The following is a 72089-nucleotide window of genomic DNA, read 5'->3' as shown; positions in this document are numbered from 1 at the left end:
TTGGACACCTTTGAAGGTGTTTTCTATGTGTTTCTATGTGTTTTTGTTTGCCTGCCATTGGTTTTAACGGTGTTCGAAGGTGTTCGACGAACAGTTCGACGAACAGTTCGGCGAACACACGGGTGTTCGACGAACCGAACCGAACTCGAACACTACGGGGGTGGCTCAACACTACTGATAACCCCAAAAAGGCCATTTGTACCACCTGCCAGGCCAGCATCAGCAGGGGTGACAAAACTACCAGCCTGATCACCACCAGCATGATCAGGCACATGTCAGCAAAGCACCCGACTTTGTGGGGTGAACCCCAGGGTCCACGACCAGTGTCAGCGGGTGTCACCACTGCTTCTTCCGCTGTTGTGCATGTAAGAGAACTCCCTGTTGTGCGTGCAAGGCAATCCCCTGTCCATACTGCATGCAAAGATGCCCCCTCCTCTCAGTCTTCACTTGTTATGGCAGTTTCTCAAGAAACAGCTGTTATGATCTGCAACATAAACTAAGGAAAGATAAGGTAAAGCTGTCCCTAAATGAATTAAGGGAGGGGTCCCTAAAAGAACTAAGTACTGGGCCAAAAATGGGACACCTCCTAAACAGAAGTAGTTGCAGAGCAAAAAGGACAAACTGACAAAAAGTACTAAAGGTCTCAGAGGACCAAGAACTAACAGAGATAGGCACCAAAGCACCTGGCTAGAGAGACAGTCAAAACAACACTGAAGTCCAGCAAAGCCAGAGGGGCGGAGCTGGAATATATAGGCAGCTGGTCACGTGACCGCAAAACACAAGATAGCAAAAACTAACAGGAGGGTTCTAACAACAGCATCAACATCCATGTCCACGTCCCACCGCAGCATTCAATTGTCCATATCCCAGACCTTTGAACGAAAGCGCAAATTCGTAGCCAACGCCCCACAGGCCACAGTCCTAAATTCGCACATTTCACGACTGCGTTGGAAATGCTGCCTTTTAGGCTGGTGGAGACGGAATCCTTCCGCAACCTTATGGCGGTGGCCGTCCCTCGGTACTCGGTCCCCAGCCGACACTAATTGCCCGGTGTGCCATCCCCGCACTACACAAGCACGTGTCCCAAAACATCTGCCGCGCCCTCAACAACGCAGTTACTGGGAGAGTCCACCTGACAACGGACACGTGGACAAGTGCTTGTGGCCAGGGACGGTACATCTCCCTGATGACACACTGGGTAAACATAGTGGAAGCCGGGACCAAGTCGGACCTTGGGACGGAACACATCCTCCCCACACCGAGGATTGCGGGCCCTATGTCAGTCAGAGTTGCCCCCACAGTGTACAGCTCCTGCGCATCATCCTCCTCCTCCTCCTCATCTTCAGCCTCCATCTCAGATATCACCACATCAGTTACAAGCTGGAAGCACTGCAGTACTGCCTCAGCCAAGCGGCAACAGGCTGTGCTGAAACTCATAAGCTTAGGTGATAAACCTCACACTGCTTGTGAGTTGTGGACAGCTGTGAAAGAGCAGGCAGATCTGTGGCTGAGACCGCTGAACCTACATCCAGGCATGGTCGTGTGTGACAATGGCCGTAACCTGGTGGCGGCTCTGAGGCGAGGCGAGATCACACACGTACCATGCCTGGCTCATGTGCTTAACCTCGTGGTTTAGCGGTTTCTTAAATCGTACCCCGAGTTTCGAGATCTGCTAGTCAAAGTACGCCGCCTGTCAGCTCATTTTCGCAAGTCGGCTACTGCTTCTGCCACCCTTGCTGTGTTGCAGCAGCGTTTGCAGCTTCCGGCACACCGACTGGTGTGTGATGTCCCCACACGTTGGAACTCTACCCTCCACATGTTGCAAAGGATTTGTGAGCAGAAGAGTGCAGTTGTGGAGTACCAGCTGCAACAAGGCCGTCGATATTCAGGTCAGACTCCACACATAAGACCTCAGGAGTGGACCTGGATGTCTGACATATGTTCCATCCTGACAAACTGTGAGGAGTCCACCAAGATGGTGAGTGGCGATGACGCCATCATTAGCATCAGCATCCCACTTGTCTGTCTTTTGCAACGCTCTCTGCAGAGAATTAAAGAGGAGGCATTGCAGCCAGAGTATGATGAGATGGATCAAGAAGGCGTAGCGGGCGATTATACATCGCCTCATCTCATCCCAACGTGCATTGGGGGACAATGAAGGAAAGGAGGAGGAAGAACAGGAGCTGGTATCATGCGCTGTAGACGGTAGTACCTATACAACTGTCATACCGTCGGTTCAGCGTGGGTGGCCTAAGGACAGGGGGGAGGAGGAGGAGAGCATGGTCAGTCGTCATCTTAGTGAAGACACAGAAGTCTTGCCCGTTACCAGTCTGGCACGCATGGCTGACTTTATGTTACACTACTTTAACCGTGAACCTCGCTTGTCAAAATGTTGGGTGACAGTCATTACTGGTTGGTGACACTTTTTGACCCCCGCTACAAGGAGAACTTTCACTCTCTTATTCCTGAGGTGGAGAGGTCTACAAAAATGGGGCAGTACCAGAAGGCCCTTGCTGCCGAACTGTTAAAAAAATTCCCATCTGAACACACTAGCGGCAGAGGTCACAGTTCGGTGCCCAACCAAGGTGTACAGGCGAGAGAGATGCAACTCCAATCCAGCAGAGGCAGGGGAACACTGTCAACATTCTGGGACAGTTTTCCGAGACCCACCCAGCTTACAGGCCCTGAGGCGCGGGGTACTCTCACAAGGAGTGGAAAGTTTCAAAAGATGGTGAGGGAGTACCTTGCCAACCGTACCAGCGTCCTCCGTGATTCCTCTGTGCCTTTTAATTATTGGGTATCCAAGCTGGACACTTGGAATGAACTCACTCTGCACGCCTTGGAGGTCCTGGCCTGCCCTGCCGCTAGTGTGTTATCGGAGCGTGTTTTTAGTGCCGCTGGGGGAATTATAACTGTAATGCACGCGCCCGGACTGACTGGCGTGTGCGTGATTAGTGATTCCACTGTGCCATGAACCGGAGAGTGCCTGGAGGGGCGTAACTAAGTATCTGCCCGATCCGACCAAGGTCGCATGACGTCATACGACGCCAGTGCACCAGGGAGGAACCGAGTAGAGGGACCAGGTGCCACTCCAGGTCAGACCCCGGACACGGCTGTTGACCCACACCGGGGAATACAGGAACAGGCAGGCTAGAGCGCAGGCTGGGTAGGGTCCAGTACAGACTGGGAGACAGGTTCAGAGCCGCAGATGCGGTAATCAAGCAGAGCAAAGCGAAACCGCAGACACGGTAGACAAGGCAGAGCAAAGCGAAACCTCAGACGCGGTAGGCAAGGCTGAGCAGAGCGAAACCGCAGACGCGGTAGACAAGGCTGAGCAGAGCGAAACCGCAGACGCGGTGGACAAGGCTGAGCAGAGCAAAACCGCAGATGCGGTGGACAAGGCTAAGCAGAGCAAAATCGCAGATGCGGTGGACAGGGCTGAGCAGAGCAAAACCGCAGACGCGGTGGACAGGGCTGAGCAGAGCGAAATCGCAGACGCGGTAGACAAGGCTGAGCAGAGCAAAACCGCAGACGCGGTGGACAAGGCTGAGCAGAGCAAAACAGCAGACGCGGTGGACAAGGCTAAGCAAAGCGAAACCGCAGACGCGGTGGACAGGGCTGAGCAGAGCAAAACAGCAGACGCGGTGGACAGGGCTGAGCAGAGCAAAACAGCAGACGCGGTGGACAGGGCTGAGCAGAGCGAAACCGCAGACGCGGTAGACAAGGCTGAGCAGAGCAAAACCGCAGACGCGGTAGACAAGGCTGAGCAGAGCGAAACCGCAGACGCGGTAGACAAGGCTGAGCAGAGCGAAACCGCAGACGCGGTAGACAAGGCTGAGCAGAGCGAAACCGCAATTGCGGTGGACAAGGCTGAGCGGGCAGGAACCGCCGAAGCGGTAAATAAGACAGGACAGAGATAAATTGCCGAAGCGGTAAACAAAGACAAAGCAAAGGGGACAGGGCTCTGTTCACACGGAACAGACTGAAAAAGAAAGGCGGAACCAGATACACACAAGGTACTTGCAAAGAAGTAGCGAAAGGACTCCAACTCACAAATGGAAGTACAATGACAATGAGTAGAAGTTAGGTGCAGGTTCAGACTCTACAGAAAAAGGGAGCAAACGGACATAAAAACAAAACAGGAAAGAAGCTAGAAGACAGTTCAGACAAGAACAGTCACTGAAGCGAGATACAGGAGCGAGTCTGGGTATGCGGCCCCCAGAGGTCGGGACGAACAGGCTAAGAGCGAGTTCACACGGGCCTGGAATTACAGCCTCCAGGAAAGGCAGAAAGACAGCTGGCTAGAGTGCACAGACAGGACACAGTTCAGACACGGGAACTGATACCGCAAGGCAGGAAACATAGGCAGGACCTGGACATCAGTGACTAGAAGCCAACTGACAGAACAAGATGCTCAGGCAAGGATTCCAAGGAGGAGCTGGTCTAAATACCAGGTGACAGACAGCAATAGGCTGAGGACGCATTAGGGGTGTGTCCGCAGCAGCTACAAGAAACAGGAAGTTCGGCGGGAGTCGCCCTAAGCAGCCAGAGCAGAGCAAAGCAGACAGTATGGAAAGAAGCCAGATTGGCAGTGTGGACTGGAAATCAAGTGCGCGCTCTTGCACAGTGGGAGATGGACCACTATGCAAGGACGCTGCCAGGTATGTTACAATAACTGATAAGCGCACTCGCCTGTCAACTGACAATGCTGACAAGCTGACCCTTATCAAAATGAACAAGGGCTGGATTGGGCCAGACTTCTCATCACCACCAACTGACTGCAGAGTAACAAAGTCAAATCCACTTTGTTATTTCGGGAGGTGTATTCCCATGCACCGCTTCACACCCACACATGGGTATATGCTTCCTCATTTTGACTGTTTTTTGCTCTTCTCCTTATCCTCAGCCTCCACCACCACTATACCACCAGGGTGACCGTGGTCCATGTAGCCAGCATTGCAAGTTCCTCCGTCCTAATTTTTGGCAGCTTTTGCTTGGAAGGCATAGGCAAAGACTATGGGAGACCCACTCCCCAATAATGGGAATAATGTTTTTAATATGCTGTACTGCATGGCTCTTGTAAGGGGCATTAAAATCGTCTTGTTAAGCTAATGTGACCTCCACGTCTCTTCCAAGGGTCATTGATATTGTCTTTTTATTCCACTGGGACCTCCACCACTCTTCCAAGGGGCATTGATATTGTCTTTTTATTCCACTGGGACCTCCACGTCTCTTCAAAGGGGCATTAAAACCATCTTGTTAGACCACTCTGAACTCCACGTCTCTTCCAAGGGGCATTAAAACCGTCTTGTTAAGCTACTGTGACCTCCACGTCTCTTCCAAGGGGCATTAAAACCATCTTGTTAAGCTACTGTGACCTCTACGTCTCTTCCAAGGGGCATTAAAACCATCTTGTTAAACCACTCTGAACTCCACGTCTCTTCCAAAGGGCATTAAAACCATCTTGTTAAACCACTCTGAAATCCACAGCTCTTCCAAGGGGCATTGAAATGTTGTTTTTAATTACCTCTAACCTCCACGACTCTTCCAACGGGCATTGCATTTCCTCCTAATTTTAGTCAGCTTTTGCTTTTCAATTCATAGGCGAACACTAAGGAAGACCCACTACCCAATAATGGGTAGAAGGTTTTTAGTACGCTGTAATCCACATCTGTTTCAAGGGGAATTGCAGTTCCTCATAATTTTTGGAAAGCCTTCCATTCATTGCTTAGGCCAACAGTGTACAGGAGACCCAGTTGCTATAAAATGGAAAAAACGGTTTAGTTAAGGCCCTCTGACCTCCATGTCACTTCCAAGAGGCATTGGAGCGCCTCAAAATTTTTTGTAGGCATTGCATTCGCTGTATGCCCTATAACTGTGTAGCCGAACCGCTCCTTTTGGTACAGAAACATATCCTACAAGACATGTGTGGTTGACTGGCCTTATATTGATGTGAATGGTCCCTGTTCCTCCTGCTCTTTCTCCTTTGCCACCACCTCATCCATCATTCATCACCTGAAGCTTTGTTTTAACGAGAGTCATAGAACTGGGATAGTAGCAGGAAAACATCTAGCAATCCTCGGAGGAGGTAGGATATGCGCCAAAACGCTGACCACCTCAGGCCTAGCCGCTACATACATGCGCTTGCATTCCAAGGAACAGAAAGCTAAGGAGATGGATGGCCTCATGATCATGAATAATTTACTCGTTGTGTAGGAGACCGACCACTGCTGCTGTCTACCTTCTGAACTTTGTGTTGAAGCCTGATTGACCCAGGACCCGCAATCCTCTATGTCTGGAGGACATGTTGCATCCCAGTGTCCAACTGTGTCCTGGCTTCCACAATATTAACCCAGTGTGAAGGCGTCAGTGAGATGGACCATCCCTGGCCACATTCACTTGTCCACGTGTTTGTGGTTAGGCTGTCCTTCCCACTAAATGTACTGGGGAGGGCACAGGTAATGTTTTGGTATGCGCGCTTGTGTATAAGGTGCACCGGGACAAATAGGGGCGGCTGGGAACCGTTTATGGACACCCAGCCGCCCCCTGGAGGCTGGGGACCAAGTATGGACACCCAGCCGCCGGGCGGCTGGGGACTGAGTACGGATACCAGGCCGCCGACGCAGCCATGACGTGGTGGCCAGATTCCGCCTCCACATGCCTAAAAGGCCCAATTTCAAGTGCAAGCAAGCAAGCAGTATGGTATTGCAGCCTGCGGATGGGTGGATGGTTGGCCGCATATTTGCGCTTGCATTTCAAGGAATGGGGGAGGTACAATTGAACACTGCCCTGGGACAAGGACTTGCACGGGGATAATTGCAAGTCTGCATCTTCTGATGCAGAAAGGATCACTTCTGATGGGCACACTTTTAGGCAGTGACCTGGGTGTCAGAGATGCTTCCAGGGGTCTTCCCCATGCTGTTCCCATGTCTTTTCAGCACTGTATGCATGTGTCACACAGCACATGGCCAGATAAGGTTGTAAAATGTTAAAATGACATTTCCCGGTGAGTGCATTTATCACGGTTGAAAGCAATACAAAAGTGCAAAAACGCATAAAAAATGCTACTTGTGAACATAGCCCAAGGTGTGGAGGAGTATTTTTTTTTGGGTTACTTATTTTACCTTATACACAAGTCTTTACCCTGGAAAGGATGTTCCTTAACATATTTCACAGGAAAGCAGTTTCAGTTTCGTTTTTGAACATTTTATTGTGAGCCCATAAAAGTGGCTTAATACCTCTGACAACGTTGTTGACAGCAGTGACGTGGGGGTCAGAAATGCTTCCTGGGGTGATCCCCATGCTGTCTCCATGTCATTTGAACACTGTCACTATCGTTTTGGGCACTTTTTAGGCTTTCCACAGACTGCCAGGGGTGCCGCCGCAAAAATGCTCGGGTCTCCCATAGACTAACATTGGGCTCTTTGCTCGGGTCGAGCACCCAAGTATCAAGGTGAGCTCGGCCCGAACTTCGAGAACCGAGCATTTTAGTGCTCGATCAACACTAATTCTGTCCATTACATGTTCTGCTTCCCGAGCCCCCAGTCCTTCTATCCACCGAGTGCATACCGTCCGTAGCGTGTTGGCAAACTCCTGATGTGTGTGTGCAGTGGGCTTGTCAGTCTCCCAAAACTTCCTCCGGTAGGTTTCCGGCGTGACGGCATACCTCTCTAGCAATGCACTGCGAATGGTAGAGTAACATCTCTGATCCACCGAAGACAAGTTATTAAAAGCTTCTCTTGCTTTTCCAGTCAGGCCAACGCTCAAAAATCTGGGCCAGTCACGGGCTGACACCTCATGCATCAGGCAGAGGTTCTCAAATAACCGGAGATGTTCATCAATATCTGAGGTGTCCTCATTAAACTGTGGTATATCTCGGTACCTTAATGATGTAGGCCCCTCTCTCCTGTTATCCATTGTCCTCTGCACTGGGGCAGGTGGGGGTTTCACTACATGCACCCCCAGATATTTGCTTAGCACTGCCGCCCACTCCATCTCCGTGGACCGCTCTCCTAGCACGTCCAGAATCCGCCTCAACTCAGTTGGTTGATCCTCTGCCATCTGGATGACAGCCCTGGGCTATGGTCCCTCCAGGGAGAGGCCCTCCTCCACATCTGAACTGGCCTCCTCCTGTGGCTGTTCACGGTCCCAATCGTCCAAGCGTTGTATTAGGGTCGCACGGTTATCCTCTGGCAACCACTCTAGCTCTCTCCCAGAGCAAAGAGTTCTCAGCTCCTCCTTTTTGTGCTTCTTGTAGATGGAGTCTGCCATCTCTTCTGCCAAGTCACCACTCAGTAACTTTCCCTGGTATGCTGTCCAGAGATAGGTGATCCCACCGCTGCCACCACTTGTAAAGATGTGCGGTTGTTGATTTTAATAATCACCTAGGCAGGTTTTCAATGCAATTAGTTTTATTCCTTCCGACCACGGTGAACAGCAATTCCAGGTAAATGTCCAACAGGCAATTCTCTTAGTCCTTGAGTTTCCAACCTGGGATCAGTAGTTCCACTGCCCCGTACCAGATGATACCCACTGTCCCCCAACTTTTGGTTGGCCCACAGCTTTTTGTATCTCCCGCCGGGAAAATTGGCAGTCACAGCATATGCTCCTCAGGATGATGGATATCACGACCGCAGCCCGTGATACCACCCAGCTCTCAGTCCGACTAGCAATGAATCTTCCCTTTCTCCTGCACAGGGTTCAGCCCCCTCAATCGGCAGAAGAACTCACCCCTCCCTCCCCCAGCTAATTGTGCCTTAGTGGAGATATTTTCTCAGGTGGATCCCATCCCCTGGGTTTGCATGTGAGACTACCTGTGGTGACGGAGAGAACAATGGCCCAAGGTCTCGGAGATATGGTCACTGTATGGAATAGATACCTGAGGTTGAACTGATGAGCAAACAAATCACTAACAAAACACAGCAAGCAAATTTCTAACAAAACACAAAATTAAGACTGACGAAAAGGGGTTCTCAGTGCTGGAAAAGTATTTAGAAAGTGGCCAGGTCCTCACACTGGTGATAGCAGGAGTTAGGCAGGCAGAGTTTGTGGACACTGTATACAGCAAAATAGGGTCCATTGCACGTTCTGTCTGCTGCTGCTGCTGTTACAGTTATCCATAGCCCTAGATATCAGGGCTAACTTTTTTTTCTCTTAATTCTGAATATTTGCTTAAAAAGCAATCCAGTACACCACTTTACTACTCCATTTAATTGTTAGCAGAATACAGCCAGATTTTTTTTTATTTTATTTGCATTGTTGTATTGTACAAACAGTGAAACTTTTCCATGATCAGACATTATCCCATATTACTGCGGTAATAATCATGAAATTTTTTGGAGCGTGCCAAATATTACCCTGTATTTAAAGTCTGCCACTTGGGTATTGTTCATCCTATTCACACTTTGTCGCTGACCAATACCACATAAATAAGGCCACTTCCTAAAACTGTGGTCATCAGATGTGATCTAATTTTACTGCGGTAATAATCGTCACACTTTTTGGAGCATGGCAAAAGGTACACACAAGTTAAAATGAGCAAGGCTCGTGGCACGGGACGAGGAGGTGGACGTGATGCTGATAGTGCACGCAGAGGCCGAGGCCATGGTGAAGATGAAACTGTGCCTGCTTAAGGAGCACAACAAACACCCACATAATGTCGAACGACCTTCCTGTCCCAATTTCTAGGGGACCGCGGAACACCACTCTTGAAGCCAGAGCAGTGTGAAAAGGATGACAGTTGAACGGCAGATAATGCTTCCAGCCACCACCCTGTCTTCCACACAGTCCAGTCTCAGTAGCCGTGAGTCTGGACCACATATTCCTCACCCTGATGCTCCTTTCTCCCACCATGCCGAGTGTGCGGAGACAACTGATCCCACACTTGGACACTGCGAAGAGCTGTTCACTTATCCATTTATAGATTCAAGCCTCTCCCCCGGCCCGCTTGAAGTGGGGCAAGAGGAGAATGCATGTAGCGATGCCTAAATATTTGAGCAGCCACGGTCACACAAAGGCGACGGTGGGAAACTGTCACAAGAGATGGATGATGATGAGATACAATTGCCAGCAAGTCAGGAGGAGGTCCAGGGTGCGTACGTGGATGACGAGGTGGTGGACGATGAAGTCACTGACCCAACCTGGCAAGGTGACATGCATAGCGAGGACAAAAGCACAGAGGGGAAGGGAGGTGTAGCACCACAACAGGCAGGAACAAGCAGTGGGGTGGCCACAGACACAAGGCAGGCAAATGTTCCCCGGAACACCAACACGAGAGAAGTTGAAACTGTTAGATCTTCCAGAGTCTGGATTTTTTTAAAGACTGTCCAATTAACCACAAAAAAGTCATTTGCAACATCAGCAATGCCAGTATCAGCAGGGGCAGCAAAACTATCAGCCTGACCACCACCAGCATGCTCAGGCACACGACAGCAATGCACCCGACTAGTTGGGCCGAAAGTCAGGGTCCAGAAACAGTGTCAGCGGGTGACACCACTGAGGGCTCAGCTGTTGTACGTGGATGCCAAGCCTCCGTCCATGACGCAGGCAAAGATGCCTCCTGCCCTGCTCCTGTGATTGCACACTAGCAACCGTCAGTGTCCACGTCCTTGTCCTAGTGCAGCGTTCAGTTGTCCTTACCCCTCCTATTTACGCAGCCAACGTCCCACAGGCCACAATACAATAAAACTCACACATTTCTCTAATGCTTGCACTTGAAATGTTGCCTTTTAGGCTCGTGGAGACAGAATCTTTCCGCAACCTGATGGTGGTGGCCATCCTCGGTCCCCAGCCGCCACTATTTCTCTCGATGTGCCGTCCCCACCTTACACAAGCACGTATCCCTGAACATTACCCGTGCCCTCAACAACGCAAATATACTGGGAAGGTCCACCTAACCGTGGACACGGGACAAGTGCTTGTGGCCAGGGGCAGTACATCTCGCTGACGGCACACTGGTTTTAATATAGTGGACCCTGAGATGGAACACGTCCTCCCGACGCAGAGCATTGTGGACCCAGAGTCCACAATCAGGGTTGCCCCCACAGTCTACAGCTCCTGCACCTCCACCTCCTCTGAAATTACCACATCAGTCGGAAGCTGGAAGCAGTGCCTCGGCCAAGCGGCAACAGGCTGTGCTAAAGCTAATATGCTTAGGTGACAAACCACACACCACTGCAGCATTGTTGATAGCTGTAAAAGAGCAGGCAGATCTGTGTCTGTCACCGCTGAACCTACAGCCAGGCATGGTTGTGTGCGACAATGGCCGGAACCTGGTGGCGGCATTGATGCAAGGCGAGCTCACACACGTATCATGCCTGGCCCATGTGCTCAACCTAGTGGTTGAGCGGTTTCTCAAAACCTACCCGGATCTGCCTGAGCTGCTTGTCAAAGTACACCATGTGTGTGCCCATTTTCGCAAGTCAACTACAGCTTCCACCGCAGTGCTTCAGCAGCGTTTGCAGCTTCTAGATCACTGACTGGTGTGCGATGTCAACACCCTTTGGAACTCAACGTTGCAGATGTTGGGAAGGATGTGAGCAGCAGAGGGCAGTTGTTGAGTACCAGCTTCAACACACCCATCGGTCTTCAGGTCAGCCTCCACATATAAGAGCTCGTAAGTGGGCATGGATGTCAGACATCTGTGAAATCCTCCAAAACTTTGAGGACTCCACCAAGTTGCTGAGTGGCAATGACGCCATAATTCGCATCACCATCCCGCTTCTCTGTCTGAAATGCTTGCTGCTCACAATTAAAGAGGAGGCATTGCAGGTGCAGCACGATGAGATGGAGCAAGGAACCATACAGGGTGATTACACACAGCCCAGCCTCATCTCACCTCAGTACGGATTAAGTGATCATGAGGAGGAGGAACAGGAGCTGGTTTCCTGCGCTGAAGATGGTAATACCCACACAACTGTCTTACTGTCTGTTCAACGAGGATGGCCTGAGGAGAGGGAAAGTGAGGAGGATGAGGAGGAGAGAATCAACTGACATCCTCTTGGTCAGGACAGCGAAGTCTTGCCTGTTGGCAGTCTGGCACACATGGCTGAGTTTGTTCCACTACCTTTCCCGTGACCCTCGCATTGTACCCATTTTGGGTGACAGTAAATACTGGTTGGTCACACTTCTAGACTCACACTACAAGAACTTTCTATCTCTTCTTCCCATGGCGGAGAGGTCTAATAAAACGTTGCAGTACCAGAAGGCCCTTGTAGAAATATTAAAAAAATTCCCATCTGAAAATGCTGGCAGCAGAGGTCACAGTTCGTTGGACAACCAAGGAGTACAGGCGAGGGAGACACAAATACGATGCAGCAGAGGCAGGGAAACACTGTCAAAGGTGTGGGACAGTTTTCTCAGCTCCCCCCCCACAGTCCCCAGGCCCTGATGCTGATGTACTCTCACAAGGAGGGAAAAGTTTTGGAAGATGCTGAAGGAGTACCTTGCCGACCATACCAATGTCTTCCGTGATTCCTATGTGCCTTATAACTATTGTGTATCCAAGATTTACACGTGGCATGAACTGGCTCTCTACGCCTTGGAGGTCCTGGCCTGCCCTGCTGCTAGCGCTCTGTCAGAGCGGCCTTTTAGTGCCGCTGGGGGCATTATAATTGATAGACGCATTTGCCTGTCAACTGAAAATTCTGACAAGCTGACTCTTATAAAAGTGAACAACGGCTGAATTGGGCTAGACTTCTCAACACCACCGGATAACTGCAGCGAAACAAAGTCATATCCAGTGGGGTTTTTTTTTTGGGGGGGGGGGGGGGGGGACTATTCCCATGCACCTCTTCACACCCAGACATGGGTATACACTTCCTGATTTTGTCTATTTTCTCTAGTCCTCCTTCTCCTCATCCTCCACCACCATGTCACAAGGGTGACCATGATGCAACACCTACATAATTTTTTTTAAGGGTGTTTTTGATGCCCGTAGGAATTTTTTTTAGGGTCCTACCTCTAACATTCTGTATGTTATACAGTATGTTCATGGATACCCCCCAGGGGTAAATGTTTTTCAGCCCATGCACTTAGTGCATGGGCATTACCAGTATGTGAGACCCACTCCTTAATAAAGGGAACAATTTTTTTTACTGAGGCCCTCCTCTAGTGGGTATGGAAGGTATTCCAGACTCCTTTAAATTTTTCACTCTTTGTTTCATTGCAGCCATTTGGTAAATTCTAAAAATTTCATTTTTTTCTCATTACAGTACACTCTGCACCCCATCGTGACTGAAAAAAAACAAGAAATGTAGAAATTTTTGCAAATTTATTAAAAAAGAAAAACTGAAATATCACATGGTCATAAGTATTCAGACCATTTGCTCAGACACTCATATTTAAGTCACATGTTGTCCATTTCCTTGTGATCCTCCTTGAGATGGTTCTACTCCTTCATTGGAGTCCAGCTGTATTTAATTAAACTTATAGGACTTGATTTGGAAAGGCACACACCTGTCTATATAAGACCTCACAGTGCATGTCAGACCAAATGAGAATCATGAGCTCAAAGGAACTGCCCAAGGAGCTCAGAGACAGAATTGTGGCAAGGCACAGATCTGGCCAAGGTTACAAAAGAATTTCTGCATTACTCAAGGTTCCTAAGAGCACAGTGGCCTGCATAATCCTTAAATGGAAGAAGTTTGGGACCACCAGAAGTCTTCCTAGACCTGGCCATCCAGCCAAACTGAGCAATCATGGGAGAAAAGCCTTGGTGAGAGAGGTAAAGAAGAACCCCAAGATCATTGTGGCTGAGCTCCAGAGATGCAGTAGGGAGATGGGAGGAAGTCAACTATCACTGCAGCCCTCCACCAGTCAGGCCTTTATGGCAGAGTGGCCCGATGGAAGCCTCTCCTCAATGCAAGACATATGAGACCCAGCATAAAGTTTGCTCAAAAACACACGAAGGACTCCCAGACTATGAGAAATAAGATTCTCTGGCCTGATGAGACGAAGATAGAACTTTTTGGTGATAATTCTAAGCGGTATCCGTGGAGAAAACCAGCCACTGCTCATCACCTGCCCAATACAATCCCAACAGTGAAACATGATGGTGGCAGCATCATGCTATGGGGGTTTTGTTCAGCTGCAGGCACAGGACGACTGGTTGCAATTGAAGGAAACATGAATGCGGCCAAGAACAGAGATATCCTAGATGAAAACCTCTTCCAGAGTGCTCTGGACCTCAGACTTGGCCTAAGGTTCACCTTTCAACAAGACAATGACCCTAAGCACACAGCTAAAATAACAAAGGAGTGACTTCAGAACAACTCTGTGACCATTCTTGACTGGCCCAGCCAGAGCCCTGACCTAAACCCAGCTGAGCATCTCTGGAGAGACCTGAAAATGGCTGTCCACCAACGTTCACCATTCACCCTAACGGAACTGGAGAGGATCTGCAAGGAAAAATGGCAGAGGATCCCCAAATCCAGGTGTGAAAAACGTGTTGCATCATTCCCAAGAAGACTCATGGCCGTATTAGCTCAAAAGGGTGCTTCTACTCAATACTGAGCAAAGGATCTGAATACATATGACCATGTGATATTTCATTTTTTCTTTTTTAATAAATTTGCAAAAATTTCTACAGTTCCGTTTTTTTTCAGTCAAGTTGGGGTGCAGAGTTTACTTAACCCCTTAAGGACCTTGGATTTTTCTGTTTTTGCGTTTTCTGCTCCTAATCTTCCCAGTGCCATAGCCTTATTTTTCAGTCAATATGGCCATGTGTACGAGTTGTACTTTTAAACGCCATCACTGGTTTTATCATATCGTGTACAGGAAAACGGGAAAAAAATTCCAAAGTGAAGTGAAATTGCAAAAAAAAATGCAATTCCAGTTTTTTTTTTTTTTAACCACGTTCACTGAATGCTAAAAGTGACCTGCCATTATTATTCTCCAGGTCATTACGAGCTCGTAAACACCAAGCATGTATAGGTTCTTTTTTATTTAAGTGGTGAAAAAAAATCCAAAGTTTGCTTAAAAAAAAAAAAAAAATATGGCGGCATTTTCCGAGAACAGTAGCGTCTCAATTTTTCGGGATCTAGGGTTGGGTGAGGGCTTATTTTTTGCGTGCCGAGCTGACGATTTTATTAATACCATTTTGGGATAAATCCGATGTTTTGATCACCCGTTATTGAATTTTATTGCAATGTTGCGACGACCAAAAAAACGTAATTCTGGCGTTTAGAATTTTTTTCTTGTTACGCCGTTTACCGATCGGATTAATTCTTTTTTTATATTGATAGATCGGGCGATTCCAAATATGTGTATGTGGGAATTTTTTTTTATTATTTTATTTTGAATGGGGCGAAAGGGGGGGTGATATATTTTTAAAACCATTTTTTTTTACACTTTCTGCATGCTTCAATAGTCTCCATAGGAGACTAGAAGCTGCAGCTTCCTGATAGTGGCGCAGTAGAAACTAGGTGGCGCTTATAGCTAGTGAGACATGACAACCACAGTGGTCTGCGGAAGACCCCGGGTTGCCATGCCCACCCATCAGTGACCCGCGATCACGTGATGGGGTTACTGATAGGCGGGGCTAAGGCCGCGCTTCCGACGCGGTTAAATGCCGCTGTCAGAGAATGACAGTGGCGTTTAACTGGTTAACAGCCGTGGGTGGATCGTGATTCCACCCACGGCTGATGCGGGCACATATCAGCTGTATAAATCAGCTGACATGTTGCGGGTTCAGTTAGGGCTCAGCGTCGGAGTCCGTGCTGAATCGGGGGTAATAGCCTGCAGCGTACTAATACGTCATAGGCTATTAACCCCTTTACAACCTAAGGTGGTTTGCACGTTAATGACCAGGCCAATTTTTACAATTCTGACCACTGTCACTTTATGAGGTAATTACTCTGGAACGCTTCAACGGATCCCCCTGATTCTGAGATTGTTTTTTCATGACATATTGTACTTCATGACTGTGGTAAAATTTCTTCGATATCACTGGCGTTTATTTGTGATAAAAATGGAAATTTGGTGAAAATGTTGCAATTTTCAAACTTTTAATTTTTATGACCTTAAATCAGAGAGATATGTCACACAAAATAGTTAATAAATAACATTTTCCACATGTCTACTTTACATCAGCACAATTTTGGAACCAATTTTTTTTTTTTTATTAGAGAGCTATAAGGGTTAAAAGTTGACCAGAGATTTCTCATTTTTCCAACAAAATTTACAAAACCATTTTTTTTTAGGGACCACATCACATTTGAAGTCACTTTGAGGGTTATTTATTACAGAAAATACCCAAAAGTGACACCATTCTAAAAACCACATTCAAGAACTTTATTAACCCTTCAGGTGCTTCACAGGAATTTTTGTAATGTGGAAGAATAAAATGAACATTTTACTTTTTTCACAAAAATGTTACTTTAGACCCAATTTTTTTTTATTTTCGCAGGGGTAACAGGAAAAATGGACCCCAAAATTTGTTGTGCGATTTCCCCTGGGCACGCAGATACCCCATATGTTGGGAAAAAACACTGTTCGGGCGCACGGCAGGGTTCGGAAGGGAAGGAGCGCCATTTGACTTTTTGAATGTAAAATTTGCTTGAATAATTAGCGGACACCATCCTGCATTTGGGGAGCCTCTGATGTGCCTAAACAGTGGAAACCCCCCACAAGTGACACCATTTTGCAAACTAGACCCCTCGGGGAACTTTTCTAGATGTGTGGTGAGCACCCTGAACCCCCAAGTCCTTTACAGAAGTTTATAACATGGAGCCGTGAAATTAAAAAAATCAAATTTTTTCCACAATAATGATGTTTTAGCCCCATTTTTTTATTTTCACAAGGGTAAGAGGAGAAAATGGACCCCAAAAACTTTTGAGCAAATTCTCCTGAGTACGCAATACCCCATATGTGGGGAAAATACAGTGTTTGGGCTCACGGCAGAGTTCAGAAGGGAAGGAGCACTGTGTAACTTTTTGAACGCAAAATTGTCTGGAATCGAGAGCGGACGCCATGTCACGTTTGGAGAGCCCCTGATGTGCCTAAATAGTGGAAACCCCCCACAAGTGACCTCATTTTGGAAACTACACCCCTCAAGGATTTTATCAAGGGGTATAATTAACATTTTGAACCCAGACGTACGACACAGAATTTGATAACATTAGGTCATCATATTGAATAAGTTGTCATTAGTCTTGCGCGCAAGTGCTTGCTACTTGAGTTTGCATCGGGTACTCAGTTATGCACCATGTATCACGGGTGCTCGAGTGACATGCTCGAGTCCCCGCCCGCATGTTTCACGGTTATTAGACACCCCCAAAAAAACATGCGGGGATCGCTAGTGCATGGCAGGCAATCCCCGCGAGTTTTTTTTGGCCACGAAGCATATGGGACGGAGACTCGAGCACCCGCGATACTCCATGCATACCCGAGCACCTGATGCAAACTCAAGTAGCGATCACTTGCGCTCAACACTAGTTGCCATATCGTCATATTTTTTTTTTTTACTTTTGAAAAAAATCCCAATCCTGACCCTAGCCCAACCGCAACCCCAACCGTAGCCCAACCCTAACCCTACTCTAGCACAACCCTAACTCTAGCCCAACCCTAACACAACCCTAACCCGAGAGTTTATTTTTTACGCCGTTCCTCGTGCGGTATAAGTGATTAGACGACTTTATTCTTCGGGTCGGTGCGACTAGAGATATACCAGAATCATATCGGGTTTTTATGATTGACAGCTGTCACACACTAAAAGACGCATTTTTTTGTAAAATCTAGTTTTTGCATCGCCATATTTTGAGAGCTATAATTTTTCCATATTTTGGCTGACAGTCATGTGACGGCTTGTTTTTTGCTGGATGAGTTGACGTTTTTATTGGTGCCATTTTCAGGCACGTGACATTTTTTGATCGTTTTCTATTCCGATTTTTGGGAGGCAGAATAAACAAAAACCAACAATTCAGGAATTGTTTTTTTTTATTCTGTTATGCGTGTGGTAAAATTGATAAGGTAGCTTTATTCATCAGGTCAGTACGTTTACAGCGGTACCACATTTATTTAATTTTTCTATGTTTTTACGCTTTTACACAATAAAAGCAATTTTATAGAACAAAATATTTTTTTGCATTGCTTTATTCTGAGCGCTACCATTTTTATTTACATTCGTCTTTTTGATCCAGTGTTATTCCATTTTTTGTTTGGCGGTATGATGATAAAGCATTGTTTTTTGCTTAGTTTTTTTTTTTTTTCTTCACAGTGTTCACTGAAGGGGTTAACTAGTGGGACAATTTTATAGGTCAGGTCGTTCCGGATGCGGCGATACCAAATATGTGTACTTTTATTTGTTTGTTTTTTCATAATAATATTTATTGATGGGTACATTATATTTTTAGTTTTGGTGGATTGTTTTATTTTTCTTTAATATTTTTACAATTTTTTTTATTTTTCACTTTCTGACACTTTTTTTACTTTTATACTTTGTCCCACTATGCCACTTTCACTTTTTTTATTCTGATTGCCTGCATAGCACAGGAATAGAGCACCATCCCTGTGCTATACAGGCTGTCAGTGCTGCAGATGCAGAAGATATTTTGGTCATGCACTGCGCATGACCAAAATATCTTCCTGCTGTCTGGTGACCCGGATGTTGTCATGACCGACATCGGGTCATCATGGCAACATCCGGGAAACCGCGGCAGACAGAGCTGGAGGCCGGAAGAGGTGAGTATTGCGATCACTTCCTCTTGCCACCGCAATGCTGCGATCGACTTCGATCGCAGCATTGCGGGGGTTAGTGTGCCGGGAGCGGTGCAGGACAGCTGACACCCGGCGGCGATCGCGCCCGCACAGCCTGTGTGCAGGCGCGTTTGCAAAGACGTACTAATACGTATCAGGCTCTTAAAGCCCAGGGCACAGACGCGTATTAATACGTCTTGGGCTTTAAAGGGGTTAATGAGAAAAAAATGAACTTTTCAGCATTTACCAAATAGCTGCAGTGAAACAGAGTGAAAAATTTAAAGGGGTCTGAATACTTTCCGTACCCACTGTATGTCTCTTCAAAGAGGTGTTGAGGTGCGTCCACATTTTTGGCAGCCTTTGCAGTCACTGCATACCCAATAACATTATAGGAGACCCACTGTTTAATAATAGGAACAACAAAGCATAGCCGGCTGGTGTACCTTTAACAATAGTAAAGACCGTCCGATGGCCCTGTAAAAATAGGCTTTGTGACTTTCAGAGTCCCTCTTTCATAAATGAAACATGATGTGTCTGATCAGGTCTCACACACCACATAGCCAGATAAGGTAGCAAAATTTTAAAATGAAATTTACGGGTGAATGTATTTTTCACCGTTGAAAGCAATGCAAAAGTGCAAAAACGCATCAAAAACGCTACGTGTAAATATAACCCAAGATGTGGAGGTCTATGATCTTGTCCCTGACATCCTTAGAAAGCTCTTTGGTCTTGCCCATGTTGTAGAGGTTAGAGTCTGACTGATTAATTGAGTCTGTGGACAGGAGTCTTTTATAAAGGCAAGTATGTAAGACAGCAGTCTTTAATGCAGGTAACGAGTTGATTAGGAGCGTCTAACTGGTCTGCAAGAACAGAACTCATAATGGTTTGTAGGGGATCAAATACTCATTTCTCACTGCAAAATGCAAAACAAATTATTCAATTTATACAATGTGATTTTCTTGATTTTTTGGGGGGATATTTTATCTCTCAATGTTAAAATTAATAAACCCTTAAAATTATATAGACTGTTCATGTCTTTGTCAGTGGGCAAACTTACAAAAACAGCAAGAGATCAAATACTTATTTCCTTCACTGTATACCCCCCAGACGATCACTGCTAACACCACAACAACCCAGGAAATTTATTAGCTGCCACCACCAGTTTTTTTTAACTATTAAAACACAATACAGGTCGATTGGACGCCTGCTGTTTAGTAGCGTCTTTGGGGCGAGGCACGATTACAGAGCAAAAGAAACAGAACCATTCAATTTTATATTTACTCCAAAGAGAGGCAATGTTTATGAAAAAAATATATGAAAAATTTTACAAGGGGACAAAACAATACAGCATGTACAGTTACATAAAATAAAAGGGATTAACAGAAGAACTTACCATACCGATCGCAGAAACGATTCAGTTTACCTGAAGGAGAGCACTCAGATTTGGCCGTTCTGTAAACGTGGGCCCTACTGACACTAAAAAATGTATCTCTCAGCACGAACCCAGATCATCATTCGGTTTGATCTCTCATGCCAAACTGGGCCCTGGCCACACACTCCCTCTGTGATGACCTCACATGGGCCAGGTTGTGGGCTTGTCTCAGCCCTTTATGGTTTTATTAAATCCATAATTTATGCGATAACTCGTCGCTGCATGATCACAAAAGTTGGTGATTGCTGCCATATTTTTTATTCAGATTTTATCTCTCCTTAGAGATCAAACATGACCCAGCTGCTGTCACTGTTTTGCACTATTGAGCTACAGCTCACCGGCAGGGCTCACAAATATTAAAAAATATGCATATTGTTTCCCAATTAGCCCTGCCGCTAAAAATACATGTCCCATCATAATCGGAGTTCTAGAAATTTTGCTATTCTATATTTTCTTTGAGTGCCTACGTGTCCAGCAGATATTTGGGAATGAAAGGAATGTGTAAATGTGAAGGACCATGAGTGTGATAAGATTCTCTTTGACGCTTAATGAGATGTTTTATATTTCTTTCAGGTTTTCTACTCTTTATCTCTATGCAAATACACATCTTCATTCAGTCCCTGGCCCATATGTTAAACTGTGTCTATTAGTCAGCCCTCTCTTTGTCTAGGCACAATATACAGTACATCTCCCTGGTCATTGTGCTACCAGGAGCTCTCTTTTGCATGGTAATTAACCTGGATAATTAACTTTGTTGCTTCTTGTGTATACTGTCATTTTACATAGAAGCAGCTTTTTAGATTACCATCTCCTATCCTTACTGCAAATGGGATAGGGGAGGAGGGAAGAGGGGTTTGGTGAGAGGATTTCAGACATTTTTAATATTTTCTATGACACTAATATAATGTGATTGGTCGTTCTTTAGATGAGCTAGGATTGTGCAATCATTTCCTGCACTATTGATACAAAGTACTGAATTGGCTGTGGATACATATACAATGGGTATATACAGGTGGCGTGTCTGGCATGGTGGCCATTTCTGCCAATGTCCCATACCCTGATGATGCCACATTTGCGGTGAAACATGTTGGGGGGACATTTGCTATAGTGTGTGCTTGTCCCATTCTGTTGTAAAGCTGGTGACTCCCTGGGTTTCACCTACATTAAACATAGCATACCATATAAAAGAAAAATTAACAGATTAGGGACACTTTTAGATATACTCTGCAGTAATTTTAATTAAGTAAAAATAAAAGTTATATTTTATGACTTACTAGTGAGGGATTCTACTAAGGGGTTTGCCCCTTTTTGTTAATATATGATATATTCCTCCAAAGTTATTTTTTCCCCTATTTTGTTCTATGACTCTCATTCATATCCAGCCAGTGAAGGACTTCTTTTGAATCTTGAAAAATGTGCACAGTACTTCAGGCTACCACTCTTAACTTGGCAGGGTATATAATTAAATATAGAATGTATAGATCTCTCAGATGTTTTTTGATATCAAGTTATGAGGCTCTTTGTTTCTGCCCTTCTATAGAATAATCTGGCAAGATCCAGATTTTGGATCCATTAATCGTTACATCTGGGTGATCCCTTGCCTGCTGCAGGATAATATCTATGTCCTGGTAGTGTACAATTTCAACCAGCACAAGAACTCGTTCTACAGCCTTTAGGGGAAGTTAAGGCTTCAAGCCCGATTATTAATTTCAGCGAGTTTTCAAAGAATTCAGTAGTAGAGGAGCCTTCTATTTTTTTAAGCACACCAATAAGTGGTGTATTATTGAACCTAGATCTATTTTCAAGGTCATATGTTTTCGCCAGCTGTGCTGATATTTGTTGTGCTGCAAGCCTGCTCTCATTGCTTGTATCGGCTATCTGATCCTGAATGGTGCTGACTCTGCCTTCCACTGCCCCTGCTGTTTTCTGCAGTTTGTGACATATACCTGTTCTCTCATCTTTAAGACCCCCAAAATGTACATTCAAAGCAGATAGAGAATTTACAATGTACCACAGCCATGAAAACATCTTGTAAGTAGGTTCCTCAGGTACCTGTATGTCCCAATGGTGCAAATTAGGCTGTGGGGCAGTGAGTACTGTGCCACATGCAGTTTTGCGGTCTTATCGACCCTCCATCAATGTGGCTGCCTCTCTCACTTCCTCATCCAACTCCTCTGCTCTGGAGCCCGTACACAGCTGCGGCTTAGCTGCTATAAGAAGGCCACCATCACCTGCTGAGACCTGTGTTTCTGTGCAGGCAAATTGCTCCCGCCTGGCCACCACTTCCCTCCTCATCTCCCCTGCTCAATCTGTCTCCAGATCTTGGAGCTGAAAGCCTGCTTCTCCGCCGTCTTTCTGTAGCTTTTCCTAGTCATTTTTTCCCCCTGGAGCAAAGTACAGTACAGACCAAAAGTTTGGACAGACCTGCTCATTTAAAGATTTTTTCTGTATTTTCATGACTTTGAAAATTGTACATTCACACTGAAGGCATCAAAACTATGAATTAACACATGTGGAATTATATACTTAACAAAAAAATGCGAAACAACTGAAAATATGTCTTATATTCTAGGTTCTTCAAAGTAGCCACCTTTTGCTTTGCACACTCTTGCCATTCTCTTGCTGAGCTTCAAGAGGTAGTCACCGGAAATGGTTTTCACTTCACAGGTGTGCCCTGTCAGGTTTAATAAGTGAGATTTCTTGCTTTATAAATGGGGTTGGAACCATCAGTTGTGTTGTGCAGAAGTCTGGTGGATACACAGCTGATAGTCCTACTGAATAGACTGTTAGAATTTGTATTATGGCAAGAAAAAAGCAGCTAAGTAAAGAAAAACGAGTGGCCATCATTACTTTAAGAAATGAAAGTCAGCCAGTCCGAAAAATTGGGCAAACTTTGAAAGTGTCCCCAAGTGCAGTTGCAAAAACCATCAAGAGCTACAAAGAAACTGGCTCACATGAGGACCGCCACAGGAAAGGAAGACCAAGAGTCACCTCTGCTTCTGAGGATAAGTCTATCCGAGTCACCAGCCTCAGAAATCGCAGGTTAACAGCAGCTCAGATTAGAGACAAGGTCAATGCCACACAGATTTCTAGCAGCAGACACATCTCTACAACAACTGTTAAGAGGAGACTTTGTGCAGCAGGCCTTCATGGTAAAATAGCTGCTAGGAAACCACTGCTAACGATAGGCAACAAGCAGAAGAGACTTGTTTGGGCTAAGGAACACAAGGAATGGACATTAGACCAGTGGAAATCTGTGCTTTGGTCTGATGAGTCCAAATTTGAAATCTTTGGTTCCAACCACCGTGTCTTTGTGCGGCGCAGAAAAGGTGAACGGATGGACTCTACATGCCTGGTTCCCACCGTGAAGCATGGAGGAGGAGGTGTGATGGTGTGGGGGTGCTTTGCTGGTGACACTGTTGGGGATTTATTCAAAATTGAAGGCATACTGAACCAGCATGGTTACCACAGCATCTTGCAGTGGCATGCTACTATATCCGGTTTGCGTTTAGTTGGACCATCATTTATTTTTCAACAGGACAATGACCCCAAACACACCTCCAGGCTGTGTAAGGCCTATTTGACCAAGAAGGAGAGTGATGGGGTGCTACGCCAGATGACCTGGCTTCCACAGTCACCAGACCTGAACCCAATCGAGATGGTTTGGGGTGAGCTGGACCGCAGAGTGAAGGCAAAAGGGCAAACAAGTGCTAAGCATCTCTGGAAACTCCTTCAAGATTGTTGGAAGACCATTTCCGGTGATTACCTCTTGAAGCTCATCAAGAGAATGCCAAGAGTGTGCAAAGCATTCATCAAAGCAAAAGGTGGCTACTTTGAAGAACCTAGAATATAAGACATATTTTCAGTTGTTTCACACTTTTTTGTTAAGTATATAATTCCACATGTGTTAATTCATAGTTTTGATGCCTTCAGTGTGAATGTAAAATTTTCAAAGTCATGAAAATACAGAAAAATCTTAAAATGAGAAGGTGTGTCCAAACTTTGTCTGTACTGTACCTCCACACTCAGAAAGTTATCCAGTAGATGGCGATTTTCAGGATGATCGTCAGGTCCTATATCGGATAAATAGCTAGATGCTTGGCCGGAGCTCCTCCATCTGCTTGTTCTCACATGCCGTCAAGGTGCTTGCCCCCTTACATGGTCTCCAGGGTGGATACACAAAAGTACTGCTGCTTTCTATGTGAGTGGGATAGTCGTGCAAGAGAATATCACTACAATAAAAGAGACTGGCCTCTCCAACATAAACTTCAGCACGGGAGTAACACTGTCCTGCATCCACAATTTGTTGACCCACCTAGGCAACAGTGGTAACCAAATCTTATCAAGTTGGGCCTAATGAAGAACTTTTTAAAGGCAATGGATAAAAATGTAAAAGCATTCATGCACTTCACGGATAAATTTCCAAAGTTAAGGGAAACAAAGATAAAAGAAGGACCTCAGATTCGTAAGCTTCTTTAAGATGAGGAGTTTCTTCCTTTGTGGCAGGGCAAGGAAAAGGCTGCATGGTTAACATTTGCATTCATGGTGACAAATTTTTGGGAAACTCAAGAGCAGAAACAGTAACAATGAAGAGGTGGTGGTAATTCTCCTCAAAAAAAAGGATCTTAGCAGCAACATGTCCTTAAAGATTAATTTCTTCCATTCTAGACTTTTAGCCACCAAACTGCGGAGCAGTGAGCGATGAGCACGGTGAGAGATTTAACCAATATATTGCGGTTAAGGAGAAAAGATATCAAAGAAAATTAAATCCATCAATGCATGGAGATTACTATTGGACAATTGTAAGAGATGATACAAAGCAGAAGTACAAGAAACAAACAAAAAAAGAGTAGCCACTGAATGAGGACCAAATTTTGTAGTGCAATTTCTTTAACGGTTTATAATTCGCAATAGTGTTTAGGACAGGTTTTAGCTATGCAAATGGTTGTTAAGCTGCTTCTAAATAAATATCAGAAAATTGGCATAACAAAATATTCTGAATCTGTATATTTGCAAAAATAATAATGTTTCAAAGTACTGAAACTTTTATGCATTAATTATATGCAGCAGTAATAGGAAAAAAAACTCTGATATCATAGAAACAAGAAACAACTAAACATTTTCCTTGTCCAATTTGAATTCAGGAGGTCAAAATCATTAAGAAATTACTCATTTCATAACTGAACCCAACAACTTTTGAAAATATGGAAAACAGTGTTATATCTTCTGAAAGGTCCTTGACCTAGTGGAAAGTTCTTCAGCTGCTCATCTCAGGACGTGCAGCCTTGGTACAGGTCCCGGTACCTTCCTCTCCTGCTCGGCACCAGTTAGATAAGTGTAGGGATGGAGGAGAGAGCAGTTCTCTCACTGATCAGGAATTACACTGTCTCATTGTTCTCTGTCACAGGAAGCTGCCTCCAGTCTAGAGGACGCACTCAATGATTAGGAAGATTATTTTTTTTATATAAAAGTGTGTCTTTCCAAGTAAAACATTTTCCACATTAAGAATATAAAAAGGCTCTTCCCCTGTGTGACTTCTCTAATGTTTGATAAGACTTGATTTCTCTGTAAAACATTTCCCTCATTCTGAACATGAAACTGGTTTCTCCCCTGTGTGAGTTCTCTGGTGCTTAACAAGATATGATTTCTGAGTAAAACATTTCCCACATTCTGAACATGAAAATGGCTTCTCACCTGTGTGAGTTCTCTGATGTGTAACAAGACTACATTTCCGGTTAAAACATTTCCCACATTCTGAACATGAAAAAGGCTTCTCCCCTTTGTGAGTTAGAAGATGTGTAACAAGACTTGATCTCGCCATAAAACATTTCTCACATTCTGAACATGAAAAAGGCTTCTCTCCTGTGTGAATTCTCTGATGTTTGATAAGACTGGATTTCTCTGTAAAACATTTCCCACATTTTGAACATAAAAATGGCTTCTCCCCTGTGTGAGTTCGAAGATGTGTAATAAGACTAAATTTCCGGCTGAAACATTTCCCACATTCTGAACATGAAAATGGCTTCTCCCCTGTGTGAGTTAGAAGATGTGTAACAAGACTTGATCTCACCATAAAACATTTCCCACATTCTGAACAGGAAAAAGGCTTCCCAACTGTGTGGGTTTTTTGGTGTATAACAAGATATGATTTGTGGTTAAAACATTTCCCACATTCTGAACATGAAAAAGGCTTCTCCCCTGTGTGAGTTCTTTGGTGACTAAGAAGATTTGATGTATTTGCAAAACATTTCCCACAGTCTGAACAGTAAAAAGGCTTCCCAACTCTGTGAGTTCTCTCATGCTTAACAAGATCTGAGTTCTGGTTGAAACATTTCCCACATTCTGAACAGGAAAACGGCCTCTCCCCTGTGTGAGTTCTTTGGTGACTAAGAAGATTTGATGTATTTGCAAAACATTTCCCACAGTCTGAACATGAAAATGGTTTCTCTCCTGTGTGAGTTCTCTGGTGCTTAACAAGAACCGATTTATGGTTAAAACATTTCCCACATTCTGAACATGAAAAAGGTCTCACCCCTGTGTGAGTTCTCTGGTGCTTATCAAGATCTGATTTCTGGTTAAAACATTTCCCACATTCTGAACATGAAAAAGGCATCTTCCCTGTGTGAGCTCTCTGGTGTATAACAAGATTCCATTTCCGGTTAAAACATTTCCCACATTCTGAACATGAAAATGGCTTCTCCCCTTTGTGAGCTCGAAGATGTATAACAAGAGTTGATCTCGAAGCAAAACATTTCCCACATTCTGAGCAGGAAAAAGGCTTCTCCCCTGTGTGAGTTCTCTGGTGGTTAACAAGATCTGATTTCTGGTTAAAACATTTCCCACATTCTGAACATGAAAAAGGCATCTTCCCTGTGTGAGCTCTCTGGTGTATAACAAGATTCCATTTCCGGTTAAAACATTTCCCACATTCTGAACATGAAAATGGCTTCTCCCCTTTGTGAGCTCGAAGATGTATAACAAGAGTTGATCTCGAAGCAAAACATTTCCCACATTCTGAGCAGGAAAAAGGCTTCTCTCCTGTGTGAGTTCTCCGGTGACTAACAAGATTTGATTTCTGGTTAAAACATTTCCCACATTCTGAACATGAAAATGGCGTCTCTCCTTTGTGAGTTCGAAGATGTATTACAAGAGTTGATCTCAGAGTATAACATTTCCCACATTCTAAGCAGGAAAAAGGCTTCTCCCCTGTGTGAGTTCTCTGGTGACTAACAAGATTTGATTTCTTGTGAAAACATTTCCTACACTTAGAACAAGAAAATCTATTCTCTGCTGTGTGTATTTTTTGATGTTTAAAACAAGACTTTTCAAGGGGAAAACTATTTCCATATTCTGAATGTAAAAATGGCTTCTTAGCTTTAGAAGCAGTTCCTTTTTTAATGCTTATTTTGTGACTTTGATTTTCCTTAGTTGTTGCTAATGAAGCAGAAGATGGGACCTGTTTCAAAGGATCAGATGACAGATCTTTGCTGTGAAGGGATGATGGTATATCTGGAGTAATAGCATTCACTTCACTTGTATCCTGTGGGATCTCAAGATCATCTGATTTGGAAATTGAAGATGTCAGCTGTCCTTCTGATCTCCTGGTACAGTCATCTGTTAAGTAAACAAAAAAGATTATATTTGAATAAAATATTCTTGAAATTTATACTTTTGAACATTTATACTTAAACTGTCAGTTTAAATGGCAAGTTATGTGAAAACATTGAATTATTCATCAAGACAATAACAGTTCACAGTCTAATAAAAAAACCTCAAAGCATGAACCAGTAAAGTATGGTGTTCAACTGTTTGTTCATTCTTCTTCACAAATATGGAATATAAATCCACCAACAATGTTATGTAGGCGAAAATGATACCAATAAAAACTTGTACTCAACTCACAAAAAAAAGCCCTCACTCAGGTCAATCACTTGTCAATGGATAAACAGAGGTTTCCACATCATTAGTGGCTCAAAGGCTCTTGAAAAGCAACATGGCTTCCATAAACCAATCCAGCAAAATCCGCTCTTCCAAAGTCAAACACGCTCCCTACTTAACTCAAATGGAAATCACAACATCCTACTAAAGCTCAAAGCATAATGCCGGAAGCTGCCAGATACAGCCTTGTTCTCCTCTGGTTCAGTCCTCAGTGCTCACCTCCCAGCTTGTCTATTTTGTTTCTTCTTGTGATCCCGGCCTGTTTACCGACTACTCTAGTATCTTCTGATTTTATATTTTCTCTCTCCTCCTACTTCTGACCCGGCGACCGTGTAGATGACCACCGGATGCAGGGCCCCCTCTAGTAAGAATCGCCATTCTTCCAGCGCCAGATTGATGACAAGCAGTTCTCGATCTCCAATGGAATAATTGCGCTCCGAGGGAGAGAAGAGCTTGGAAAAGAAATCACAGGTCACCATTCGCCTGGACGAGGATTTCTGGGTGAGGAATGCTCCGGCACCTGAGGAAGAAGAATCTACCTCCGGGAAGAACTGCTTTTTACAGTCCGGACGATGCAGCACCGGAGCAGAAGAGAAGGCTTGTTTCAAGGACACAGAGGTACTTTCCGCCTAGGACGTCATTCCTTGGGATTAACCCCTTTGCGGGTCAGGGTAGAAATGGGAGCAGCCCGGGAAGAAAAATGAGGAACAGGCAGTAATAATTTGCAAATCTTAGAAACCGCTGAATGGCCTTCAGCCCCTCAGGTCGGGGCCATTTTAAAAAGGCAGACACCTTTTCGGGATCCATATTAAGGCCGGTCTCCGAGATTATGTATCCCAGGAAGGGAAGAGAAGTCTGCTCAAAAATGCATTTCTCGAATTTGGCATACAGACGATTCTTCCTGAGACTCTGCAATACCTGTCGAACGTCTCTCCCATGTGAAGGAACATCTGAAGAGAACACCAGGATATCGTCCAGGTACACCACCACACATGTGTAGAGAAGATCTCGGAAGATGTAATTCACCAGCTCTTGAAAGACTGTGATGCGTTGCAGAGTCCGAAGGGCATCATCCGTTACTCGTAGTGGCCATCCCGAGTGTTGAATGCCAGCTTTCATTAGTCACCCTGGCGGATCCGGATAAGGTTGTATGATCCACGGAGGGCAAGCTTAGTGAAGATCTTAGCGCCCGTGAGGTGATGAAACAACTCAGAGATGAGTGGCAGAGGATACTTGTTCTTTATGGTTATTCGATTTAGTCCCCTATAGTCGATACAAGGTCGAAGCGAGCCGACCTTCTTGACAAAGAAGAATCCTGCTGCAGCCGGAGAGGTGGATTTCTGGATAAATCCCCTAGCAAGATTCTCCTCAATGTATTCAGACATAGCACGGGTCTCGGCCAACGAAAGGGAGCAGATTCGACCACGGGGAGGTGAGGCACCGGGAATGAGGTCGATGAGGCAATTATACGGTCTATGTGGAGGTAGAGTCTCAACCTCCCTCTTGTCAAAGACGTCAGCATATAACCAGTAGTGTGCCGGTAAGCCAGGTAGACAAGATGGAGTGGACAGAGGTCGGGCTGGACGAACAGAAACGAGGCAGATTTTGTGACACTCCTGACCCCAGCGGAGCACCTCGCCCAAAACTCCAATTCAAGACCGGCTCGTGTCTCTGTAGCCAAGGCAGTCATAGCAACAAAGGATGAGCGAGACCGGACAGCACATAGAAATGTTACACTCGGAGAAAATCTCCTTGTATCTGGAGAACCACGGGCTCGGTGAAGATGGACTCAGAAAGGGGCCTCCCATCCACCGAAGAAACCGCCAACAGATCTGTAAGACGTTGGATAGGAATATGATACTGCTCCACAATGGCTTGTTGGATGAGATTCCCAGCAGCACCGGAATACAGATAAGCAGTCTCGAAAAAATGGATGTTGCTGCAGGATATTGATACTGAGAGTCAGAGATGGAGAGGAAGAATTCTTGCCCAGGATGACCTCTCCAAGCGATCCTAGGCTCTGGAGTTTCCTGGTCTCTCTGGACAGGAGCGGATTACATGCTCCGAACTGCCACAACAAACTGTCCCTCAGCGCGGCGGACCTCCGGGCGAGCCTTGACTATCGTCACCTGGTCTACTTGCATAGATTCTGGGGTGGATGCCGAGGCAGAGACTGTTGCGAGACCGGTTTTTGGAAGGTAGGTGCAAGGTGTAAAGGTCTTCTCTCAGAATGCTCCTGGCCCCTGATGTCAATCCACGTGGCCAAAGACGCTAGGTCATCCAGAGAGGTGGGTATGTCATGACCGGCCAGCTCGTCTTTGATCCTCCCAGAAAGGCCTTCCCAAAACGAAGCCACCAGAGCCTCGTTATTCCAGGTTTATTATTTTACTTTTATTGCAGAAGACATTGGCTTCAGCTGGAATGGGCGATACGGTAAGTAGGGTTTAATTTAGAACATTAAAGGAATGTGTCTATTTCAATTAAAGGACTTTATTCTGGGTGTTTGTGTTAACTTTGACTATGGGGTTAGTAATGGGGGTGTCTTATAGACGCCTCTCCATTACTAACCTGGGCATGATGTCAGCTGGCATTATAAGCTGACATCAAACCCAACCCTATTACCCCACTGCTACCGCTACAGGGCAGTGGGAAGAGCGAGGCTAAGTGCCAGAATTGTTGCATCCTATGGATGCGCCATTTCTGGGGCGGCTGACGGCTGGTGTTTCTAGCCTGGAAGGGGGCCAATATTCCTGGGCTATTAATATCAGCCCCCAGCTGTCAGCCTAGCCTTTGCTATCTTTTAAAATAGGGGGGGACTCCACGTCATTTTTTGGGGGGGGTCCCCCATTTTAATAGCTAGTAAAGGCTAGGTATTCAGCTGGGGGCTGATATTAGTAGCCTGGGAAGCTCCGTGGGTATTACCCCCTTCCCAGGCTTCAAACATCTGCCCCAGCCGTCTGCTTAACCTCCGCTAGAGACTAAAATTACGGGGAACCCCACGCCAATTTTTTGGTTTAATAAATCCTTTATTTTAACACTAAATGACAAGTACAGTAACAAACACTGTCACTGTACTTATTATATATGTGGCTGACATGTTTCTATCTATCTAATCTACGTGTGATGCTCTATTCTCTCTGTTCTAAATTGTCAGGTACCGATGTATGCCGCTGATGAATTGCCGGCCGGCTTTTTAAAGAGACAAAAACACTTTTTTTTTTAATAAATCCTTTATTTTAACACTAAATAACAAGTACAGTAACCAACACTGTCACTGTACTTAGAAACATGTTAGTCACATATATAATATCTATCTAATCTATGTGTGATGCTCTATTCCTTCTGTTCTAAATTGTCGGGTACCGGTATATGCCGCTGATGAATTGCCGGCCGGCTTTTTTTTAAAGAGATGGGTGCATGAAAATAGGGAGGGCTCTAGTGTATTCCAAGTGCCCTGCTAGGTTTTTCATGCACCCTCCTATATACCCTGCCTGCCTCACGTTTAATTGAGCACTGTTCCCATCGATTTGGGCAATTTTTTACATTTTGCAGACCGCCGGGGGAGACTGCCAGAAAAATGCTCGAGTTTCCCATAGACTTACATTGGGCTCGTTGCTCGGGTCGAGCACAAAAGTATTCCAATGTGCTCGACCCGAGCTTAGAGCACCCGAGCATTTTAGTGCTCGCTCATCACTAATAGAGACACAATCAGAATTCTCCACATTTACCAAAATTTGGCCTAAAACCTGCAGCAGCAGCAAGAGCAGGCACAGAAGCGATATCACAGACTGCAATTTCAAGAGATCAATGCAGCACACTCAAAACGACAACATCGCCTACGCTGTACAGTCTGCAATTGGGGTGCAAAAGTCCTTGGAGATCCATGGTTTGTTCATCTTGATGAAAGTTAGGCGGTCTACATTTTCAGGGGACAGCCGGGTGCGCTTATCCGTCAAGACACTACCAGCAGCGCTGAACACACGTTCAGAGAGAACACTGGCTGCGGGGCATGATAAAACCTCCAAGGCGTGAGAGGCGAGCTCAGGCCATTCATCCATTTTTGAAGACCAAAATGTAAAAGGGTCAAAATCCTCCCTGATGGTATTAAGCTCTAGATACTCCTCCACCAATCTCTCCAGTCATTCACCATGTGTCAGACTTGTACTCTTGTGCTGGTGCACGAGCTGGTGCAAAAAATGTGTAAAAGGACTCCCAGAAATTGCTTCTGCCACTTACTCTGCTGCTTCTGCTAATGTTTTGGCATTGACAAACTGACGTGGCGGAGGTTGAAAGACTACAGCTGCGATGCACACTGTGTGCCTCATTGCTTTCTTGGGGAAAACCTCTATTAAGGTTGCTTAAAAGCTTGTTTTGATACTCCAACATAAGCGGGTCCCTTTCCAGGGCGGGAAGCAACTGGCAAAATTGACTCTTAGAAAGTGGATCTAACAGAGTGGCAACCCAGTAGTCAGCATTATTTCGAATCCTAACTATACGGGGATCATGTTGCAGATAGTGCATCAAGAAGGCACTGATATGTCGGGCTCTTCCAGGAGGTCCAAAGTCAGGCTGTATTGTGGGCTGCCTAACACTGATGCTTGTTTCCTCTGTCCCCATCTGCAAACCACGGTCAAACGACAGGGGATGATTATCCTCTTTATACTCTGACAGCTGCTCGCCCATCACCTCTTCCACCTCCATTAGTTCCTCGGCTCCTGCATCTTCACTAACAGTCTGCCTGGTATCACCAAACCCCCTCGATCGCTTTAATCCACCGTCACTTGGCATCCGCCTGTGTGACAGTAGTCTGGAAATTTGAGACATTGGTATCCCTTCCGCATCCTCCTCTTCTTCTGGGACCACCACCTCCTGCCGCAGGACCAGTTTAGTAGCCATTTCAAAACCGTGCAGAAGGGTGCAGAGGTCCTTAATCTGTCCTCACTCTGCAAACGTGATATGCCCCAAGTCCGTACTGCGTTGCCCCAAGCTATACGTCATGACATACTGCGTCAGAGCTCGTTGCTGCCAGCACAGTCACTGCAGCATGTGCAGAGTGGAATTACACCGCGTCGGCACATCGCAGATCTACCTGTTAACTGGCACAGACAAAGATCTCTGTATCGATGCAAATCGATGACATGAGGGGTGCGAACGGCGGAAGGGAGTACACAGCTTCCGTACTTTGTGAAGCAGCTCATCCAGGCCAGGATAGTGGCGGAGAAATCGCTGTACAACCAGGTTGAGGATGTGAGCCATGCAAGGCACGTGTGCGAGCTTGCCTCTGCATTGTGCCGCTAACAGGTTCGCACCGTTATAGCACACGCCTTCCCTGGCTCTAGGTTCAGCGGAGACAGCCATTGCTCAAACGGAGCCGGGAGAGCTGCCCACAAATGTTCACCTGTATGACTGCGATCTCCAAGGCATATTATTTGAAGACTGCCTGATTACGGAGAGCCCTGACTGCGCAGTACGGAGGTGGTGTGTATTCGCTCCGCACCTTCGGAACGTGTGTCTTGTTAAGGCAGAGGGTGAGTGCACAGGTGGAGGCCCTAGAGGAGGTGGAGGATGCAGAAGCAGCAGAGGAAGTGGGAAATACAGAGGTTTCTTCTGCAAGCCGAGGGGATTCCAAGATTTGTGGAGCAGCCCCTTTCCCGCCTGCCCCCACAGCCACCAGAGTCACCCAGTGCCCAGTCAGTGAGATGTAAAGCCCTTGGCCATGCTTACTCGTCCAGGTGGTTGTGGTGAAATGCACCCTGGCACACGTAGATTTAGACAAGGAACGGGTGATGTTGTGTGTGACATGCTGGTGTAGCGCAGGCACAGCTTTCTTAGCGAAGTAATGGCGACTGGGCAACTGGTACTGGGTGACTGCGACGGCCATCAGTTTTTGGAAACCGTCTGTATCTACCAGTCGGAAAGGCAGCATTTCCGTGGCCAACAGATTGGAGATGGTGGAGTTCAACCTCTTAGCTTTGTCATGCATAGGATGAAACAATCTTTTATGTGACCACAACTGCGGGACTTAAGGCTGGCTAAGGTGCTGAGAGAGGGTGGAGTATGGTGAACCGGAAAAACTGGTGGAGCGTGAGTGAGGTGCAGATGTTATGGTGGACTGAGAAACATGCGGTGTGCTCGGTGAAACAAACACAGCAGGAGTGTCCACTTCCGTTACAGCTGATGGGCTCTCACTCAGCCTGACTGGAGAGGTTAAAGAATCGGAGTTTCTGCGATGGGAGACCTGCGTGACAATACTTGGCACGGTAACAGAGGAGGAGGAAGATGAAGCGGGTGCGTTTGATGGGGCAGCTGATGGTTGCTTTAGTGCGCTGGTCCGCATTTCAGCGCGGTAAGATTCCCAGCGTAAAGAATGTTGTTTGAGCATGTGAACATTCATGCATTTAGTAATCAAATTATGGCAGTTTTTCCCTCTACTGAGTTTTTTTATCGCAAAGTTTGCAGATAACGTGAGTTGGCTCATCCTTTGCAGTGACAAAAAAGGCCCATGCTAGACAACCCTTGCAGCCCCTGCAAGCTGCAGACCCGTGACCACTGCTGGCCACAGCCACGGTTGTGGCTAAGGATGCAGTGCTCCTCGTGCTTGCATCACTCCGTGTCTGCGCCGTAGGGCGAAATGTAACCTCCTCATCTTCCTCCTCCACCTCCTTAGACGAGCTACTCGGCTGCATGACTCTGGGTTCACACCAAGTAGGATCTTCAACCTCGTCATCATCCAATGTGTTATCCCATTCCTAGCCCTCAGTGACCCCTCTCCTCTTGTTGCTCTGACAGCACAGTACAGTCCGCATGAGCCGTATTCGAGTCTCATCGGGATCACCTCTCTCCCCTGCGGTTAAATTCTGGTGACGCGGGTCAGGAACCTGCTCGGACCCTACTTCGTCCTGCCCCGAATCCAAGCTAAAAAATGTTGGGCATCGGTGCAAATGCTTTCCTCCCCTTGACTCTGTCTGTTTGGAGCACACTTCTGATGCCCATGGTGTAGAATGGGTGAAGAGTTCTACAGACTCGCCCATCTGTCGTTTGCTACAGTCAGTTGGGCAGTTGGCCAGTTGTGACGCGGGGAAAAGCATGGGTAATTGGGGGTGCCACCTCTGTGGACTGTACTATATGTGATGTTGAGGTGGAGGAAGAAGAGGAGAGGGCACTGGCATCCACTGGAGCACCTGCTCATTCTGGGCCTTATCAACAAGGCGTATCGCTGTACGGCTGCCAAAGGAAGGGAGTGTAGTAGGCTGTCCACTAACATAAGTTGTCAGGTGTCTTTGGATAGGACCTGCTTGTGTTGGTTCACTAGTGCTTTCACTAACATTACCACGTACCCCACGTACACCTTGAACACCAAGCCTATTCCCCCTTCCACCACGCCCTCTCTTTTTCTCACTCATGTTGGTCAGATACAGTGGTAGGAGCACGCAATTAACTAAAGAAAAATATGTTTTTTTCCTGTGCAATAGCTCAGCACACACCTGAATTTCAGCGACACTAAATGACAAGGTAAGATATGGCCTGCCGTATAATGTTACTAACAGACAAAAGAAATTTGTTAGTGTGCATGAGGCCGATAAAACCTACGAGATATTCTCCAAACAATTTCAAACTGAGATGTCCCCTGCTGTATTACTTTAGGAACAGAAGAAATTATTTTTTGAATATGGATGAGGCCAGTATGACATAGAATATATGCTCCAAAATTCAGACTCAGATCTAGCCAGCTGTATCACTTTACTCAGAGCAAAAAATATTTTGGTTTACTCTGCATAAGCTCTGCGTCCAGCTGACTTTGACAGCCATTGATGTAGTAGCTGGCTTTTAGCACTGTATGACTTCTGGCACAGGAAAAAATATTTTTTGGACTGGGTGTAGCAAGAGAAAAAAATTATTTTTTTTACTCTGAAACCACCTGAAGTTCAACTCCTCTAAAATAGTATCTGACACTAAAAAAAAACTTTAGTGCACACATCTTTCAATATCACAATAACAGAAAAAAAACTGATTTTGTGCTCTGCAATAAGAAACTCTGCAGACTGTGCAGAGCACAATTTCAACCCCACTAAATGAAAAGGTGCACTGCGCTTGCTTGATCACATTAGCAAGTGCAAAAAAAGATTCAAGGTATAGTGAGACATGGAGCTCTATACCAGCGGTGCACAGCACTATTGTATGGCATGGGCCCCCTGTTTCTGTCAGAATCTCAGTACTTGCACAAGAACACCAAAAATGTGCTGCACCAGCGGTTGCAGAGGTACACAGGCCAGGAATTATCTACACTATCTGACTACCACACAAGCGCTCATCTATCTAGCTAATATCTCTCATTACGCAGGAGAACACGGAGCTGCGTATGTCTCCAGCAGTGACATGGATATAATGGCGCTGAGGGAACATGGCCGCCTTTTATATTGAGAGGACATGTGATTTCTGCAGCCAATTGCAGAAGCCCTTATGTCTGGACAGTGTAGATGCTTCCTGCGCTATGATTGGCTGGCCGCGCTTTCCTCAGTTAAAGTTACAGCCCACAGGAAAAAACAAACAAACAGTGCGCCGCTGATCTGACCTGTTCTAAGCTCTCCACAGCCCCCACACTCACCTGGCACATGTCACAGCTCATCATACACTTGTACTATGCTAACAAAACTGTTCAAAACGTCGTGGTTGCCCTGTATTCACGGTCCCGCGCAAATTCAAACTTTTCCGATTTTAAGAAAATTTGCTCGCCTTTGCAATCATGAATCCGAATGTGCTATATTCGTGCCGAAGTCGCTCAACACTAGTCCTGACCAGAAGAGTAGAGAAAATATTAGTGCTCCCCATTCCAAGAGAGATTGTATCTGAATTCCTTAGGATTGATAATATAATATATTACATGGAATGAATCCATGAAACCAGGGCTCGAGCCATGCCAATACATCTACTATAGGCATTAATAAATGTATATTATAGCCATCAGCCACACACAGCTTAGAGATATATCATGGCACAGGTGTAATGTTTTTTGTATAGTTTATCGCAATCCTGTTTGAAATTATTTGGTTTAAAAAGAAATCGAAAAGTCAGGATAAAGGGAAACTGTTGTTATTGTACAGAAATTCACACTTGGCCCTCACTGCATGTTTAATGTTGTCGATCATAAAAGCCAAGTAGAGAAGGGAGAGAAGGCAGATACATCTAAAAAGATATCAGGGTTCTAGGAAACTAACAGCATCATTACCCTCCACTTTCTCTTACAGGCCCATCATAATAATTTTCTTCAAGTGATTTTCTAACTTGTCAGCACATTCTGCGTATGCGGTCATTGGATTTGTAGCTTACAGATCTGGGCAGGTAAGTGTCAGTATCTTCTAATTTCAGTTGGTGGGTGGATCTTCCAGGTTGTAAGTTCTATAGAAAAGGGGTTTCAATGCCCAAAGTAATTTGAACAGTAATTTGTGAAGGAGAATGTTGTGGTCTAGATGCAAAATGGTGATCACATGATTGTGATATCGCCGGGCTACACAACCGATAAAGCAGCCACAGCCGGTGATTGAGGAGAATCTGTGACTTCTCTGTATTTAGTGGTTACTACTCACCTGGGTAGTCATATGTAGGAATCTCCTCTTTACACTGCTTATCACCCCTCATGTATGTGTCTGTAATATTAATATGGGTCAGATCTTCACCCTGAAACAAATATTGAACAAGTCACAGACAGATGGAGAAGTCACATCTATAATCAGTAGTGATGAGCGAACGTGCTCGCCACCGTTCGGTGCTCGACAAGCTCGGTGAGTATTTCTGGATTGCTCGGGGGGGGGACGACTCGGGTCCCCTTCCTGTATGTTTGGCGCTCTTTAGAGAGCCAATGAACATGCAGGGATTGCTTGCCACGCACTGTAATGCCGTAGCCATGTTGGTTGTGGGCATTACAGTGATTGGCTGGCCAAACATCGGGTCTATATAAGACCAGGTGCCGCTATGCTCATCACAGTCTACCCTGGAACCAGGCAGAGTAGGGAGAGCAGTACAGACCAAAAGTTTGGACACACCTTCTCATTTAAAGATTTTTCTGTATTTTCATGACTATTAAAATTGTACATTCACACTGAAGGCATCAAAGCTATGAATTAACACATGTGGAATTATATACTTAAAAAAGTGTGAAACAACTGAAAATATGTCTTATATTGTAGGTTCTTCAAAGTAGCCACCTTTTGCTTTGATGACTGCTTTGCACACTCTTGGCATTCTCTTGATGAGCTTCAAGAGGTAGTCACCGGAAATGGTTTTCACTTCACAGGTGTGCCCTGTCAGGTTTAATAAGTGGGATTTCTTGCCTTATAAATTGAGTTGGACCATCAGTTGTGTTGTGCAGAAGTCTGGTGGATACACAGCTGATAGTCCTACTGAATAGACTGTTAGAATTTGTATTATGGCAAGAAAAAAGCAGCTAAGTAAAGAAAAGTGAGTGGCCATCATTACTTTAAGAAATGAAGGTCAGTCAGTGCGAAAAATTGGGAAAACTTTGAAAGTGTCCCCAAGTGCAGTTGCAAAAACCATCAAGCGCTACAAAGAAACTGGCTCACATGAGGACCGTCCCAGGAAAGGAAGACCAAGAGTCACCTCAGCTTCTGAGGATAAGTTTATCTGAGTCACCAGCCTCAGAAATCGCAGGTTAACAGCAGCTCAGATTAGAGACCAGGTCAATGCCACACAGAGTTCTAGCAGCAGACACATCTCTTCAACAACTGTTAAGAGGAGACTTTGTGCAGCAGGCCTTCATGGTAAAATAGCTGCTAGGAAACCACTGCTAAGGACAGGCAACAAGCAGAAGAGACTTGTTTGGGCTAAGGAACACAAGGAATGGACATTAGACCAGTGGAAATCTGTGCTTTGGTCTGATGAGTCCAAATTTGAGATCTTTGGTTCCAAACACCGTGTCTTTGTGCGACGCAGAGAAGGTGAACGGATGGACTCTACATGCCTGGTTCCCACCGTGAAGCATGGAGGAGGAGGTGTGAAGGTGTGGGGGTGCTTTGCTGGTGACACTGTTGGGGATTTATTCAAAATTGAAGGCATACTGAACCAGCATGGCTACCACAGCATCATGCAGCGGCATGCTATTCCATCCAGTTTGCGTTTAGTTGGACCATCATTTATTTTTCAACAGGACAATGACCCCAAACACACCTCCAGGCTGTGTAAGGGCTATTTGACCAAGAAGGAGAGTGATGGGGTGCTAAGCCAGATGACCTGGCCTCCACAGTCACCAGACCTGAACCCAATCGAGATCGTTTGGGGTGAGTGGGACCGCAGAGTGAAGGCAAAAGGGCCAACAAGTGCTAAGCATCTCTGGGAACTCCTTCAAGATTGTTGGAAGACCATTTCTGGTGACTACCTCTTGAAGCTCATCAAGAGAATGCCAAGAGTGTGCAAAGCAGTCATCAAAGCAAAAGGTGGCTACTTTGAAGAACCTAGAATATAAGACATATTTTCAGTTGTTTCACACTTTTTTGTTAAGTATATAAGTCCACATGTGTTAATTCATAGTTTTGATGCCTTCAGTGTGAATGTACAATTTTCATAGTCATGAAAATACAGAAAAATCTTTAAATGAGAAGGTGTGTCCAAACTTTTGGTCTGTACTGTATATATACAGGGTGGTCCAAAAGTAGGTGGCCAGAAAATAATAACACTTATTTTGATTTATATATAAAATTATATTTACTAACACAAGCATAACATTGACAATGAAATTTTATTCTGAACAATAATACAAAAGCCCTTAAATTTTATCAACGCAGGTGCTCAAACTTTTCCATTACAATTTGCACAGCTTTGAAGTCTGCCTCTTACGCTTCGACAAACCTTTTTGCACAAGTCTCTTTGGGTATTAATTTCTTGAAATGCATCTCTTACGTAATTTTTCAAATCACTGACACTTTTTGGTTTTCGACTATAAACTTTGTCCTTGAGTACTCCCCAAAAGAAAAAATCCATTGGGGTCAAGTCTGGTGAACGTGCCAGCCAATCAAGTGGGCCTCTTCGGCCAATCCATTTATTAGGAAATGTTTCATCAAGATACTCGCGGACTACTCTTGAATAAAGTGGAGGGGCCCCATCTTGTTGGAAATAAAGGTTATTTGAATTAGGCTGTTGCTATAACTGGGGAACAACTTGATTCATTAGAATTTTGAGATACTTATCTCCTGTGACTGTTCCATCAAAAAATATTGGTCCTAAAACAGCAAAACTTGAAATACCACCCCAAACATTGACACCAGGCTCATTTAGTTGTTGCTTTAATGTTAAATACATGTTTTCATTATACCAGTAAATACAATTATGTCTGTTAATATGGCCGGATAATTTAAAAGAAGCTTCATCACTCCCCATAATGTTATCTAAAATTACTGGATTATTGGATTTTGTTTGATAATTCTCCCCCTTCATAAGCTTATTACACTTTCTCTCCACCTACTTTTGGACCACCCTGTATGTATGTATGTATATATATATATATATCCCCATCTGAACTAACAGTCCTTCTGAGGACTAACCCAGCTGCATATATTCAGTGGTGAAAGCAGGAGTTAGGCAGGCAGGTAGTGTATGTGGCAGACTGCAATGCAGGATACAGCACAAGAGGGTCCATTGTATGTTCTGTCTGCTGCTGCTGTTCTTATAGATATTTGTAGACATAACCCCAGATATCAGGGGCCAGGGCAATTTTTTTTTATCTTAATCCTGGTTATTTGCTTCAAAAGGAATACAGAGTACACCATTTTTCTGCTCCATTTCATAGAATCATAGAATGGTAGAGTTGGAAGGGACCTCCTGGGTCATCTGGTCCAACCCCCTGCTCAAAGCAGGATTCACTAGATCATCTCAGACAGATGTCTGTCCAGCCTCTGTTTGAAGATGTCCATTGAAGGGGAACTCACCACCTCTCGTGGCAGCCTGTTCCACTCATTAATCACCCTAACTGTCAAAAAGTTTTTCTAATATCTAATCTGTGTCTCCTCCCATTTAGTTTCATCCCATTGCTTCTAGTCTTTCCTTGTGCAAATGAGAATAAAGATGATCCTTCTACAATGTGACAGCCCTTGACATATTTGTAGACAGCTATTAAGTCTCCTCTCAGTCTTCTTTTTTGCAAGCTAAACATTCCCAAATCCTGCAACCGTTCCTCATAGGACATGGTTTGCAGACCAGTCACCATTCTGGTCGCTCTTCTCTGAACTTGCTCCAGTTTGTCTATGTCTTTTTTAAAATGTGGTGCCCAAAACTGTACACAGTATTCCAGATGAGGTCTGACCAAAGAGGAGTAAAGACCGATAATGACTTCACGTGATCTAGACTGTATGCTTCTGTTAATACATCCCAGAATTGTATTTGCCTTTTTTGCTGCTGCATCACACTGTTGACTCATGTTCAGTCTATGATCTATTAGTATACCTAAGTCTTTTTCACATGTACTGTTGCTTAGCTCTATTCCTCCCATTCTGTATATGCTTTTTTCATTTTTATTGCCCAGATGTAGTACTTTGCATTTTTCCCTGTTAAAAACCATTCTGTTGGTTGCTGCCCACTGCTCCAGTTTATTTAGGTCTTTTTGAATCCTCTCTCTCTCTTCTCTAGTATTAGCTATCCCTCATAGCTTTGTGTCATCAGCAAATTTAATCAGTTTACCCTCAATTCCTTCATCTAAATCATTGATAAAGATGTTGAACAATACAGGTCCCAGGACGGAGCCCTGTGGTACCCCACTTGAGTCATTCATCCAGCTGGATGTGAAGCCATTTACAACCACCCTTTGAGTCCGATCACTAAGCCAGTTATGAATCCACCTAACAGTTGCCTGGTCCATTGCATACTTGGTCATTTTTTCAATAAGGATGATGTGAGATACTTTGTCAAATGCTTTGCTGAAGTCAAGATATACTATATCTACAGCATTTCCCTGATCCACCCAGTCAGTGATTCTGTCATAGAAGGAAATTAAGTTAGTCTGACATGACTTGTTAGTTACAAACCCATGCTGACTCTGGTTAATCACTTCATTCTTATCCATGTACTTACATACATGTTGTTTAATAAATTGTTCAAAGATCTTTCCTGGTATAGAAGTCAGACTCACCGGCCTATAGTTCCCTGGGTCCACCTTCTTCCCCTTTTTGAAGATAGGAACAACATTTGCTCTTCTCCAGTCTTCTGGGACTTCTCCTGTTCTCCAAGAATTTTCAAAGATTATGGAGAGTGGTTCTAAAATTTCTTCTACAATCTCCTTCAGTACTCTGGGGTGTAATTCATCTGGACCTGGAGACTTGAACTCATTTATGTTAGCTAAATATTCCCTCACAATCTTTCTGTTTACTGATAACTTGGATTCCTCTATTCCTTTAAAAGGACAGTGAAGATCAGTTGATGTTACATTTTCTTTCTGAGAGAAAACAGATGCAAAATAGGAATTAAAAAGTTCGGCCTTCTCAACATCCTCTCTTACCATTTCTCCATTTTCATCCTGTAAAAATCCTATAGCATCTTTGACTTTTCTTTTACTTTTGACATACCCCCAAAATCCTTTTTTATTGCTTTTGACATCTCTTGCAAGCCTTAATTCATTGTCAGCTTTAGCTAACCTGATACGTGCCCTGCAGGATCTGCAGACTGCATTATAATCTTCTTTAGATATGCCTCCCTCTTTCCATTTAATAAACATTTCTTTCTTTCTTTTTAGCATGTGTTTAAGTTCTGTGTTCATCCATCCTGGTTTCCTTAAATGCTTCCCATTCTTCCTACTTTTCGGGATTGTTAACGATTGTGCTTTGAGAATCTCATTTTTAAAAATTTCCCATCCTTCCTGGACATTTTTGTCCTTAAGGACATCCAGCCATTGGATCCCTCCTATTCTCTTTCTGAGTCTCTTAAAATCTGCCTTTCTAAAATCTAACCTTGAAGTTTGAGTCTTCACATGTCTTCCTCCTCTAGTTATCCAAAATTCTATAATAGCATGATCGCTGCCTCCTAGGGTCCCAGCCACCTTTACCTCCTCAACCATTTCCTCCCTGTTTATAAGGATTAGATCCAAAGTAGCAGATCCCCTTGTTTTCTCCCCTACCTTTTGGAAGATAAAGTTGTCAGCAAGAGAGGATAAGAATTTGCTTGACCTGTTCGTTTTACTTGAGAGAGATTCCCAACAAATGTCTGGATAGTTGAAATCTCCCATGACCACTACGTCATATTTTTTGGAGAACTTGGTCATTTGATACATAAAGAGTTCATCCATATCTTCAGCTTGCCCAGGTGGCCTGTAGTAAATGCCTACAATGGTGTCCTTTCCGTTGTTCTCTCCTTGTATTCTTACCCAAACAGTTTCCACAGAACTCCCAGTCTCTGAAGCTTCAATCTCTGTGCAGATATACGCTTTTCTAACATACAATGCAACACCTCCTCCTCGTTTATCAAGTCTGTTTCTTGCAAATAAGTTGTATCCTTTTAGCCTTTTATTCCAATCATGTGTATCGTCCCACCAAGTTTCAGTGATTCCAATGACATCATATTCCTTTTCCTGCATTAGTAGTTCCAATTCTCCTTGTTTGTTGCCCATGCTTTGTGCATTTGTATAAAAACATTTTAGTTTGTGATTGGTTTCTCTTCCTCCCATATTTTTATTATTTAGATTTTTTTGTCTTTGTTCTTCTTTTCCACTTCCAGTAGCAGAGATCTCAATAGTATTTGTCAGCTGTATGGCTTTTTCTGGCCTTTTGCTTCCCTTCCCACATTGTTCTAGTTTAAAGCTCTTCTGATGAGTGTAGCAAGGCGACTTCCAAATACATGTTTTCCAGTCTTCGTAAGGTGCACCCCATCTCTAGCAAGTAGTCCATCGTATAGGTAATTCATTCCGTGATCCAGAAATCCAAATCCTTGTTGACGGCACCATCGACGTAGCCAGTTGTTCACCTGTAGAATCTTATTCCACCTCATTGTTCCATGGCCATCCACTGGAAGGATGGATGAGAAGACCACCTGCGCTCCCAATTCTTTCACTTTCTTGCCTAAGTCTTCAAAGTCACTGCAGATGGTTTCCAGGTCCTTTCTTGCGGTGTCATTTGTCCCCACATGTATTAGCAGGAATGGGTAGTGATCTGTAGGTCTGAAGAGTCTTGATATCCTGTCAGACACATCTTTAATTTTTGCTCCTGGAAGACAGCACATTTCTCTTGAGGTTATGTCTGGTCTGCAGATAGCGGCCTCTGTTCCTTTCAACAGGGAATCCCCCATGACCACCACTCTCCGTTTTTTCTTCACAACATTCTTCTTTCTCCATCCAGGAGGATTCTGAGGGCTTACAAGGTTATTCATTGCTGGCAAAGTCTTATCTTGCTGTATTTCTTCATGGTTCTCCTGTGTGAGAGCCTGGTACTGGTTCCTGAGCAGTATGGGTGCTGACTGCCTCTCGATCCTCCTGCTTCTGTGGGTCACATGCTTCCATTCCTCTGTTTCGTCAGGTGCAGTTCGAATTTCTTCTCTTTCTGAATCATGAAGAGATAATTCTGCTCTGTCTAAGAACTCTTCACCTTCCTTAATGATTTTCAAGGTAGTTAACCTCTCTTCTAGATTTCGCAACTTTTCCTCCAACAGGGACACAAGCTTGCATTTCTGGCATGTGAAGTCTGGCTTTTCCACTGGCAAGTCTGTGAACATGTAGCAGGATATGCAGCTCACCAAATGGCTCCTGGACTCTTCCATGTTCTTATTGTTAATGTTCTGAAAACAGTGAAAAAAGCTTAAAAAAAAAGCTTCAAAATTTACCGATGTCCTCTTTTCAGCTCCAACAGCCAAAATAACATTGCAGAATACAGCCAGATCTTTTCCATATTACAGCTATATAAATCCAGAAATTTGAACTGAACGTGGAAAATATTGGTCTCCTTTTCCATTTCGTTGCAGTATGTCGGTCAAGCTATTTACACTAGGTCTCTGTGAAGAATAGTATTAGTAAACTACAGGCCTGCTATTTAAAACCGTGGTTCTCTGTCAGACGTATCACATATAACTGAGTTCCAAAATCAAGCATTTCTCGTGAACGTGGAAAATATTGTCCTCCATTTAAAACGGGCAAGGGACGGGAAAGTGGACGTCTTCGACACGGTCAAGTCTCAGTAGCCGAGAGTCTGGACCGCATATTCCTCACCCTGATCTTCCTTCCTCCCACCATGCCGAGTGCCCAGAGACAACTGATCCCACACTTGGACACTCCGAAGAGCTGTTCACTTTTCCATTTGTAGATTTGGGCCTCTCGCCCGACCAGCTTCAAGAGAAGAACACGCGTAGCGATGCCCAAATATTTGACCAGCCACAGTCACACAAAGGCAACAGTGGGAAAGTGCAATAACTGTTGCAAAAGGTGGCTGATGATGAGACACAATGGCCAGAAAGTCAGGAGGAGGACCAGGGTGCGAAAATGGAAGACGAGGTGGTGGATGATATAATAACTGACCCAACATGGCAAGGTGACATGCAGAGCTAGGACAGCAGCACACAGGGGGAGGGAGGCGTAGCACCACAACAGGCAGGAAGAAACAGTGTGGTGGCCACAGACAAAAGGCGGGAAAGCGTTCCTGGTAACGCCAACACAACGGAAGTTGCCAGTACAACTGTTAGGTCTTCCCGAATCTGGTTGTTTTTTAAAGACTCTGTAGATCTCCCCAAAAAGGCCATTTGCACCACCTGCCAGGCCAGCATCAGCAGGGGTAGCAAAACTACCAGCATGACCACCACCAGCATGATCAGGCAAATGGCAGCAAAGCACCCGACTAAGTGGGCCGAACCCCAGGGTCCAGAAACAGTATCTGCGGGTGACACCACAGCTTCTTCCGCTGTTGTTCGTGCACACCAATCCCCTGTCCATGGCGCATGCAAGGACGCCTCCCGCCCTGCTCGTGTTGTTGATCACTCTCAACTAGCTCGTCTATGTCCTTGTGCCAGCTCAGCGTTCAGTTGTCCCCATCCCAGTCCTTGGAACGCAAGGGCAAATAAGCAGCCAAAGCCCCACAGGCCACAGTACTAAATACACACATTTCGCGAATGCTTGCGCTCGAAATTTTGCCTTTTAGGCTCGTGGAGACGGAAGCTTTCCGCAACCTGGTGGCGGCGGCCGTTCCTTGGTACTTGGTCCCCAGCCACCACTATTTCTCCCGGTGTGCCGTCCCCGCATTACACGAGCACGTGTTCCACAACATTAGGCGTGCCCTCAACAACGCAGTTACTGGGAAAGTCCACCTAACCACGGACACGTGGACAAGTGCTTGTGGACAGGGACGGTACATCTCGCTGACGGCACACTGGGTTAAACATAGTGGAAGCCGGGACCCAGGAGGACCTTGGGATGGAACACGTCCTCCCAACACCGAAAATTGTGAGCCTTGGGTCAATCAGGGTTGCCCCCACATTCTACAGCTCCTGCACCTCCACCTCTTCGGCCTCCATCTCCGAAATTACCACATCAGTCACAAGCTGGAAGCACTGCAGCACAGCCTCGGCCAAGCGGCAACAGGCTGTGCTGAAGCCAATATGCTTAGATGACAAACCGCACAACACTGGAGAGTTGTGGACAGGTCTGAAAGAGCAGGCAGATCTGTGGCTGACACCGCTGACCCTGCAGCCAGGCATGGTCATGTGTGCCAATGGCTGAAACCTGGTAGCGGCTCTGAAGCGAGGTGATCTCACACACGCACCATGCCTGGCACATGTGCTTAACCTCGTGGTTCAGCGGTTTCTCAAAACCTACCCGGATCTGCTTGTCAAAGTACGCCGCCTTTGTACCCATTTTAGAAAGTCAGCTACAGCTTCCACTGCCCTTGCTGTGCGTCAGCAGCTTTGCAGCTTCCCGACTGCTGTGCGATGTCCCGACGCATTGGAACTGTACATTGCAGATGATGTAAAGGATTTATGAGCAGAAGAGGGCAGTTGTTGAGTACCAGCATTAAAGAAGTTGTCCAGTACTTTTTATTACTCCCCCTGCCACCCAATGTATTCCCCCGGGCCCCTAAGGATTTTTGTAATTAGCTTACGTTACAGATACTGCCTATGAGCGGCGCTATCCTTGGCCGCTCCCTGGCATTACGTGACCCCGCGCTGACGTCACGACAAGTGAGGAGTGACTCAGCGCTGGGGTCCCTGCGGTGGCTGCTGGGTTGTGGGCGGGGTTCCCCCCCCCCGTCACACTCAGCATCCACTGCACAATTTCCAAATGAATGGGGAGAGGCAGAGCGCGTGGTTGATGCCGGGTGTGACGCAGGGGGGGTGGGGGGGGTGGGGTTAACCTCGCCCACAGCCTTGCATCCACCGTGGAACGCAGAAGACAGAGACTCCCGGTTGCTGCCAGCACCGGCTGCAGCCGGGGGTCAAATGACACTGGATGAAAACCTCTTCCAGAGTGCTCTGGACCTCAGACTTGGCCGAAGGTTCACCTTCCAACAAGACAATGACCCTAAGCACACAGATAAAATAACAAAGGAGTGGCTTCAGAACAAATCTGTGACCATTCTTGACTGGCCCAGCCAGAGCCCTGACCTAAACCCAATTGAGCATCTCTGGAGAGACCTGAAAATGGCTGTCCACCAACGTTCGCCATCCAACCTGACGGAACTGGAGAGGATCTGCAAGGAAGAATGGCAGAGGATCCCCAAATCCAGGTGTGAAAAACTTGTTGCATCATTCCCAAGAAGACTCATGGCTGTACTAGCTCAAAAGGGTGCTTCTACTCAATACTGAGCAAAGGGTCTGAATACTTATGACCATGTGATATTTCAGTTTTTCTTTTTTAATAAATTTGCAAACTTTCTACTTTTCTGTTTTTTTCAGTCAAGATGGGATGCAGAGTGTACATTAATGAGAAAAAAATGAACTTTTTAGAATTTACCAAATGGCTGCAATGAAACAAAGAGTGAAAAATTTAAAAGGGATCTGAATACTTTCTGTACCCACCGTATGTGTCTTTAAATTGTTACTGGAGTTTTTCCAAAATTTTGGCAGCCCTTTCAGTCTCTGCATGGGCATTACCACTATAGGTGACCCACTCCTTTATAATGGGAACATTTTTTTTTAACTGAGATCCTCCTCTATGTCTCTTCAAAGGAGTATTGGGGTGCGTCCAAATTTTTGGCAGCCCTTGCAGTCACTGCATATGCAATAACAGTATAGGAGACCCACTCTTTAATAATGGGAACAACAAAGCATAGCCGACTGCTGACCCTTTAAAAACAGTAAGGGCCGCTTGATGGCCCTATAAAAATAGTGTTTGTGACTTTCAGAGTCCCTCCTTCATAAATGAAACAGGATGTGTCTGATGATATCTCACACACCACATGGCCAGATAAGGTTGTAAAATGTTAAAATGACCTTTCCCGGTGAATGCATTTTTCACTGTTGAAAGCAATGCAAAAGTGCAAAAAAGCATCAAAAACGCTATGTGTGAAAACAGCCCAAGGAGTGGAGGAGCATTTTTGTTTTTGTATATTTATTTTGCCTTATATACAAGTCATTACCCTGGAAGGGATGTTCCTTAACATATTCCCAGGAAAATCCATTTTGGTTTAGTTTTTGTATGTTTTATTGTGAATCGGTAAAAGTGGCGTAATACCTCTGACAACATTGTTGACAGCAGTGACCTGGGAGTCAGAGATGCTTCCAGGGGTCTTCCCCATGCTGTTCCCATGTCATTTGAGCACTGATCCCGTCAATTTGGACAAGTTTTAGGCCCTCTGCAGACCAACGGGAAAGGGGAGGGGGGAGGGGGGGGGGGGGGGGGGGAGAGGTCTCCGGAAAAATGCTCGCGTTTCCCATAGACTTACATTGGGCTAGTTACTCAGACCGAGCACTCAAGCGTTCTAATTTGCTCGACCTGACCCGGGTATGTAACGAGTCCAACGGCTGCCAAAATTTAGGAAAAACCCTACTAAATTTAAAGACACATACAGCTGGGCTACAATAACAACATGTTCCCATTAGAAAGGTGAGGGCCTGCTACACAGTTATAGGGTATGCAGTGAGTCCAACGGCTTCCAAAATTGAGGAAAAACCCTACGAGTACCCAAGAATTTTAGTGCTTGCTCATCACTAATAATCAGCTCTAATCCTGCTATTTCCACCTTTCTCATTACACAAGTATAAACCATATAATTCAGGTGGATAAAACAAGACTGAACAAAAGACCTTCACAGCGGTCTACACATTGTAGGGGAGATCTCATGACACCTTCTCTCCATCTACCTGATGATCCTGAGGAATCTTGGGATCTTTCTGTTTACAGTCCTGTGGAAGAAGAAGATGTGGACATCTCTCTGGCATTGTCCTCTTACTGGATGGATCTGGAGTAAACACATATAGGGACTGAATTAATTCTTTACATACAGATAATAGGCCGTGTGTCTCTTACCTGGTGATGTGAGAAGCTGGGGAACCTCCATACTGACGTCCTTGTACACATCTTTGTGTCCTTCTAAATACTCCCACTCCTCCAAGGAGAAGTAGACGGCAACATCCTGACACCTTATAGGAACCTGTCACACACAATGATACCGTCATGCCCTCGATCCCTTCATAGCGTTACTGTATAAAGTCCCAGCATTCCCAGGAGTGTCACCTCTCCAGTCAGCAGCTCAATCATCTTGTAGGTGAGTTCTAGGATCTTCTTGTCATTGATGTCCTCATGCATCAGGGAATGAGGTGGAGGCCCCGTGATTGGGCTCAAGGGTCTTCCCCATCCCTCAGGCACAGAGTCCTGACAGTGTTCACTAGAGGTCTTCTTCACTACTGTGTAATCCTGGTTATGGAGAGACACATTAATAAATCTCACTACAAACATATCCAGAGTCCTCTCCATCTGTTATTCCCATAGATGAGAATGATGTAATGAGACGTCATCAGAATCTCTCACCTCCCCTGTAAGCCGGAAGAGGATCTCTAGGGTGAGGTGTAATATCCTCTCCGCCATCTTGTCTCTGTCCATATCCATCTTTGATTGGTAAATCTGGAAAATTCTCTTATATAGAAGATCTTCACTGATAGGAACCTATATTGTAGAGACCTGAATAAGAAGATGAACAGATGTAACATCATAAAAATCCAGTGTAATAAATACAATTACTGGAGATATTAAGATAAACATATGAGATTTATTATTTTACAGTATTTAGTTTTCATCTTTACGTCTTGTAATAAAACCTATATATTTTAGGCCACAGACAACAAGCAGTTTCTTTCTTGCAGTCCACAGCTGAAAATGTTTTTCATAAACTCATCTTCCTTATTGCTAATTCTCATCTCATTTACAGACACTGAAATCGACATTAGCAATACTGCAGGAGATATTCATTATACGTGACATGAGAAATAACTACTCCATGATGAGGACGACCTTCTACTACAGCTCTAGAAACATATTTGGCCAGAGTCCGTCACTGACTACATCACCACCGGCTGTCTACATGTTTCCCATCTTCTCCGGACTGTCATCTTCTATCACGTTACATCTCAGGTTTGATTCACACACAGAAGTTTGAGGCATTTATGAAAGCTTGTTTGTAAGAACACGAAGACAAGAGTTATTTGATACCAAAGTCTCCATGTACAGTGTTTCAAGGAGTTTATTTCTGGCCTTAAGCTATCCTATACTACAAGAAAAACTCCAGAATAAAAGCAGATATTAAAATGTTTCAAAAGAAAATTTACATCAACAATTCTTGTATAAAGAAAAAAACATACAAAAAGCATAAGACACATTCTGTTATATTTTTAACACAATAAACATTTGTTTTAAAAGAAATTACCGTATTTTTCGGACTATAAGACGCACCGGACCATAAGATGCACCTAGGTTTTAAAGGAGGAAATTAGAAAAAAAAATGTAAGCAAGAAATGTGGTTATGATGCACTGTTATGGGGGAGGGGGTCGGCTGCTGACACTAGTATTGGGGTAATGCTCCCCAATCCTGTTAATATCCTCCATCCTAGTATTTATGGCCCTTTCTTCCTGTTATACGTGGCACTCATCACCATCCTGGTACGCACTGCACCCCTCATCCCCATCCTGGTATGCATGGCACCCCAATCTGCCATCCTGGTATGCATGGCACCCCAATCCACCATCCTGGTATGCATGGCACCCCTCATCCCCATTCTGATATGCATGGCCCCCCTCATCCCTCTTCCTGGTATGCATGGCACCCTTCATCCCTCATCCCTCTTCCTGCTATGTATGGTCCCCCTCATCCCTCTTCCTGGTATGTATGGTCTCTCTCATCCTTCTTCCTGGTATGTATGGTCTCCCTCATTCTTCATCCTGGGATGTATGGTCCCCCTGATCCTTCTTTCTGGTATGCATGGTCCCCCTCATCCTTCTTCCTGTTGTGCATAGTCCCTCTCATCCGTCTTCCTGTTATGCATGGTCCCCCCTCATGCTTCTTCCTGGTATGCTTGGCATCCCCCATCCCATGCTGCAAACAAAAAAATAAACACTAGTCCTACTCACCTTTCTTCCCTGTGTTCCAGTGCCATGTCCTCCTCAGCAGCCAGCACTGATCTCAGTGTGAGACACGCATGGCGATGACGCCATGCGCCCTCACACTGTGAGATGCTGTGCCGGCAGAGTCACTGCTCCCCACGCCTGGACTGTGTGCGTGGGGAGCAGTGACCATTGATTCTCTAATAGCGTGCACACTGAACCGCAGCGCAGCTCCTGCAGCAGCCGGCGGTCAGCGTGCCTGCTATTAAAGTCCATGAATATTTTCTACAACCCCTCCCATGGGTTGTAGTGAATATTCATGGACTTTAATAGCGGGTACACTGACCGCCGGCTGCTGCAGGAGCCGCGCTGCGGTACAGTGTGCGCGCTATTAAAGTTCATAAATATTCACTACAACCCATAGGAGTGGGTTGTATAGAATATTCATTGACTTTAAATAGCAGACACACACACCGCAGAGCAGCAGCAGGAGCTGAGCTGCGGTACAGTGTGCCGGCTATTAAGGAAAATTAATATTCACTGCTCCCCACGCCCATGGGCGGTTTTGGGGAATTTACACGAAAACCCTGATGTAAGTGCTCAGTGGGTCGACCTTACTCCGATTTCTGGGAGGCAGAATGAACAAATAGTCAGCAGCACAAGAATAGTTCTTATTTTTGCGCCATTTTCTGTGCAGTATAAGTGATAAGGCGGCTTTATTCTTTGGGTCGGTGCAATTACAGCGATACCAGATTTATATTGTTTTTTTGTTTGTTTTTTTAAGGTTTTACTGCTATCACACAGTAAAAATGTTTTTTTTTTAATAAAAACTAGTTTTTTTCGTCGCCATACTCTGCCAAAAAAATTAAAAAGTTGCAGCTCTCAAACAGAGCGGATGGACTCTACATACCTGGTTCCCACCGTGAAGCATGGAGGAGGAGGTGTGATGGTGTGGGGGTGCTTTGCTGGTGACACTGTTGGGGATTTATTCAAAATTGAAGGCATACTGAAACAGCATGGCTACCACAGCATCTTGCAGCGGCATGCTATTCCATCCGGTTTGCATTCAGTTGGACCATCATTTATTTTTCAACAGGACAATGACCCCAAACACACCTCTAGGCTGTGTAAGGGCTATTTGACCAAGAAGGAGAGTGATGGGGTGCTACGCCAGATGACCTGGCCTCCACAGTCACCTGACCTGAACCCAATCGAGATGATTTGGGGTGAGCTGGACCGCAGAGTGAAGGCAAAAGGGCCAACAAGTGCTAAGCATCTCTGGGAACTCCTTCAAGGTTGTTGGAAGACCATTTCCGGTGACTACCTCTTGAAGCTCATCAAGAGAATGCCAAGAGTGTGCAAAGCAGTCATCAAAGCAAAAGGTGGCTACTTTGAAGAACCTAGAGTATAAGACATATTTTCAGTTGTTTCACACTTTTTTGTTAAGTATATAAGTCCACATGTGTTAATTCATAGTTTTGATGCCTTCAGTGTGAATGTACAATTTTCATAGTCATGAAAATACAGAAAAATCTTTAAATGAGAAGGTGTGTCCAAACTTTTGGTCTGTACTATATATATCTATCTATCTATCTATCTATCACCCCCCTTTCACTCCATTCAAAATAAAAAAAAAAAAAAAAAAAAAAAATCAAAGATACACGTTTGGTATGGCCGCATTCAGTATCGCCCGATATATCAATATAAAAAAAGAATTACCGTATATTCCGGCGTATAAGACGACCTGGTGTATAAGACGACCCCCCTACTTTCCTGTTAAAATATAGAGTTTAGGATATATTCACCGTATAAGACTACCCCTTTTCCAACGCATACCAAACACCGGTAAAAATTAAAAAAAAACAGATTTGAATTTAACATGGTCCTTTTTTAATTTAAATTCTTATGACATGCAGGTATATAGCAGGAAAACTGTCACTCATAAACATATTAAAATAGGGGGGACCCCACGTCATTTTTTGGGGGGGTCCCCCATTCTAATAGCTAGTAAAGGCTAGGTATTCAGCTGGGGGCTGATATTAGTAGCCTGGGAAGCTCCGTGGGTATTACCCCCTTCCCAGACTTCAAACATCTGCCCCAGCCGTCTGCTTAACCTCCGCTAGAGACTATAATGATGGTGGATCCCACGCCAATTTTCTTTTTAAAAAATCCTTTATTTTAACACTAAATGACAATTGAGGGGTTAATAAAGATGCAGTCCCTAAATTATTATTAATTTTGTAATTAATTTTTCCCAAAAATGTTGACGTGGGCTTCGCCATATTTTTGTGTCCAGCCAGGTACAGCAGGCAGGAACGGGCTGCCCCCAACCACCAGCTGCCTATTTGTACCTGGCCGGACACAACAATATAGGGAAGCCCTTTTTTTTTTAATTATTTCATGAAATAATTAAAAAAAAAAGACGTGGGGCTTCGCCCTATTTTTGTGTCCAGCCAGGTACAACTAGGCAGCTGGGGGCTGGAATCTGCAGCGCAGGGAGACCCAAGCTTTCTGGGCCCCCCCCGCTGCAAATTGCAGTCCGCAGCCGCCCCGGAAAATGGCGCGTTCATAGAAGCGCCATCTTCTGGCGCTGTACCCAACTCATCCAGGGCCCTGGTGCGGTGGCTCACTGGGTAATAAAGGGGTTAGGGCCAGCTTGGCATTATCAGCTGGCCCTAAGCCCGAAATTCATGGGGTCACGCCAATATTAGACATGACCGCCATGAATTTCTAGTAAAGTAATTAAAAAAAACACAACACCCAGAATAAAGTCCTTTAATTGAAATAAAGACACAATTTTTTAATGTTCTAAATTAAACCATACTTACCATCACGCCCATTCCAGCTGAAGCCAACGATCTCCTGCAATAAAAGTAAAATAATAAAGCAACCTCATCCTTACCTTTCCATGGTTCCCAGGACCGGTCCAGCTCTGCTACATTCACATGACAGGCTGCACCGCAGCAGAACGCTGCCGTTCAGCTTGCCATGCGGCAGACACTGAGAAGCGCAGGCATGCTTGTGCTCCTCAGTGTCTGACTGTGACGGCATCCAGATGAGCCGAGATCATGTCCAATGAACTCGGCTCACCTCATGCACGTCACTGACAGCGTGGGAAAATTCTCCTGCTCCCCGCATGCGCAGTAGAAGTTTCCCACGCTGTCAGTGACGGACGTCCAGGAGGTGAGCTGAGTTCATTGTCGGCTCATCTGGATGTCGTCACAGCGAGACACTGAGGAGCGCAAGCATGCCTGCGCTTCTCAGTGTCTGCGGGATGACAGGCTGGATGGCGGCGTTCTGCTGCGGTCCAGCCTGTCATCTCGATGTAGCAGAGCTGAAGCTGTCCTGGGAACCATGGAAAGGTAAGGATGAGGTTGCTTTATTATTTTTCTTTTATTGCAGGAGATCGTTGGCTTCAGCTGGAATGGGCGTGATGGTAAGTATGGTTTAATTTAGAACAATAAAGAATTGTGTCTTTATTTCAATTAAAGGACTTTATTCTGGGTGTTTGTGTTTTTTTTAACTTTGACTATGGGGTTAGTAATGGGGGTGTCTTATAGACGCCTCTCCATTACTAACCTGGGCTTGATGTCAGCTGGCATTATAAGCTGACATCAACCCCAACCCTATTACCCCCTGCCACCGCACCAGGGCAGCGTGGAAGAGCGAGGCTAAGTGCCAGAATTGGCGCATCCTATGGATGCGCCATTTCTGGGGCGGCTGACGGCTGGTGTTTCTAGCCTGGGAGGGGGCCAATATTCATGGCTCCCTTCCTGGGCTATTAATATCAGCCCCCAGCTGTCTGCCTAGCCTTTGCTAGCTATTAAATTAGGGGGGACCCCACGTCATTTTTTTTGGGGGGTCCCCCATTTTAATAGCTAGTAAAGACTAGGTATTCAGCTGGGGGCTGATATTAGTAGCCTGGGAAGCTCCGTGGGTATTACCCCCTTCCCAGGCTTCAAACATCTGCCCCAGCTGTCTGCTTAACCTCCGCTACAGCCTAAAATTAAGGGGAACCCCACGCCAATTTTTTTAATAATAAATCCTTTATTTTAATACTAAATGACAAGTACAGTAACCAACACTATCACTGTACTTCATATATATGTGACTGACATGTTTCTATCTATCTAATCTATGTGTGAAGCTCTATTCTGTCTGTTATAAATTGTCGGGTACAGATGCTGAATTGCCGGCCGGCTTTTTTAAAGAGACAGTGCATGAAAACACTATTATTTGTTTTAATAAATCCTTTACACTAAATGACAAGTACAGTAAGCAACACTGTCACTGTACTTCATATATATGTGACTGACATGTTTCTATCTATCTAGTCTATGTGTGATGCTCTATTCTTTCTATTCTAAATTGTCGGGTGCCGGCTTATGCCGCTGCTGAATTGCCGGCTTTTCATATATTGTCACAGAAGCGATGCGAACTTCCCTGCTCCGGACACAGCGCAGCGCTTCTGTGACAAGTGAAAGCTGTCGGCACAGAAGCCCTGCGCTGTGTCCGGAGCTGGGAATACGCAGCGATGTGTCAGTTTCAGCACAGAAGCGCTGACTGTCTGGACCTACCGCCGCCGTATTTTAACTCCCTCCACCTTATATTAACTCCGACATGGCAGGGATACGGCCACGGCAGCTTATTAACACCCCCAGAGTATCCCCCCATGTCAATTTCTGAAAGTTTAAAAGCATTACCGGCGTATAAGACGACCCCAGACTAGACAGAAGATTTTTCAGTCTTCAAAAGTCGTCTTATACGCCGGAATATACGGTAATCCGATTGGTAAACTGCGTAACGAGAAAAAAAATCAAAAGGCCAGAATTACGTTTTTTTGGTTGAAGCAACATTGCAATAAAAGGCGATCAAAACATAGTATCTACCCCAAAATGGTACCAATAAAAAAGTCCGTTCAGCACGCAAAAAATTAGCCCTCACCCAGCCCCAGATAATGAAAAATGGAGACGCTATGGGTCTTGGAAAATGTCGTTTGTTTGTTTTTTAAACAAACTTTGTTTTTGTTTTTTTCACCACTTCAATAAAAAAGAACCTATACATGTTTGGTATCTATGAACTCATAATGACCAGGAGAATCATAATGGCAGGCCAGTTTTAGCATTTAGTGGACATGGTAAAAAAAATACCCAAAAAACAATTGTGGAAATGCACGGTTTTAGCAATTTCACTGCACTTGGAATTTTTTCACCCATTTTCCAGTTCAATATATGGCAAAACCAAAACTTGTCCCTCAAAAAATAAGCCCTCACATGGCCATATTGTCGGAAAAATAAAAAAAGTTATGGCTCTGGGAAGAAAGAGTTAAAGAGGTTGTCCAAAATAATGAAATCGCAGCACATCAGAAGTAATACATGTTTGGTAGATTGTCTGTGTAAAATGTTCTAATGCAGCTAGATTTTGTACAAATAACAAAATAAATCCTACTCACCTGCTGTCACTCTTCTGGATCCAGCACAGATTGATCTATGGTCTGCGCCAGCATAAATGATGTCACCATTTTACGAGACACAGGAACACTGAATTTTGTGATAGGTGGCAGCGGTCAGGTGACTTGAACTCTATGTATCACAAGCTGCAGCAGTCGTGTGTCTGGTAGAGCGGTGGCATCATTGATGCTAGTGCAAACCACGGGGCGGCCTGCGATGGATCCAGGAGGGGACAGCAGGGGAATATGATTTATTTTGTTATTTTTACAGAATCTGGCCACCAGGTAATGAGCACCTTTTGTCTGGACAACCCTGTTAATAAACTTCTAAGTGCTCATCTTTCTAGCTCCTGGCATCTCCTGATACTTCTGCTTACAATGGCTGCCAATCACTGGCCTAATGGTCTCGAGCTGAATGCTACTGACAAGCAGCAAAAAATGCATATCCATCTGCGGCCATGTGAATAGAAGCATCAGAGACATGGCACTGGAGCTGCCGCCAGCTACAAGGGTGAGTATTGATCGCTACCTGTGTGCATCATTTTCTTTATTTAGGACAACTCCATTAAAGTTTTTTTTCTATATATTAAAATTTTAGGACTATAGGATACAATTTTTAGCAAGAAAAAAAATCTTGTTTAAAAGTCTGGGTCTTATGGTTCCAACCCCCTTGTTCATTTCCTTAATAATTGGGCAGAGAGCTCATGAAGAGTTCTGCCTGATCATTTAAAGTACTTTCCATATGCTCATATTTGCACAATTCTCTTCTGCCTGGCACTGATCTGCATGATCAGTATAGGGCAGCAGGAGAAGCTGAACTCCATGTGTAAAACATATTTATCTCCCCAACATGGAGGGAGCTCATAGCCGCAAATGCCTCCTCTATTTCCTGCCCCGCAACAATATGTATGATCAGAAGTGGAAGCTTAAAGCAATGTATATTTTGTATTCCACTTCTAGGTCATTGTTATCATGTAGGCTAAGTTGGGTCCTAGGAATCAATATCAATGGTGCGTCCTATGTAGCACAGTCCAACAATGAATATAATGGTGGAACAGGCAGCTGTCAGAACTGATCTCCATCATTCAGCTTGTCCGTCTAAGGCCACGGCCCCACTATCAGTATTCGGTCAGTATTTTTTCTCAGGAGTAGGAGCCAAAACCAGGTGAGGAACAATCAGAGAAAAATATAATAGAAACAAGTCACCAATTCTGCATTTATCACTCACTCCTGGTTTTGACTTCCACTCCTGACAAAAAATACTGATCGAATACTGATAGTGGGGCCGTGGCCTAAGTCTCCTGCTGTACGGAGCTTCAGTCCGCAAGCTGAACAGAGTGGAGCAAAGCAAGAGGGGAACCTATCTAGGAAAGTAGTATTTTCCTTTCTTTTATCAGTCAGTACTTATAGGGAGCCATCATACTCAGTGGTGGGGATCATTGTGGGAGCGTTCATACAGTGTGTGGGTGGAATTGTACTGGTGGGGCATTATACTGTGAGGTGTAATATGGGGGTCACTGAGATCATCATACTGTGCGTGTGGGGGTATCATGCAATGTGTTAGATGCATTTTTGGAGGCATCATACTCTGAGGGGCTATAACAGAGACATTGTAGTGGGTGAGAACAGTAAAGGGGATTCAATAGGAGCAACATTACTCCGTATTTACCGTAATACATGTACCTCTGTTTTTAAATTTATGAGGCACGCCATTTTGTGACTTCTCTTATGGGCCGTGACCCCATTTACTCCACCAAGAGGGAAGGGGAAACCCAATTAGGACATTTGCTATGGGGCCCCATGGTTTCTATGTACGCCACTGTCCGGAAGTGCCGTGCTTCATACTAAAACACCAGATAAACTGATTGCTGCCTCGCCACTCGTACCCGCAACTGCGCATGCCTGTAGTTGTATCCACACCGGAGTGTATAATGGCCTATACGTGTCAGTAGATAAAGTAACATACGGATAGAGGCTTTGTGTTTGTCTGTGTTACATCCAGTCACCTGATTACAGGGGCATAATGGAGGCATTACACTGTGTGGGGGGCATCATACATGCTACATAAGGGGCATAATGGGGGCATTACACTGTGTGGAGGCATCATACATGCTACATAAGGGGCATAATGGGGGCATTACACTGTGTGGGAGCATCATACATGCTACATAAGGGGCATAATGGGGGCATTACACTGTGTGGAGGCATCATACATGGTACACAATAGGAAAAATGGGGGCATTACACTGTGTGGGAGCATCATACATGCTACATAAGGGGCATAATGGGGGCATTACACTGTGTGGGGGGCATCATACATGCTACATAATGGGCATAATGGGGGCATTACACTGTGTGGGAGCATCATACATGCTACATAAGGGGCATAATGGGGGCATTACACTGTGTGGGGGGCATCATACAGGCTACATAAGGGGCATAATGGGGGCATTACACTGTGTGGGGGGCATCATACAGGCTACATAAGGGGCATAATGGGGGCATTACACTGTGTGGAGGCATCATACATGCTACATAAGGGGCATAATGGGGGCATTACACTGTGTGGGGCCAAGAAAGGGCCCTGTACTAAGAGAACAATACGTTTCCTCACTTCCTGTCTCCATAGTTGTGGCGTATTCGTGATGGGTAGCTCCTGAACGAGCCGGCTCTAAGAGCCGGCTCTTTATAGTGAATCATATGAGTCGGCTCCTGGCAGGGAGCCAATTGAAATTTAAACGGCTCTTTGCCAGTTCACGTTCCACAGTCAGTCCCCTCTGGCCCCGCCCCTCCCCTCTCTCCCGGCAGTAGTCACTCTGATCTTATCCAGGAGACTGAGAATGCCTGCTCCTCCTGCTGCCGCACATAGCACTGACTCACAGCCCCGCCCCCTCCAATCTGTGACAAGCAAGCAGCAGTCAGGCACTTTATTAAAGGAACACTGACATCTCGATTTAGCCTGATTATAGTTATTTACCGCCAGCTTGTAAATCCTCGCTGAGCGAGGGAGAAACAGCGGATGTAAATGTGCGTCCCTTGTTCTCTCTCATTCACTTGAATGGAAGAGAACAAATGATCCAGCGATGCATATGGGCAGGGCAGATAAGGATCTCCTCTGCAAACATACCATCGCTGGATTGAGCATCACTGGATCGCAGGCTCGGGTGCTGCATCGACTGTGTAAATGCACCATTAGCTAGTGCAACTTGGAATGGTTATGTTGTTTCTGGTATGTGAATAACCTCCCAGCAGCCCCTGTTACATGATAGCAGTGCCAATCTGAGGGACCAACTTCATGCACAAAACTAGTACTATACAAGGCAGTACAGCACTCTCAAATCACATCCGATTTTGCATACAATTGCCAGTAGTGTTGAGCTAATTGAATTGCACTTGTTTGATTTCTGCACTTTTTTTTATCAAACATTTCTCGTTTTGTGCGGTGCTGGCAATTTCGAACACTTTGTGCGGTCCAATTTAAATGTTTAAATTAAACCGCATTGTGAATATACGCGATACTGCGGCTAAAATCGCTAATATTCGCTATTTTAGCGGCCGCATTGTGTTTATTCGCAATGCGGTTCAATACTGACCTGTACAAAAATGGCTCTCGGCCACTGTGAGACTAGTAGAACCAAAGCGAATGTACGCTCGCGATTATGAACGTTCGCAATTATGAACGCATGCTGTTGCGTTCGCAATTGCGAGCGTAATATAGCAAAACTGCTATCGAACAATGTTTGAATTCAATTCGATAATGGATTCGAACAATATTATGTTCGCTCATCTCTAATTGCCAGATATGACAATCGTATACATAAGTACAGTGTGGACGCAGCCTCTGCTGCATAGATTGGCATTACTTGTGAAGATGTGGGCCCAGCCGAACCCAATTGTGCAGCAGCTGTTGCATGTGCCTGTGCTGTGAGTTTAGTGGCTTTTAATCACATGCAGGACCTCATTAATATGTCAGACCACTGTCTCACCAATGCAGGAAGCTGCCTGCCCATTTACATGAAAGTTCAGAAAAACTACCAAACTGGGCCCTAATGGTGACAGTGTTGGAATTAGTGTATCTGTCAATTCTTAATGTTGCTATCACATCTTCTTCTTGAGACCAGCATAAAAGTACCTCACAGGTTCCCTTTAATGTAGATGAAGAAGGAGCATGTGACCACTGACCAGCCAGTCACAGCTCACTGACTGTACTGTACTCTGCATCCTAAGCCTTGCCCTCTTGTGATTGTTTTTAAATTAACACCCACGCTGTGTTCCTGGCAGCCTGCCCTACCCTGGATGGACGTGGACGGATACAGAGTGTAACAAACAGTAGTGCATGCAGATTGAGGTGCGTGTCATCAGATCAAATCCACCCAATTTTGCAACCATATTGGTGACGGTGAGGAACTTGGGTATTAATTTCCTCACAGACTATTTTTAAAATACCCACAAATAAAGAGGGAGGTTGATAGCCTGCAGAGAGAAGAGGAGTGCACGTACAGTGGATAAGATGAGTGACAGCCGCAAACGAAGTAGTATTTGGTCGCATTTTGATTACATCGACAACACAAAAACAGAATGTAAAATTTGTAAGATAAAATTGTCATACCGAGCAGGGTCTACCACCAACCTTCACAGACATATTAGAAATGTACATCCAACAGTGCCGACTGAGGAACATGAAAGCACCACTGCAACTACTGGAACTGCTGCTGCAGTGTCTGCAACCACCTCTGAGGCATCAGCTAGACCACGACCTGCAACAACCCAGAGATCTATACTCCAATTTATGGCAGATAAAGTCATGACCCCAGCAAGAAAGAGTGCAGTTGATAGAGAGTTGGCTAAGATGGTTGCAAAAGACTTCCAACCAATGACAATTGTGGAGGACATGGGATTTAAAAATTTTGCCCATGCTCTCAATCCGACGTATGTTCTTCCAAGCAGGAAAACACTCAGCCAAACACTTATTCCAAAGCTATATGAAAGTGAACGTGCCTCATTACAAGAAAAGGTTCAAATGGCTGCAGCAGTTTGCCTGACAACTGACTGCTGGACATCCAGAGCCACCACGTCCTTCATGTCAGTAACATGTCATTTCATTGACAATTATAAAATGGTCTCTTGTCTTCTGGACTGTTTTGAGTTTACTGACAAGCACACTTCAGAGAACTTGGCAGATGAACTTCTAAGGGTGGCAAAAGAATGGGGAGTTGAAAGCAAAGTCATTTGCTGTGTTACTGATAATGCAGCTAATATAACCAAAGCCATTAAAAACCTAAAATGGAACCATCACCCGTGCCTTGCACACACAATTAACCTAATGGTAAGAGATGCTCTGAAGGAGATAAAACCCACTGTGGACAAAGTAAAATCAATTGTGGAATTGTTCCATAGGAGTACAACAGCCACAATGAAGCTAAAGTCTACTCAACAGCAAATGGGTATGCCTGAACTGAGGCCCAAACAAGAGTGTGTCACAAGATGGAATTCCACATTTCATATGCTTAAACGGCTTCTGGAGTCCAAGGATGCAATCATATCTCCCCTGGCCATTATCAACGCACCTGTTGAAAATCTGAGCCGAGAAGAATGGCAAGTCGTGAGAGAGGCATGCACTATTCTGGAGCCCTTTGACCAGGTCACTGTGGAGATCAGTTCAGAAAGGTAGAGTAACAACTACTGTTATATTATTTGTATTGTTGAAAAAAAAAGACACACGTCCATCATTTAATCTTGGGACCCTTTTACACATCACAGTTTAACTTTCAGTCAGGCAAAAATGTGCCAGACTGAAAGATAAATTGTTCTGTATAAATGCATAAAACGATGGCCGACTGAACGACTACTAATCGTTCAGTGGGACATTGCTCTGTGTAAAGGCAAGTGGTTCCTGCTGGCTCATTACTCATGAGCCAGAAGTAATGACCTGCAGCGCTACCTCCCAGCACTCCCCTGGTATCTGGGTCCAGCTGTCGGAGGAGCAGGGCTCAGCGGCTTCTCCTCTGCCATGGCAACCCGACAAGAGCCAGCATGTGGACCCAGATACAAGGTGCTGGAAGGTAAATATCTTGTTGCACCCCAGGCCCAAGCTATCCTATGAGGCCATATTGTTTCGGCTCATAGGATAGTACAGATTTACTATAAACGATGTCTGTGCATGGAAACAGATAGTTTAAAAGCAAACGATGGGAGAAATTATTGCACAAACGATTTCTCTGCTCATGGATTAGCCGGGCAGCAGAGTTGAGGATAGATGGAAGGGGTGATTAGAGCGTTGGAAGGGAGACCGCCGAGGAGGGTGTTGCAGTAGTCTAGGCGGGTGATAATGAATTAGTTAGCACATTGTGTGGCAGAGTGATCTATAATCTCACTGCTCTTACAGTAAAGAATCCCCTGATGATGGTGAAACATTTTTTCTCTAGAAGTATAGAATGCCAATGCCACTAGTACAGGAGTAGAAGGCAAAACATCAGTAGGAAAATCTCTGTACTGTCTATTTATATATCTGTAGATTAGATCGCCCCAAGCCATCTTTTTTCCAGACTGAATGACCCCAAGTTTCATAACCTGTTTTGTCAATGCAATACTGCAAATTATCATCATATAACTGTATGGTAGAGGTCAATGGCAGTAATACTACATAAGAAATAAAGTTCACATTACAAATTTCTGAGTAACTGTTTTATCCATTTGCAGCTATGTTACAGCCTCTAAAATGCTGCTGCTGTGCAGGGGTTTGCAGAGAGTGACAGCCAACCAGAGAGATGGAGCAATAAATACAGAGAAAGTAAAAGAGTTGGTAGCTGCTCTGTGTGCCTCTATGGAAAGAAAGTTCCAAAGCATGGAATATAACACTATACTGTCAGAAACTACACTACTTGACCCGAGGTTCAAAAAGCTGGCCTCTAGTGATAATAGAGCTGTTGATGAGACACTGCAAAGAATAACAGCAGCAGCAGCAGCGAGATGCAGCCTCTCCAGCCAGCCACCTCCATCAGATGAAGATGAAGTGGGAGCAGGGGCTCCACAAGTACAACAACCACAAATGTCTGCTGTTTGGCGGGTCTTTGACGAAAGGGCAACAGGAGATGCTGCAAGAAGAAACCCCTCAGCAGATGCAATGCTAGAAGATCATATCTTGAGGAACCCTTGATCCAAAGAGCAGCAGACCCATTGACGTGGTGGGAGAGCAAGACTTCAATATACCCACGGCTTGTCAAGGTGATGACCAGAAGACTGTGCATCGTAGCGACATCAGTCCCTTCAGAGAGGATTTTCTCCAAAGCAGGGCAAATAATAACAGAGAGAAGAAATCGGATCAGCCCATCCAAGCTCCAGCACTTGGTCTTTCTTAATGCCAATCTGCCCTAATGACAATCTTAACATGTTGCACTTTTAAAATTGGTTTTCTGCTGCTGTTTTGAGCATTTGTTATATTTTTGCACATTTTATATTTGTTAATGTTTTCATACTAAACAGAATACACAAAATGTTATTTTGGAAATTATCAGGTTTAAAGGGGTAGGCTCAATTCTTACCTTTCCCGGCTCCAGCACTGCATTTTCTCTTATGCCCCTGCCTCAGGGGGCGGGGCCAGAGATGCGACAGGCAGTTCTGTGCGCACGCATGACATGCGCACAGAACTCCGTGATTGGCCTCCGGGGACCGATCGCACAGCTCCGCGCTGTCACCGCCTGGCCCACAACGGGTGCTGCATGGTCCATGCGGTCAGTCAGCGAGCGCTGGCCGACAACATGGTCGCATCCTGTGTGTCTTTTGCTGAATAGGGCTCCGGCACAGGACAACTTCCATGGAAACCCATGTAAACAGTTACATAGGTTTTTATGGAATACCAGCAGGATTGAAGCAGAATTTTTAAAATAAGTATATGGAGAATATACCTATTTTAAAAAGTTCTCTTCAATTAATGGCACTAATGCCCATGTGATCCAACCCCTTTAATGACATTATATTAGTGATGGCAAAAGACATTGGTCCTTGATGGGACACCAGAAAAACAGTCTTTTCCAAACAGATAATAACAGAGGAAATAAACTGAATCAGTCCATCCAAGCTATGGCACTTAGTTTATCTATCCAATGGGCCCTAAAGACAATTTTAGGCTGCCTTCACACTTTGTGGATTTGCAGCGGAGTTTCCATGCAGATCATCAGCGTGGAAATTCCATGGCATTTACAGAAGCCAACAGTGGCAATGGTTTTTATCCAAAACACATTCTCACTTCGTGGAAAAATTCAGAATCTGACATGAGGTGTGAAATTGGCTTCAGCAGCATGTCAGTATGTGCAGAATATCCGATATGCGAAATTCATTGCAGTCAATGGACGGGTGAATTCCGCAGCAAATTCCTTATCTAAATCCGCCTGGATGCAGATGCGACATTTGACACTGCAGTTTTGCTGCAGACTGTTTGCAGCAGACGGCCCACAGCGAACTCGCCAAGTGTGAAGGTAGCTTTAAAATGTGCCACTGATAATTAGTATCTTGTTGCTATTTTGCATGTTCATTTTGTGTTTGTTAAAGTTTTTACAGCAAATAATATAAAATCTGGTTATTCTGGAAACTATTCTGTTTTATGTCATAAATTGGCACATGTGTAGATTTTTACTAAAAGGTATACAATCATGGGTTAAAACATACCAGAATTTGGCTTCAAATTTAAAGCCAAAGGTAATAGGAAATGAAGAGCCGTTTTCGGAGCCAAAAGAGCCGGCTCACCAAAAAATCGCATTTTACCCATCACTAGTATGTATCTATTACTGGTAACAGAACAAAAACGTTATGATTATTATAAAGGGGCAACACAAGACCCCAAGAGAGTCTCAGTGCTGAAGGGGTTAATGCCCCCTGCGCCCAGTAATGGGGAATCTCCACATACCTCCACCTGCAGAGCCGCCACCACATATATGGCTGATCTGTGCGCACAGGACCTGTGATGAGGTCACAGGAGGGGAGGAGTCAGCAGTCACATGATCAGGGGCCTCAGTGTATGCAGGACTCTGCTGTGCTGGTTGTCATGGTGCTGGATAAGCTGAAGTTTATATGTGGATGTAGCAGAGCCGTGTGTGTACGAGGTGTACGGAAGAGAGCCTTGTGTGTACGAGGTGTACGGAGCGGAGCCATGTATGTACGAGGTGTACGGAGCAGAGCCGTGTATGTACGAGGTGTACGGAGCGGAGCCGTGTGTGTACGAAGTGTACAGAGCAGAGCCGTGTGTGTACGAGGTGTACGGAGCAGAGCCGTGTGTGTACGAGGTGTACGGAGCAGAGCCGTGTGTGTGCGAGGTGTACGGAGCAGAGCCGTGTATGTACGAGGTGTACGGAGCGGAGCCGTGTGTACGAGGTGTACGGAGCAGAGCCGTGTGTGTACGAGGTGTACGGAGCGGAGCCGTGTGTGTACGAAGTGTACAGAGCAGAGCCGTGTGTGTACGAGGTGTACGGAGGAGAGCCGTGTGTGTACGAGGTGTACGGAGCAGAGCCGTGTGTGTGCGAGGTGTACGGAGCAGAGCCGTGTATGTACGAGGTGTACGGAGCGGAGCCGTGTGTACGAGGTGTACGGAGCGGAGCCGCGTGTGTACGAGGTGTACGGAGCGGAGCCGTGTGTGTGCGAGGTGTACGGAGCAGAGCCGTGTGTGTACGAGGTGTACAGAGCGGAGCCGTGTGTGTACGAGGTGTACGGAGCGGAGCCGTGTGTGTACGAGGTGTACGGAGCAGAGCCGCGTGTGTACAACGTGTGCGGAGCGGAGCCGTGTGTGTACGAGGTGTACAGAGCGGAGCCGCGTGTGTACGAGGTGTACGGAGCAGAGGCGTCCATGAACGAGGTGTACGGAGCGGAGCCGTGTATGTACGAGGTGTACAGAGCGGAGCCGTGTATGTACGAAGTGTACAAAGCAGAGCCATGTGTACGGAGCAGAGCCGTGTGTGTACGAGGTGTACGGAGCGGAGCCGTGTATGTACGAAGTGTACAGAGCAGAGCCATGTGTACGGAGCAGAGCCGTGTGTGTACGAGGTGTACGCAGCGGAGCCGTGTATGTACGAAGTGTACGGAGCAGAGCCATGTGTACGGAGCAGAGCCATGTGTGTACGAGGTGTACGGAGCAGAGCCGTGTATGTACGAAGTGTACGGAGCAGAGGCGCACATGTACGAGGTGTACGGAGCGGAGGCGTGCATGTACGAGGTGTACGGAGCACAGGCCCGCATGTACGAGGTGTACGGAGCGGAGGCGTGCATGTACGAGGTGTACGGAGCAGAGGCGTGCATGTACGAGGTGTAAGGAGCAGAGGCGTACATGTACGAGGTGTACGGAGCGGAGGCGTGCGTGTACGAGGTGTACGGAGCGGAGGCGTGCGTGTACGAGGTGTACGGAGCGGAGGCGTGCGTGTACGAGGTGTACGGAGCAGAGGCGTGCGTGTACGAGGTGTACGGAGCGGAGGCGTGCGTGTACGAGGTGTACGGAGCGGAGGCGTGCGTGTACGAGGTGTACGGAGCGGAGGCGTGCGTGTACGAGGTGTACGGAGCGGAGGCGTGCGTGTACGAGGTGTACGGAGCGGAGGCGTGCGTGTACGAGGTGTACGGAGCGGAGGCGTGCGTGTACGAGGTGTACGGAGCGGAGGCGTGCGTGTACGAGGTGTACGGAGCGGAGGCGTGCGTGTACGAGGTGTACGGAGCGGAGGCGTGCGTGTACGAGGTGTACGGAGCGGAGGCGTGCGTGTACGAGGTGTACGGAGCAGAGGCGTGCGTGTACGAGGTGTACGGAGCAGAGGCGTGCGTGTACGAGGTGTACGGAGCAGAGGCGTGCGTGTACGAGGTGTACGGAGCAGAGGCGTGCGTGTACGAGGTGTACGGAGCAGAGGCGTGCGTGTACGAGGTGTACGGAGCAGAGGCGTGCGTGTACGAGGTGTACGGAGCAGAGGCGTGCGTGTACGAGGTGTACGGAGCGGAACCGTGCGTGTACGAGGTGTACGGAGCGGAGCCGTGCGTGTACGAGGTGTACGGAGCGGAGCCGTGCGTGTGCGAGGTGTACGGAGCGGAGCCGTGCGTGTGCGAGGTGTACGGAGCGGAGCCGTGCGTGTGCGAGGTGTACGGAGCGGAGCCGTGCGTGTACGAGGTGTACGGAGCGGAGCCGTGGATGTACGAGGTGTGCGGAGCCGTGTGTGTACGAGGTGTACGGAGCGGAGCCGTTGGTGTACGGAGCGGAGCCGTGTATGTACGAGGTGTACGGAGCTGAGCCGTGGATGTACGAGGTGTACGGAGCTGAGCCGTGTGTGTGCGAGGTGTACGGAGCAGAGCCGTGTGTGTGCGAGGTGTACGGAGCGGAGCCGTGTGTGTGCGAGGTGTACGGAGCAGAGCCGTGTGTGTGCGAGGTGTACAGAGCGGAGCCGTGTGTATGAGGTGTACGGAGCAGAGCCGTGTGTGTACGAGGTGTACAGAGCGGAGCCGTGTGTGTACGAGGTGTACGGAGCGGAGCCGCGTGTGTACGAGGTGTACGGAGCAGAGCCGCGTGTGTACGAGGTGTACGGAGCGGAGCCGCGTGTGTACGAGGTGTACGGAGCGGAGTCGAGCCGTGTGTGTACGAGGTGTACGGAGCAGAGCCGCGTGTGTACAACGTGTGCGGAGCGGAGCCGTGTGTGTACGAGGTGTACAGAGCGGAGCCGCGTGTGTACGAGGTGTACGGAGCAGAGGCGTCCATGAACGAGGTGTACGGAGCGGAGCCGTGTATGTACGAGGTGTACGGAGCGGAGCCGTGTATGTACGAAGTGTACAGAGCAGAGCCATGTGTACGGAGCAGAGCCGTGTGTGTACGAGGTGTACGGAGCGGAGCCGTGTATGTACGAAGTGTACAGAGCAGAGCCATGTGTACGGAGCAGAGCCGTGTGTGTACGAGGTGTACGCAGCGGAGCCGTGTATGTACGAAGTGTACGGAGCAGAGCCATGTGTACGGAGCAGAGCCGTGTGTGTACGAGGTGTACGGAGCAGAGCCGTGTATGTACGAAGTGTACGGAGCACAGGCCCGCATGTACGAGGTGTACGGAGCAGAGGCGTGCATGTACGAGGTGTAAGGAGCAGAGGCGTGCATGTACGAGGTGTACGGAGCGGAGGCGTGCATGTACGAGGTGTACGGAGCGGAGGCGTGCGTGTACGAGGTGTACGGAGCGGAGGCGTGCGTGTACGAGGTGTACGGAGCGGAGGCGTGCGTGTATGAGGTGTACGGAGCGGAGGCGTGCGTGTATGAGGTGTACGGAGCGGAGGCGTGCGTGTACGAGGTGTACGGAGCGGAGGCGTGCGTGTACGAGGTGTACGGAGCGGAGGCGTGCGTGTACGAGGTGTACGGAGCGGAGGCGTGCGTGTACGAGGTGTACGGAGCGGAGGCGTGCGTGTACGAGGTGTACGGAGCGGAGGCGTGCGTGTACGAGGTGTACGGAGCGGAGGCGTGCGTGTACGAGGTGTACGGAGCGGAGGCGTGCGTGTACGAGGTGTACGGAGCTGAGACGTGCGTGTACGAGGTGTACGGAGCGGAGGCGTGCGTGTACGAGGTGTACGGAGCGGAGGCGTGCGTGTACGAGGTGTACGGAGCGGAGGCGTGCGTGTACGAGGTGTACGGAGCGGAGGCGTGCGTGTACGAGGTGTACGGAGCGGAGGCGTGCGTGTACGAGGTGTACGGAGCGGAGGCGTGCGTGTACGAGGTGTACGGAGCGGAGGCGTGCGTGTGCGAGGTGTACGGAGCGGAGCCGTGCGTGTGCGAGGTGTACGGAGCGGAGCCGTGCGTGTGCGAGGTGTACGGAGCGGAGCCGTGCGTGTACGAGGTGTACGGAGCCGTGCGTGTACGAGGTGTACGGAGCGGAGCCGTGTATGTACGAGGTGTACGGAGCGGAGCCGTGGATGTACGAGGTGTACGGAGCTGAGCCGTGGATGTACGAGGTGTACGGAGCTGAGCCGTGGATGTACGAGGTGTACGGAGCTGAGCCGTGGATGTACGAGGTGTACGGAGCTGAGCCGTGGATGTACGAGGTGTACGGAGCTGAGCCGTGGATGTACGAGGTGTACGGAGCTGAGCCGTGGATGTACGAGGTGTACGGAGCTGAGCCGTGTGTGTACGAGGTGTACGAAGCGGAGCCGTGTGTGTACTTAGTGGAGCCGTGTGTGTACGAGGTGTACGGAGCGGAGCCGTGTGTGTACTTAGTGGAGCCGTGTGTGTACGAGGTGTACGGAGCGCAGCCGTGTGTGTACGAGGTGTACGGAGCGGAGCCGTGTGTGTACGAGGTGTCGAGCGGAGCCGTGTATGTACGAGGTGTACGGAGCGGAGCCGTGTATGTACGAGGTGTACGGAGCAGAGCCGAGCGTGTACGAGGCATACGGAGCGGAGCCGTGGGTGTACGAGGTATGCGGAGCGGAGCTGCGCGTGTACGAGGTATGCGGAGCGGAGGCAAGCTTGTACGTAGTGTACGGAGCGGTACAGCGCGTGTTCGAGGTATATGGAGCGGAGACGACTGTGTATGGAGTGGCGCCGTGTGTGTACTAGGTGTACGGAGCGGAGCCTTGTGTGTACGAGGTGCACGGAGCGGAACAATGTGTGTACGGAGCGTGGCCTTGTGTGTACGAGGTGTACGGAGCGGAACAGCGTGTGTGCGAGGTGTACGAGGCGGAGCCGCGCGTGTACGAGGTGTACGGAGTGGGACCGCGCGTGTACGAGGTGTACGGAGCAGAGCAGTGTGTGTGCGGAGCAGAGCCGAGTGTGTACGAGGTGTACGGAGCGGAGCCTTGTGTACGAGGTGCACGGAGTGGAGCCGTGGTGGTACGGAGCGGAGCTGCGCATGTACGAGGTGTACGGAGCGGAACAGCGCGTGTACAAGGTTTACGGAGCGGAGCCGCGCATGTACGAGGTGTACGGAGCGGGACCGCGCGTGTAAGAGGAGTATGGAGCGGAGCAGTGTGTGTGTATGGAGCAGAGCCGCGCGTGTACGAGGTGTACGGAGCGGAGCCGCGCGTGTACGAGGTGTACGGAGCGGAGCCGCGCGTGTACGAGGTGTACGGAGCGGAGCCGCGCGTGTACGAGGTGTACGGAGCGGAGCCGCGCGTGTACGAGGTGTACGGAGCGGAGCCGCGCGTGTACGAGGTGTACGGAGCAGAGCAGTGTGTGTGCGGAGCAGAGCCGAGTGTGTGCGAGGTGTACGGAGCGGAGCCTTGTGTACGAGGTGCACGGAGTGGAGCCGTGGTGGTACGGAGCGGAGCTGCGCATGTACGAGGTGTACGGAGCGGAACAGCGCGTGTACAAGGTTTACGGAGCGGAGCCGCGCATGTACGAGGTGTACGGAGCGGGACCGCGCGTGTAAGAGGTGTATGGAGCGGAGCAGTGTGTGTGTATGGAGCAGAGTCGCGCGTGTACGAGGTGTACGGAGCGGAGGCGCGCGTGTACGAGGTGTACGGAGCGGAGGCGCGCGTGTACGAGGTGTACGGAGCGGAGCCGCGCGTGTACGAGGTGTACGGAGCGGAGCCGCGCGTGTACGAGGTGTACGGAGCGGAGCCGCGCGTGTACGAGGTGTACGGAGCAGAGCAGTGTGTGTGCGGAGCAGAGCCGAGTGTGTGCGAGGTGTACGGAGCGGAGCCTTGTGTACGAGGTGCACGGAGTGGAGCCGTGGTGGTACGGAGCGGAGCTGCGCATGTACGAGGTGTACGGAGCGGAACAGCGCGTGTACAAGGTTTACGGAGCGGAGCCGCGCATGTACGAGGTGTACGGAGCGGGACCGCGCGTGTAAGAGGTGTATGGAGCGGAGCAGTGTGTGTGTATGGAGCAGAGTCGCGCGTGTACGAGGTGTACGGAGCGGAGGCGCGCGTGTACGAGGTGTACGGAGCGGAGGCGCGCGTGTACGAGGTGTACGGAGCGGAGCCGCGCGTGTACGAGGTGTACGGAGCGGAGCCGCGCGTGTACGAGGTGTACGGAGCGGAGCCGCGCGTGTACGAGGTGTACGGAGCGGAGCCGCGCGTGTACGAGGTGTACGGAGCGGAGCCGCGCGTGTACGAGGTGTACGGAGCGGAGCCGCGCGTGTAAGAGGTGT

General features: G+C 46.5%; 1 protein-coding gene across 1 annotated transcript; it reads right to left on the bottom strand.

Moving 5' to 3' along the window:
• Positions 1-24154: 24154 nt before the first annotated feature.
• LOC141174421 (uncharacterized) lies at positions 24155-65983 on the bottom strand. Its single transcript, XM_073659336.1, has 7 exons — positions 65915-65983; positions 49998-50147; positions 49704-49883; positions 49497-49620; positions 49331-49428; positions 37648-37738; positions 24155-27739 (listed from the first exon to the last, which is right to left on the bottom strand). Exons 2-7 carry the CDS (start codon positions 50073-50075, stop codon positions 25707-25709), a joined length of 2604 nt encoding a protein of 867 aa, XP_073515437.1. The 5' UTR covers positions 50076-50147; positions 65915-65983; the 3' UTR covers positions 24155-25706.
• Positions 65984-72089: the final 6106 nt, after the last annotated feature.

This window comes from Phyllobates terribilis, unplaced genomic scaffold (assembly GCF_046119375.1).
Source record: "Phyllobates terribilis strain yellow unplaced genomic scaffold, ASM4611937v1 Scaffold_13__5_contigs__length_258822181, whole genome shotgun sequence".
Classification (NCBI taxonomy): domain Eukaryota; kingdom Metazoa; phylum Chordata; class Amphibia; order Anura; family Dendrobatidae; genus Phyllobates; species Phyllobates terribilis.
Note: the sequence above shows the minus strand (reverse complement) of the source record. Positions and strands in the feature narration are given on the sequence as shown.

Bases quoted from the DNA above. Each gene is read 5' to 3' on its own strand.
- LOC141174421 (XM_073659336.1), bottom strand. From the start codon at position 50,075: ATGGATATGGACAGAGACAAGATGGCGGAGAGGATATTACACCTCACC. The intron at 49,884-49,997 runs GTGAGAGATTCT...CTCCATAACCAG, and splicing joins TCTTCCGGCTTACAGGGGAG to GATTACACAGTAGTGAAGAA. The intron at 27,740-37,647 runs GTGAGTAGTAAC...TTTACTTAACAG, and splicing joins TCCTACATATGACTACCCAG to ATGACTGTACCAGGAGATCA.